The 72,089-nt window shown below is 36.3% G+C and overlaps 2 protein-coding genes and 3 long non-coding RNA genes across 7 annotated transcripts; 2 read left to right on the top strand and 3 right to left on the bottom strand.

Annotated features, from left to right (window-relative positions):
* Positions 1 to 16,431: 16,431 nt before the first annotated feature.
* Positions 16,432 to 19,646, bottom strand: LOC149682588 (uncharacterized). The gene is made up of 5 exons (XR_016365445.1): positions 19,426 to 19,646; positions 19,277 to 19,361; positions 19,127 to 19,165; positions 16,821 to 18,956; positions 16,432 to 16,742 (listed from the first exon to the last, which is right to left on the bottom strand). It is a non-coding gene; the product is annotated as an uncharacterized LOC149682588 (long non-coding RNA).
* Positions 17,997 to 19,076, top strand: LOC149682589 (uncharacterized). Its single transcript, XR_016365446.1, has 2 exons — positions 17,997 to 18,124; positions 18,623 to 19,076. It is a non-coding gene; the product is annotated as an uncharacterized LOC149682589 (long non-coding RNA).
* Positions 19,647 to 35,135: 15,489 nt separating the features above from the next.
* LOC149682587 (uncharacterized) lies at positions 35,136 to 36,975 on the top strand. Its single transcript, XM_089834194.1, has 3 exons — positions 35,136 to 35,286; positions 35,602 to 36,190; positions 36,627 to 36,975. Exons 1-3 carry the CDS (start codon positions 35,136 to 35,138, stop codon positions 36,973 to 36,975), a joined length of 1,089 nt encoding a protein of 362 aa, XP_089690320.1.
* A 23,760-nt stretch (positions 36,976 to 60,735) lies between these two features.
* LOC149682586 (uncharacterized) lies at positions 60,736 to 62,341 on the bottom strand. The gene is made up of 4 exons (XM_089834406.1): positions 62,220 to 62,341; positions 61,751 to 61,996; positions 61,329 to 61,611; positions 60,736 to 61,258 (listed from the first exon to the last, which is right to left on the bottom strand). Exons 2-4 carry the CDS (start codon positions 61,789 to 61,791, stop codon positions 60,983 to 60,985), a joined length of 600 nt encoding a protein of 199 aa, XP_089690532.1. The 5' UTR covers positions 61,792 to 61,996; positions 62,220 to 62,341; the 3' UTR covers positions 60,736 to 60,982.
* Positions 62,342 to 70,144: 7,803 nt separating this feature from the next.
* LOC149682585 (uncharacterized) lies at positions 70,145 to 71,455 on the bottom strand. 3 transcript variants are annotated; one of them, XR_016365497.1, is made up of 3 exons: positions 71,365 to 71,455; positions 71,067 to 71,276; positions 70,145 to 70,763 (listed from the first exon to the last, which is right to left on the bottom strand). It is a non-coding gene; the product is annotated as an uncharacterized LOC149682585 (long non-coding RNA). The 3 variants fall into 3 exon arrangements; XR_016365498.1 differs by having other exon boundaries at positions 70,840 to 71,445; XR_016365496.1 differs by having other exon boundaries at positions 71,067 to 71,445.
* Positions 71,456 to 72,089: the final 634 nt, after the last annotated feature.

The raw sequence follows: 72,089 nt of genomic DNA, 5'->3' as shown, positions 1-72,089 counted from the left end.
ATATTCTTGATTTTAATCAAATGATTTTTAAAAAATCGCTTCATTTAAATCATGATTTAAATCAGTGATTTAAATCAAACAACCCTGGTGACGGGTGATCCGAGCAAGAGTCCCTCAGTCCAGTCAGAGTTTTCTACAGTTGTTCAGCTACCTTATTTTTACTAAAATTCCCGATGAAGAACCGTTATTGCAGTGGTAATTTTGGGCCTAACCAAAACGCTCAAGGGTTGTATTCTTTCAAAGACTATGTTTTGGAAATGGTTTTCTTTTCTGCTATTGTTCATTTCGGTAATGGTTGTAAAGGCAATGACGTTTCTTAATTGGGAATAGGAATGATTGGTATTTGGAAACCACGAATTGGGAACAGATGGGGAGGTTGATTGAAATCTATGGTGGAATTAGTGAACAAAAATACGAACAAAAATGGTATGGAAATAGTAACGTTTGAAACGGAAATGCAGCTCTCTACAGCGGTGTCACGTGTCGATCGTTAAAGCGACCTTCAATACAATAAGCACCATGACCAGCTCAAGCCAGCAATCTTTTAAAACTGAACGTTGGAGCATTTCTGGTCCCTTTAGAGATACAGGGTTTTGTAGTGTAGCCAATTAGTAGTTACAATTACAGTAGTTACTCTCGTTTATTAGCAAAATTCCAACCTATTCGAACCAAGTCAAATTGAACAGGATGTTTATTTTATTCTTGCCAGTTTACAAGGGCATCACTACAGGCTTTATCATATCCCCCTACTTCAAGCCTTAACGGACGAAGATTACCAAAAACGTCTTACCATGGGTGACCTTATTGAAGCCGATCCATTACTTTGAGGAAGGTACTGTTTTCTGACGAGGCTAAATTTCACAGGGATGGCACTGTAAACCGTCATAACGTACATTATTGGACACAATAAAATTATCACTGGTTACGACATCACTACCATCAAATGCGATGGAAGGTAAATGTTTGGGTGGGCATATTTGGAAACTCAATTATAGGACCCTTCATCTTCGATGAGAACATCACTGAAGACATTCACTCTGACTTCCAGCGTCATGAGTTTAGGCCTTGCAAATGCATTGCAAGACATGAACAGTCGTTTTGAAGAGAGCCTGCATCACAATGGTAGACACATCGAATATTTTGTTGAGGTGTTTCTAAACAGATCAGAGGTTGTAATTTGAGGCCTAAGTTCTAAGACTAATCGTGGGACTGAGCTTTAAAACATTTGGTTGCATTTCCTACCATGTCACCCGTTGTCACTAGTATACAATAAAGCTTTTATTTAAACCCTGTATAATTTAGTATTGTGACATCATCCGTCGTAGACCAAGAACCAATGGCCTGGATCTTACCTCATAAAGTACTAAAGGTCTGACTATTGTAATGAGTTTAGTTTTGATGCTCATTAGTAGATCTGGCCGTCTTACGCTTCGCAGCTGGGGCATTTGAGTAAGGTGGGGTCATGTTTGACCCTAATGAGGTATGATTTCTTACATGAAAAAAAAAGGTGGCAAATGATAGAGCTTGAAATGTCGATTTTATATATATGAAATCTGACGTCATCAAAGGGGGCCATCAATTAATCAGACGGGGGTTAAAATGGTCGAATGAGGTACGAATTCTTACCTCATGAGGTACATGTATGAATCCGGTGTTGTTTGATAGATCTGGTTGTGGTAAATAACAGAATATAAAATCTGACTGGAAAATACGCGGGTAAGGTTTAATCTGACGGCCTGATTCTTGCGTCAAACTATGACAATTTCTTGCCTCATAAGGCCCATAAATGTAACTGGTGTTATATTGTAAAAGAAGCCCCACTGATGGCAAGTATATTAAACTTAACTTGTTTGAGCGAGTTGTAACTGATTCTAACGGGGTAATGTGGGGCGAAATTTTGACTAAGTATCAAGGTACCAGTTGGTAGTGTTTTATTACTTTATTGACGTCAACGCTGCCTTGCTTGCAAAGTGGCAACCTACATCGAAAAGCAGCATCCATTTTACTTTATTGTTTGACGTTTTTATAGTCAAAATTTCAAAAACCACACACGAGGTGTCGTATAAAGAGTGGCTACTCACGTTTGCGCATTTTATTTAGTTTTAGTTTCATTATAAAATAGTTTTGGACGCGGTTCGGTCGTTAAACCTTTATCGTTAAATTTTTAGATTAACTGTAGTTTTTCATAAGCTTAAAGCCATTTTCAACTAGTTGAGTTTTTTTAGAAAACGTAATTATGACGGCGAATAGTGGTTCATAATAGTCTTGAAATTCCAAAAACCGTGCTGTTCAGCTACAGATGAATAATAATGGACCCAGAAAGAAAATGTGTTTTTGATCTACATTCAAACGAGGACGAATCTAATTATTCTAATGTTCATGCATTTACTGAAGATTTGCTAGCGACATGCAAAAAATTCTGGGGAGCAAAAAAGAAAATGAAGAGTAAATATTCAGATGTCATACTTCCAGATGTGCCTAATGAATTGTCAGGTTGTCATACCGCTTGTTATAGAAAGTTTACGGCATTGTCGTTATCGCGAGTTTCAGCCATTAGTTCTGAAAGTGCACCAGACCCATCAAGTTCGTCGGCAAACGTAACTCAATTAACTGAAGCCAGATTATTTCGATAAAAATCAAATGTTCCTGGAACAACAACAAACACTGGCTTGTTAGAAAAGAAGTGCATATTTTGCCTTAAGGAAACTAGGAAACAACACGGTGTTACACTAAGCTCGTCCAATGCGAAACAACGAATTTTGAGAACAATGTCAAGAACTTTGCTCGAATTTTGAATGATGAGAATATGCTATTTAGAATAGGCGAAGTAGATTTTATCGCTAAAGAAGTGCATTACCACGCTTTGTGTCGAACAGAATATAAAAAAACAAGATGGCCCCAGCCTATTAACGTTTAGTTTAGGCTAGCTAAATTTATTGTAAGATGACCCCGGCCTATATACTTTACGGTTATTTTTTTCTTTTAAGTATCAAATATCATTCTAATTATGAATAAAAATAATCTAGCTTGATTTTGGGTTATAGATTAATGAAACAAGTAAATAACCAACTTCTGTCCTATGAACTGCAACCATTTTGTTGATATTTTTCTTGCAAACCTAATAAGTGTGGGATAATTGATGCGTTTGGGTACTAAAATTGTTCATTGATTGCACGCTTATAGCAATATGCAACAAGCGCTTAGAATTAGCCCCAAGTCATGTTGTCTTGAAAATTGACGCAATAGAAATGAAGTAATTGGCATAAGCCCTAAAGAACAACGCTAGATGTGACACGGAAACGGATGGTGGAGATAAAGAACAGAGAAAATTGTACTGAATAGAAGGCAGGCCCAATAGATATTACCGCCAAAAACATCCTCATTCCTTTTTGTTTATGACGTACTAAGCGTTAATTAATAAAAGTAAGTAATTAGTAAAGCATAGGCGTTTGAGGCTTACATTGGATTTTAAGCTTGTTGTACAGAGCGACCAAATTTTCCACATACCTTTTCGCAGTATCAGAATCAAATAATTTTAGGTACGAATCAAGTCTCGAAAGCACAAAAGGCCGCTTAAAATTCGCAAGGTATGCTAAAATATCTTTCCCATATAAAAATAAATTCAGTTTATCTACGGCCACAGACTAAATCGAAAAAAAAAAGAGCTAAGCCTAGCAATAGCAGACGCCAAATTTTTGTAATCCCGATCTCCAAATGTCGCTCTCAGATGGTATCCCATCAACCATTGCACGACCTTTCTCAGTAGAAAATGGGGAACAAATGCATCAATGTTTCAACCCGCCTTGACGGGGCCAATGCATTTGGTTAATTATCCATTCCTTGATAACTTCGGTTCATTTACTTCTGGTTTTACAAAAGTCAGAGTTTCGCATTTCTTACTCCTGTTATCGTTGAGTTGTTGATTTAGTTTTATAATTATCTTTCAGCAATTCAAATGGAGCCTTAAATTTTTCATATTAACTTTAATTAAACCATGAGTATGTTGATTGCGTTTGTCAATAATGCTATGACCGGAATTAATTTACATTTAAACACCTGATTAAACTATCTAATCAACGATCATCCGTTAAGCCTTAAACCTTGCCATAGGCAGACAACAATCTAGACGGAGTTTGCAGTCTATTTATGACATCTCACTTTGCCCTCTATTGGATCTCTCAACATTATCGTTAAATTTATTTCTTAAATATAATAATTTTTTAAATATAATAATCATATTAGCTAATTACAATTATTTAACTTTAAATGAGTATGTCTCATTGATTTAAATTACATAATTGCTAAAAATCATTTGGCGCGCGCCAGGCAGCCTACGGAAAATTCTCTCTACCCTCTTTCCTCTCCCACTTACAATATCAAGTTGCAGCTAGTTGGCGCGCGTCGGGAAGGGGAGGGTGGGTGTTGGTTCCAGATCCTTCCTCTCTCTTCTCTTGATTCTAACATAACTCGAGATATGTACTAAGCGACCGTGGCTAAAATAGCTAGGGCAGGCGCCTTCACTGGCGTCTAGTATGGATTAGGAGGTCGCGGGATCGATTGCCGGTGTGGCAGAAAAATAATTTCATTTCAAATAAAATAAGTTACGCCACCTATGTTGTGTAACGTGAAGTAAGGGTGAAATTTGAATTGAAAATTTTAGGGAAATTCGAAATTCAAAGGATTTTTCATGTCGAAACTCATCAGGTCACACCAAAATCCAGCCAGCCAGCCAACTGAGGTCGGAACAATCGTTTTCCAGCTCTAAAGAGCGGCAAAACGAAAAAAGACCGAGTCTTATAAGAAAGCTTCTAACAAAACTGAAAACGTATGGCACGACAAAAGAGAATCCCATAAAATGGCATTTGATGAAATTTGAGCTCATCTTGAGGATTCCATAATAAACAAGGAGGAATTTAGTGCCCCCCGCCAGATACAGCGCCTATCACATGTTTTTTCGAAGCATACACACTTGAAATCACACTCTTTATACGTTTTGCATTGGCCAAATGACTAGTTTATTCTTTGTCTTCAATCATCAAAACTATGCGAGATGGTTGAGTAGAATGCAAGATAACATGCTCAAAATGGGCGACACCCATCCCGGACCAAGAGAATACTTTGTAAAGGGTGCTTAAACAATTCGACAACCGAGAAAAACTATTCAAGGTCTCCAATAGATTTAACACTTGAACAAACAATCAACGCTGATGCTGCGAGCGGTCTCGCGGGAATAGCCTCATTCTCAGCACGTCAAAGATGGGCTCGAAGTCACTTTATTAGAACAAGCATTATGAGCAGCCTATTTAAGGATCTAGGGCTACGAAAGCAAGAAGCGGTTGTATCAGAATTTAAAGCGTGCAATTTGATGAAAAAATGAGATTCAATTAAACAAGATCACAGAGCAAATAAAGCAGTCCTTGAATCCTTTTGACTCGAGAATTGAGCCTACAACACTATTATATATAAAAGACTTGGTTTGCCCAAGCCTTAAAAACAAAACGATGAGAGTTTTTCCAGTTGACTGCAGCCTGGATATTATTTTTTTTCTATTGAATTTTAAAGACAATCAGTATTTCACTACTCTTTAGAATTTAATTCAATCACCTGATTTTACTGCTAATGGATTAGTTTCCTATAAATTAATTGAAATAAAAAATTACTTATCTCAGATTTTTCAAGAACAATTCCATTTTCCTGAAACATTTTATCAAGAAATTTTTTCTTTTCAAGGGAGAACGTACTTTAATTTTCAAATAATACTCTTATTAATAATGTATTATATGCGGTCTTTTCGAATACACAAGGGATTGTTATCACCTTTCGTATATTTGATAAAGGGGTTCGTTTCTTCTTTAAGCACAGTCACAATTATTGAACCGTGTATATCAGTACTTGTGAGGAAGATTTTAGAAGTGTTGGTTGAGTTGCTGTTTAGTTGGCAACATTATGAAAACTTGATGTGTTTAAAACCTTTTGAAAGGAAAATTCTCGGCAATTAAAAAAGAAAGTGTCATTTTATTAAATTTAGACGATATCCCTCAAAATGGTATGGTCCCATTTCTCCCAATTCTGTGTTTCCCAAAATACATTTTTATCCCAAACTTTCCGATTCCCAATTCTCCCAATCTTATATTTCCCAATCGGAATTTTTATCCCAAACTATTCAATTCTCATTTCTCCCAATCGAATGGTTTCGTCTAATATTTTATGCTGCAAATGGTTGCTTTCAAAACGTTAGGTTAGGTTAGGTTAGGTTATTATCCTATTAATTAGCTGCCACCTTTTCCAAAATATTCTCCTACTAATTAGCTGCTACCTTTTCCAAAATATTCTCCTAATAGTTAGTTGCCACCTTTTCCAAAATATTCTACTATTAATTAGTTGCCACCTTTTCCAAAATATTCTCCTATTAATTAGTTGCACCTTTTCCAAAATATTCTCCTATTAATTAGTTGCCACCTTTTCCAAAATATTCCCCTATTAATTAGTTGCCACCTTTTCCAAAATATTCTCCTATTAATTAGTTGCCACCTTTTCCAAAATATTCTCCTATTAATTATTTGCCACCTTTTCCAAAATATTTTCCTATTAATTAGTTGCCACCTTTTCCAAAATATTCTCCTATTAATTAGTTTGCACCTTTTCCAAAATATTCTCCTATTAATTAGTTGCCACCTTTTCCAAAATATTCTCCTATTAATTAGTTGCCACCTTTTCCAAAATATTCTCCTATTAATTAGTTGCCACCTTTTCCAAAATATTCTCCTATTAATTAGTTGCCACCTTTTCCAAAATATTCTCCTATTAATTAGTTGCCACCTTTTCCAAAATATTCTCCTATTAATTAGTTGCCACCTTTTCCTAAATATTCTCCTATTAATTAGTTGCCACCTTTTCCTAAATATTCTCCTATTAATTAGCTGCCACCTTTTCCAAAACATTCAACAACGCCTGAATTTAATATTTTTCGGTTCATTTGATGTACCTTAATGCTTTTGGGGGTTGCACATAAGTCAATTTGGCTTAGCAACCCTATCCCTCCAATAAATAAATAAATCAATAAATTCTCCTACTAATTAGCTGCCACCTTTTCCAAAATATTTTCTTAATAGTTAGCTGCCACCTTTTCCAAAACAATGGTTCCTTTAATTCGTTGCCACCTTTTCCGAAATATTCTCCTATTAATTAGTTGCCACCTTTTCCAAAATATTCTCCTATTAATTAGCTGCCACCTTTTCCAAAATATTCTCCTAATAGTTAGCTGCCACCATTTCCTAAACATTCTCCTACTGAATATGTAAAACATATCATTGTTAATAAAACCAAAAAATTCTCTTTGAACTTATTAACATATGTTTTATGCTGAATTGGGACAAAAGAAATTGGGTGAAAAGACACAGTGTTGGGTCAAATGGGATTGGGAGATATGGGAATTGGGAGAAACGGTTTGGGTTAAATGGGAGTAAATCCTAAAAATAATAAATGCATGATAAAATGTTTCAGGAAAATGGAATTGTTGTTGAAAAATCTGAGATAAGTATTTTTTATTTCCATTAATTTATAGGAAACTTATCCATTAGCAGTAAAATCAGGTGATTAAATTAAATTCTAAAGAATAGTTAAATACGGATTGTCTTTAAAATTCAAAAGAAAAAAATAATATCCGAGCTTCAGTCAACTGGAAAAACTCTCATCGGTGTGTTTTTAAGGCTTGGGCAAACCAAGTCTTTTTATATAATATCTGTTACTTCAGCCTTAATTTGTATTAACAGGGATAGATTTATTTTTTAAGACGGAATGGACAACGTTTGGCCTTTACTTCAGTCCGACTCATAGCCCAGTATATAGCCCTTTCCTTCACACGTAACCAAAAAATTAAATTATCTTGGCTCACTAAAACTACGTAATGGTGACGTTGCTGACAAGGAGGGCTAAAAATACGTAATTCCTGTTTACCTCTGTCCGGAGCCTCCGAGATGAACTGGGCACATGCGTGTCGCGTAGCGAGAATATTTTTTTAAGTAATTTAGTTCGCCGTGGTTTTACGCTTGGGGGCGCTTATATTACCGTAAAATAAACAAAGTTCAACCCCGTGACCCTGTCGACTGCTTAGGTATTTGAGCCTAGGTCAAAGATTGTAAGTATACGTTTTTATTACTCTTACTGAATTATTGTAATTGAAATAATTCATTTTGTTGTCATCAATACAATCTAACCGAAAGATTAAATAAAAAGTGAATAGCCCCAAAAACATTTACGTTAATTTTAGGATGAAACTTTTCTCTATTATGAAAATTTTATGACTGACCCCTAAAATATCAACGATAATTTAAGGAAGACCACTGTCACAACGGTAATATAAGCACCATCTCGTACACATATATGGTGAAAATATGTTCCTTAACAAACTGGATATTTCCCTACATAAAATTTGACATGCATGGGCCTAGTTCATCTCGGAGGCTCCGCTCTGTCGCTATGACTACGACCCCTCTTGCGTTGTACAGATAAGCGTCTTCACAGGGGTTCAAAATGGAGCCGTCTAAAAGCGAGGGTCCGGAAATTATTCGGGAATTGTTTTTAATAGCAATTAAGAAGGTAGTTAGTGAATTTGGTGCCGGTGTTTTGGATTTTGACAGAAGTCCATTAAATTAGTCTAGGAAGTGAACAATTATAATGGCTGGTATAGCGTACGTCTCTGCTGGGATAAAAACTCCTTCTAATTCCATGGATAGGGGGTTACATTTTTCCCCCTTTCCTAACACAGTTAGAAATCTCGAGCTCCTCTCTAGAAAGTCTTTCTTGACGTGAGCGGGGCGTGACTTCTTCAGCCCATGAACGCTGCATCTCTAAAGGGTAGATTGTTTGCTTTATAAAAAATTAAAAAAAGGAACGGCCACGGTTGTTAAAGGGAGGGTGAAGTAGAAAATCAAGTGGTTTTTTTAATCGATTCTGCTACTAATTATAAAAAGGCAGGGGGTTACGCGATTGGTCGGACGTCCTTATTTAAAATTATCTTTTAAATCTGAACCTAATTTGAATTTTAAAATCATTCGGAGCTAGTATTTCCTGAATGTTTGACTATGCAGACTCGTCTTGTAAATAGTAGGGGAATCGATAAAAAACCAATTGATTTTCTACTTCACCCTTCCTTTAAATAGTTTTTTTTCTATAGGTTTATGAAGAGTCATAAAAAACTGAATGACCTTGACTGTTCCAAAATTCACACCCCCCATCCCTTCTCATATTTTTAAGCGGGCTCGGTTTTGCAGTGGAAGGGGGCGTTTTCGGCCAATAGTTTTTTCTCTCTCGATAGGGCAAACTTTGGCGTAAGAGTCGCACCTAAACCGGAGATCTGAGAGAAATTATCGCGAGGTGGCGAATGTGTCGCCCTTCTTCAGTATTGCTACACAAGAGAGGGGAGTCCCAAACCCCGCTTTTGGTTACTTCCTAGGCTAATTTAATGGACTTCTGATTTGGAGTACATCTGTAAGGGTGAAAAGTGTTCGCTAATTCTTTCTGAAGCCAATCATGTCTACTATCCTCATGATTTTCTAAGCGAATTTGATGAAGTTAACCAAGGCTTAGTGAATGGCCAGGCGTTTTGTGAGCTTAGTGTTTGGTTAAACCTGATCGTGTTGTAATATCTATGAAGACTTTTACAGCATCACTACAATAAATTCTAACTCACTTTTAATTTTCTTGGGTCTTTCCCCGTTTTTTTTTTCAGTTTCAAGCCCTATGTCTTGTGTAACTTCCATTTTTAAACAATGTTCTTTCAAAAATTACAATACGAGCCTATTCCAACTTGGCAGACGAAGGGGCAGACGACGTTTATTTGACCAGGAAATACATATAACAACGCCATAAGGACGCGCACCCGAATAACCCTGTTACCCATTCCGTCTTAAAAAATAAATCTATCCCTGGTATTAATCTATTATAAAAATAATTATATGCTTGTCAAACGTCAATAATTCGATATTCCAGTAAGATGTTCGTGAGCATATTGGTTCACACCCAGTGCCTCTCATTATTTTATGGGAAAGTTTAAATAATTTGTTAGGGGAGAGGTAAATTAATACACAACTTGTAGGCGGGTGGTAAATTAATTTACCATATAGATAGGCGGGTGGTAGCTTATTTCATGATAAAAACGCGGTTGGTAACTCAATTTACGATTGGTTGGCGGTTAGTAACTCAATTCACCCAGGTATTAATCTGAGCCCAATCTTGTGACCCTAATAATAAATAAGTCTTACTAATAATAACTTATTTTTAAAATTTAGATTTGAGGCGGTTACATTGATTTTATACAAGGGTTCTTATTGGGAGAGAAGATTATGTTATTTACCCTTTGGCTGCCAGAGCGCGACTAGCTGTCGTTATCACTGAGGACTTAAGAGAGGCTAGCGTGAGTAGCGTCATCTATATGAGTGCACAAACATAACAATTAACGTTTTTACCATAATTTATAAATTAATTAAATTAAAATACTTAAGACTTAATTGTTCTTAATGAAACTTCAGAAGTTCAAAATTCAATAGTTGCTTGATAATTCAAAACTATTCCGAACCTTAACTTCGCTGTAGTTCCTTAGTTATTCGATGTAACCGACCACCAAAAATCCCATGCTTTTTCTATGGGACGCTAAGCCTAAAGTCTGTGAATTTTTTCATTAACATTACGGGAGGGTGTGGGTTCTTATCTAGAAGGGCCTACCGGGGAAAACCCTTCTTTATACTAAGAATCTTCCATCAAAAATGGACAACGAGCTTTCCAAGACTCGAACCTGCAATGTTTTGCCTCGAATGCAAACGCGTTATCCATTACTCCACATGCCCGTACTTCGTAACAAAAAAACATTATCTAAACATTGTGTTTATAGGATTACTAGCTGTTACTCGCGGCGTCGCTCGCGTGTAATAAGAACTTCCGTCAAAATTATATAAAGAAAGGGTAGATTTCACTGGTGACTAATATTTTTGTAGCACCCTAGGAGCGAAGGCACTCGGCATTGCCCGTCAGCCCCAAGGGACATTTTTTATTACTTTTCACGCGGACATTATTCCATAAAGAAGGGTTTTATAAGTTTTTGGCCTCCATTTGAAAAGATGGCAACAAATCGAACCCGAAAGACCATTCAGCCCGTCTATAGGTTAAAGGAAACCAGTATACTAAATATTTGTGAAATCGGTTGAAACGCGCGGACTTTGTTGCATAGAGATGATTTTTTTACATTTCTGAGCGCCATTTTTAAAGATGGCGGCGGATTGGAAAAATCTTTCTTATTACGCGCCTACTATGTACGAGTAACGTTCCTGCAAATTTTCAGCCTTCTAGGGCAAGCGGTTTGGGCTGTGCGTTGATTATCAGTCAGTCTGTCAGTCAGTCAGTCAGGACTTTGATTGATACGGTATAGATATAGATTTATTTTATGATGTATAAAAGATCTGTAAAAATAAACACCGAGCTTGCCAGGACTCGAACCTGCAATCTTCTGCTCCGTAGGCAGACACGTTATCCTATGCGCCGTATGAGCGGAAGAAATATTCATATTGTATTCGACAGATCAATTACACCGTCAATCAAGGATTCAGAGAGAGATAATAGAGCTAGCCAATGTGGACGTGATTAATTTTACACCATATCAGGGCCAGAAATGCGAAGGCCGTCAGATTTTAATCGTGCATTGAGGAACGATCACTTCAAAGAGGCACTGGTCAAATATCTTGTGGTAACTTGGAACTCAAGTGAATACGCTCATATACTTGGTACCAAACGCCTCTTTGCTACTGCCGAAGAAAAATGCTTCGTTTTCACAGCCAAAGATAGTGAAGTATACTGTCATGAAGACGACTCTTTAAAATCTTCTCACGAAGAAGCTGACAGTAGAATGATATTTCATCTAGCCAAAACTTCAACTTCCCCAAGTAACGTAGTAATCAGAACCAGTGACACAGATGTATTGATAATTACCCTAGGCAACATTCACAACCTGGAAAATGGAGTTAATGTTTGGCTTGAGCTTGGAGTTCAAAATAAAAACACCTTAAGGTATATAAATGTTTAGAAATTATCAAAACTTCTCGGATCCGAGTTAAGCAAAGCTTTACCAGGCATTCACGCTTTTACCGGGTGTGATTACACCTCCGCTTCCTCGAGGAAAGGGAAAATACAAACTTTTAAAATATTAGTAAAAAACAAGTTTTTCCAAGGGGCGTTTTCCTTCTTGGGATAGTTTGAGGAAGTCCCAGAGTCCACTCAAACCACGTTAGAAAGCTTTGTTTGTCACTTGTACGGCTACAAAACTAAAAATTCTGTGAATGAAGCGAGGTACCAAAGGTTTTTTAATGTCTATAAACCAAAGCGTGGCCACTTGCTTGATAAAATTAAAGGAGCTGATGGTAGCACCATGCCACCTTGCAGGGCCGTACTTATTCAAAAAATTAAGAGATGCAATTTTGTTAGCGGCACATGGAATCACGCCACAGAGCCTGACCCATTACTCAAATGACCTCAAGAGCACGGGTGGATTATTGAAAAAAATTAATTTTCTCCAAAATGGTTTGATGGTGATCAAGTTCATAACTCTTTAGAAGAAACACGAGAAAATGAAACTCATGACTATAACGATGAAACCGTTAATATTGATTATCAGACTGATTCGGATCTGATGATGACATTTAAAATGTTACATTTTTCTATCTCTTTTTCGCATTAAATAATAATTGAACGTTAGCTGGTTTTCATTGAATGAGTATGGCATAAAATGGCCCTGTATTATTAAATGATGCCAATTTAAGTTCATCTCATTTATCAGACAAATGTAAGTCCCAAATATTTTACCACATTACACCGTTAGAATCAGTTACAACTCTCTCAAACAAGTTAGGTTTATTATACTTGTCATCAGTGGGGCTTGTTTTACAATATAATACCTGTTACATTTATGTGCCTAATGAGGCACAAAGTTGTCATAGTCTGACACAAGAATCAGCCCGTCTGATTAAACCTTATCCGCGCATTTTCCAGTCAGATTTTATATTCTGTTATTTACCATGACCAGATCTATCAAACAACACCAGATATTTACCTCATGAGGTAAGAATTCGTACCTCATTCGACCATCTTAACCCCCGTCTGATTAATTTATGTCCAGTGGCGGCGCCAGGGGTAGGCGACACAGGCTACAGCCTACTTTTCGTTTCAATTTGGGGGCCCATAAATGCCGTTAGGGGCCCAGCGACGCCCTGAATTTTAATGTAGTATATTTTGGCCCCACTTTCGATGAGAAGGGAAATTATTAAAGCCCATTGTTTCTACTGACAAAAAGGATGTGAAAAATTACACGTAAAAATAAACATGTCTAAGGGATCGTAAATAAACTACGTCACATTCTTATTGAGGGAGGGGGTTTCGAAATTTGTGACGGTCCGTGACAAATGGGGGGTGGTGTCAGATTTAACATTAATTTTGATACGAAGTTAGGACTGTTGTGAAGTTGAATGTAATTAAATGCGAGTGAGATTAACACTTAACCAACTCCATACATTGCATTTAGCTATTTTTATGCAAAAGGTTTTTAACAATATAGCTAGGATGAGCCGGATCCCCTTTCGGATTGAAATGGTTTCGTTTCTTTCGCACATTTTTGAAATCTGAATATCATGATCGATTAGACTAAGGTATTTGTCTATCAATGTCGAAACCTATAAAGTGTGCCCCTTTAACTAAGCTTTATGGAAAATGTTTTGAAGCTTACAAAAAATGCACAGACCGGCTTTGAGTTACGATAATAAATACTCACAAACAATTTAAACAATGAATTCTAAAATTTCCTTAACAATAATTAAAAGGGGCCCATATTTGTGAAAAACCTTTAGCCTACACCAAAGAATATCCTGGCGCCGCCACTGTTTATGTCCCCCTTTGATGACGTCAGATTTCATATATTTGGAATCGACAATTCCACTTTCCAGCTCAATAATTTGCCACCTTTTTTATTCATGTACCTCATGAGGAAAGAAATCATACCTCATTAGGGTCAAGCATGACCGACCCCGAAACCCTCAAATGCCCCAGCTGCGTAAGACGGCCGGATCTATTAATGAGCATCAAAACTAAACTGATTTCAATAGTCAAACCGTTTGTACTTTATGAGGTAAGATCCAGGCCACTGGCTCTTGGTCTATTAGGCCACATTGTTTACGTACTCTCGATATATACCTACTTTAATAAATTTACTTCTAGTGAAAAATCCCACACTATATCAGTGAGGGGGAATAATTTTTCATTCGCAACGTAGCAACGTTATTAATATTTGCCTTTGTTAATACTTCTAATACTACTACTATTGTAGAACAATTAGTTCCATCCGGAATGCATAGATTTCTTCTTGGAATCTTTAAGTTGCCACAGACCCAATACTAATAACTGATTGAATGTGAGGGGAAGGGCATGAAAATTTGTTTAACCGCACGCGTTTCATTGGCTGTTCACATGTATAGGAACAAAAATGAAATTAAGAAAACCAAAGGAAAAAACGACACCAAATCAATCAAACAACAAAATCAATCCTCCTGTAGCAACGACTCTAAATAACTCATAAGCTTATACAAAAAAATTCTCCTTAATCAATAAATATATACCCTTTAAAGCAGAAAATAATAATAGTAAAAAAGTAGCTCAAACAAAGAAGTTAAGGCCCGTTTTCAATCAAGCTTTTCTATTTGTTTTTTTAGGAGCTTCGCTTCAACACTAAATCGCGATTTGCCTGACAAAAACGCGATTCAAATGGTAAAGCACCCGTTTTAAAATTCACTTCTTTCACCTCTCCACTCTCGTCAGGACCCGTGTTTATATCAGTTGTCCTCTGTTAAATCTATAGGCCAGTGAAAAAATACTCATAAATATCCTTAAAATACTCATAAATATCCTTAAAATACTCATAAATATCCTTAAAATACTCATAAATATCCTTAAAATACTCATAAATATCCTTAAAATACTCATAAATATCCTTAAAATACTCATAAATATCCTTAAAATACTCATAAATATCCTTAAAATACTCATAAATATCCTTAAAATACTCATAAATATCCTTAAAATACTCATAAATATCCTTAAAATACTCATGAATATCCTTAAAATACTCATGAATATCCTTAAAATACTCATAAATATCCTTAAAATACTCATAAATATCCTTAAAATACTCATAAATATCCTTAAAATACTCATAAATATCCTTAAAATACTCATAAATATCCTTAAAATACTCATAAATATCCTTAAAATACTCATAAATATCCTTAAAATACTCATAAATATCCTTAAAATACTCAAAAATATCCTTAAAATACTCATAAATATCCTTAAAATACTCATAAATATCCTTAAAATACTCATAAATATCCTTAAAATACTCATAAATATCCTTAAAATACTCATAAATATCTTTAAAATACTCATAAATATCCTTAAAATACTCATAAATATCCTTAAAATACTCATAAATATCCTTAAAATACTCATAAATATCCTTAAAATACTCATAAATATCCTTAAAATACTCAAAAATATCCTTAAAATACTCATAAATATCCTTAAAATACTCATAAATATCCTTAAAATACTCATAAATATCCTTAAAATACTCATAAATATCCTTAAAATACTCATAAATATCTTTAAAATACTCATAAATATCCTTAAAATAGTTAAAACACCATTAAAATGCTTCTAAATGCTCTTAAAATAATTAACACTCGATATTGTTTTTGAAAATTAGGCCTATTCTCACTTTAAAACACGCGGCGCAAAAATAACAAGATGGCCCCGGCCAGATTACACTTTTCGCGCCCTCTAGTGACAAGAATTAGTATTACTAAATTCATTGACCCCGACAAATTTAAAATTTTCAGGTTTTTTTCCATTGTTTATAAAATAGCATTCCGATTATGAATAAAACCAATCTAGTAAGAATTTGGTTTACAGTTTAATTAAATAAGTAATAAACTGTAGTGTTCAAGTCTTGGCGGATTAATTAGGCGAGATATACTAATCAGTATCCAAGATTTATTCTACCATATGATTATGGTCATTCGTTACATTGGGTGGCAAGGATGCCGCTTGAGTGCGGATAAAGAAGTGAGGAATGTTCTCTCCTATATCTCATGCTTAGAAAATGGGGGTTACAATCAATCGATATCTGAGGATGGGGCGCCATCTAGGTTGTGTTTGGAATAGGCGGGAATTACGAATATAGCAATACTCTCCCGTGAGATTAAAACCCAGTGACTGTATGAGTCTTAAGATAATGTGAGGGTTTAACAATAAAATTCGAAGATCATTGGCAACTTGTAATATTGCGCTATGCATTTGTAACAGTTTGGTTGAGCTTAATGAGGTAAATTGTAATTCAGATTTAACTTCGTTTAACTCACTATTTTATACTGTCCTTTATGAGGTTATTGTTATAGTGGTGAAAAGATTGTTTAAAGTCATTATTTACACTGTCCTTTATGAGGTTATTGTTATTATGGTGAAAAGTTTGTTTAAACTTATTATTTATACTGTCCTTCATGAGGTTATTGTTATTATGGTGAAAACTTGGTTTAGCTGCTGTCTCATAGGTTGAGCCTTTCAGGCGCTCGTCTGTTTCGGAGTGGGCGGCGGCATGGATTAAATATACCTTACAGGGGTAAAATATTTGTTCCAGGCGCCCCTGTCGGTCACTATTGTCAAAGACCGGAAGTTTCAAAAATACTGATGCACGGGGTTATATAATACAAATATGTGAAAAGGTTACTTACTGTATTTAGTTCAAGTAGTAATGCTACAATCCCTAAAATTAACATGAATTAAATCATCTAATTGACAAATTCTTTGCAACATGTTTGAAAACGCCCGATTTTTTCGAAAACACGCGATTTAACGGTTTTATCATCTCACGCGGTCGACGCGAGATGGCGACATATCAAGAATCTACTTCCGGATGAATCAGTAAATTTGGGGAACGGCGGAAATATCTGGCTGCCTTGTTTGAAACAAACGTGTTCAACTCGTGATATACTAAAATGTTGGGGGACATAACTATCCCTGTAAGGTATATTTAATCCATGGCGGCGGCGAATTGGTGTCGCGGATGTGGTGGTGGTCCTTGGGACCAGTGACCCTCGCATTAATTATTATTTTACCGGTCCCACTATAAATTAAATTTCTAAAATGGTGAGAATAAAAAGCACGTAAAGACACAAAAGTAAAGAAGCTGAAAATTCTAATTGAATTTGAATTTTTACTGTAGGAAAAAGTAGCATATAACAATCCATAACAGTTAACTTTTATTTCTTATCACAACTTTTCAACTAGTTGCCACTAAATATCAATCAACATGTCTAATGATATTTGAAGTTCTTAATCCTTTTCTGAACTCTCCTTATTCCTTATTGCATTTTACATAAATTCGGTGGCAATATCTTCTCTCGCTATCAGTAAGCCAAATCAAAATCTAGTAATGTGACCATACACTACTGAGAAATACGACTACTGACAACTAGTACTGGCTATGGTCTAGACTGTCGACTACAAGAGACTCATTCTAGAGTATAGACGCTAGACAAGATCAATAGTCAATAGAATACAAAACTTTTGTAGGGAAGTTGTAGCCAAGGAGTACTAACTACCTATGAGTAGAATTGGTAGAAAATGTGTTGAGCTAGAAAAATTCTAATAAGGAACCCCGAATTTATAAACTGGTCCCACCGTCTATTTTTTCCAAAAACCATAATTAATAAAGTGCTCCCTCATACCACTGACCCCAACTTTTGGAATAAATAAACTGGTCCGAGCAATTAATAAACTTGTTTGGGACTTGTAAACCTGTCTTATTTCCTACCCTGTAGTGACGAGCCCATGATGTAAACAATAAAGATGGCCGCGAGCTACGAGGTTTAAGCCTCGGTCTTTAGTGTATCGGGGAGACGTGGACTCGGGGTCCGAGAAACGGGAGTTTCTGAAGCGTTTGCAAATCTTATTTAAATTTATATTTTTATTATTATGTAACCGATTTATATTACTGAACGAATTGTACCTTATACTGTAGCAGACCACCCTAAAAGTTAGGCCAAGGTTTTTCAACTGTTGCTGATATTTATCTAGTTATGCCACCGCATGGATATTTTAAAATCCTTTCCTAACATTAGAATAAGGTACACACTTCGGAGTATGAGCCTGAGGTTAGGAAAAAACATTGCTTTGGTGACGATGGCCTAGGTTGCCAAACTAACAAAAAACTCTTGGCAACAGAGCTGCCAAAATACAAAGTTTAAGGAAGACAAAATAGGAAATTATTGCTAGTCCATTCTTAAACAAAATTATATGTTCTTTCTGGACTGGTACAGTTTTACTACCCCCATAATAGGAAAGGCCTATTAATAATTATCTTAATGTTCTTTTTATTGATGAGCTTAAATTGTAAATTTTTAATTTGATACTTTCAAAGTAACGTTAATTAAACCTTCAATACCTTGATTAACTTATCATTTATAATCCTTATTTAATTTAAGGATGATGTCAGTTTGTAAGTCTCGTTAATTTAATTCCCCCTTTCCCAAAGAGAGGGTCTGAAAATTTAAATCACTTGGCAGAGACTGGAGATCTTCAACATTCAGTGACAGACTCTGAATCTCAATGGGCATTTAAAAAACTGTATAAATTTAAATTGAAATTCCAAATTATAATTAAATACTTTTTGTTTGATACGTTGATATTAACGTAATCAATCCTTGAATACTCTATTGGTACTATCAACACCATCGTTAAATTTATTACTTAAATAATATAATTTTTTAAATATAATAATCAAATTAGCGACTTATAATTAGTTAACTTTAAATGAGTATGTTTCATTGATTAAAATTACATTTCTAAAAATTGTTAGGTTGATAGCACTTTCATGTTTCATGTAGAAATTTCATATTTCCGTGGATGGAGAGATGAACACGTTGATTCCGTTTGTCGTTGATTGAAATTAGATTCATTTTGATCATAAATATCATTTTATATTTTGAGTTGTTGATTTTATGAGATTGTTGATTTTACTTTTATAATTATCACTTACGTAACTGTTATTAGTAGATGAACCCAGCGAGAGTGGAAACTGCCAAAATGATGATTCCGTTTGTCGTTGATTGAAATTAGTTTCAATTTGATCATAAATTTCATTTTATATCTTTGAGTTGTTGATTTTATTTTTATAATTATCACTTACGTAACTATTATTAGTAGATGAACCCAGCGAGAGCGGAAACTGCCAAAATGATTAGTTAATTTTGCAAAGAATCTGCAATTTAATTCTGCAAAAATCTACCTATTATTTTATGTCAGTTCCGTTAAGTGATCATTTAATTCTAAACTTGCCAAACAAATAGTGAGCAATGGTACCTCCGTCCCAAACTAGTTATAGTTTTAAAACGCTGACTCGAGTTTCATTTTGTTAATACATTTAATTTTATTAGTAAATCAACCTCCCTAACTTTTAAGCAGACGAGTCTTCAAAAAAATTAGAAAACTCTCTCTGCTTAGCGCGCCTTCTGTCGGGGAGAACTTTAATTTCTTTTTTGATTAATATAATAATATTAATTGTAATGTTTAACTGTCTCTCCTCCTCTAGCGCGATACAATATATATTCGACAGCATCCAGTGGCGCGAGTCGGGGAGGTGGGGGGGGGTCCATATCCAAAGCCAGACAGCTCTCTCTCGTCTCGTGGCGGGCGTCGGGGAGGTCGGGGGGGGGGGTCCATATCGTTCTACCTTACTCTTCTCTTGACTATAATTTATCTCGCTCTATATTACAAGCAAGCGTGGCTTCGTGGTAGAGCGCGCGGCCGGGCGTCTTCACTGACGTCTCGTATGGATTGGGACATTGCAGGTTCGAAGCCCGGCGCCGACAGGAAAATAATTTCAATTGAAATTAAATACGTTACGCCACCTATGAGGTGTAACGTGAACTACGGGTGAATTTCGAGTCGAAAATTCGCGGGAAATTTGAAATTCAAAAAGTTTATTTATGACGAATCTCATCAGGTCACACCAAAATCCAGCCAGCCGACCTGCCGACCAGCCGTCCAGCCGTCCAGCCGTCCAGCCAACAGAGATCGGAACAATACTTTTCAGCTCTAAAGAGCGCGAAAAGTAAAAATCGGTCGAGAGAAATAACGTACCCACGTGACTACCAGACCAAGTGCTTTTTCGGATAAAAGCGAAAGCTAATATCTACCCGAGGTAGATACCAGCTTTTCGATTATTTCACGCGAATCTAATTCAGAAGCGCCCAAAAAGCGTGTTTGAAAACGTGTCCCGATTTCGCTTTAGCGTTTTGCTTCAGTTTTTGAAGCAAAAGCTTCTTGAAAAGCTTGATTGAAAACGGGCCTTTAGACATTTACTTAAGACGAACCCCAGTTTTTACTCCATAAATAAAAATTTCAAAATAACTTAAACCCTAGGTCTACTCGTTCAGCACACGCAAAGATAATTTGTTTACATTTGGGTTTGGCGCTCGGAAGTCGCGAGAATCGTGGCAAGCGTCGCTAGCTATGTCAATATCACGTGGTTTTTAGTTCAGATACATTAAGCATGACGTCAGAGGTGACGATTTCTACACATCTTCCTCTTTAATTCAAGCAGAAAGACCCAGAAAATGGCCTGTTTAGATTCAAAGGTTCCTGGTTCCATCGATGCATTGTAGCTAAATTGATGGAAAATAGTTAAATACATATAAGCGCGTTGTTATAAGAACTTAATGTACCCAACCGCAGGGGCATCTCATATATTACCGTAGCAGGTTGGAAAACATGGGTATTGTATTTGGTTAGTACATAAAAATAACATGCACTTTCCACCCCCAAAAATAAGGAATCATGTTGGAAAACTTCGAGTATTTATTAAATATGGCGAGATAACGGTGTGCAAATAAGCAACTAGTTCTCAAGAGATCTATATATGACCAGAAGTAAGATGAGACTAGAAGTACTGAGCTAACCAAATTCTTCACTAGGCGAAAGTGAATATTCTTGATAACACTCCAACGGTTGGCCCTCTGGTAACGGTTTCTGAGTTTGCCCTCCAAAACGTGAGACGCTCGTGGCGGTAGACGGCCGAACTAGATTCAAGCACCCGCGTCCGTGTTTCGCGGCTTTAGGTTCAGGAGAAGGGGGTAGGAAATTTTTTGGAACTCGACCAATTTTTCTCTCTCTAGTGTAGGCGCGATGGAAGCGGCATGATAAAATACTCAAATTTGTTCACTAGTGCCAGGATCTACGACCAATGCTAGAGCTCTTTACTTCAAGTCTCATCTTACTTCTGATATGACGCATGAATAATAATAACTACACTTCGTTATATCTAAATACCAGAAAGCGTAGCATATTCAGGTGAAACTATTGGGAAGCTAGTGTTTGAAGAGGTTATATTTTTGTTTCAATACTTGTTGTCTCCGTTTTGGTTTTTCTAGAAACACTTCAACTTTATTACGAAAACATTAGATTTCAGCAAATACCGACAAGGAGAGTCCCTTATCTATGATTTCCTATTGTATCCGACAGGCCGGTAATTGTTACCAGCGTTTTCCAAAACAAAGTAAACATAAGAGATAAATTACTAGTTTTTTTAGGGTTAACATAACGTACTCACCTGTCGTCGATAATGTCGACTTGGCAAGTATTGTTTTTCTACAAGAAACACGGATAATTATATTGGTTTTATGGTTTGTTTTGTTTAAGTTCGGCGATTTAGACTCTACACCTTGGTGGCATTCTACGTGTTTTAATATTCCATTACTCCCGAACAAAACTCTCACTCACCCTTTTCATCTTTACGAACGCAACGTTCTGTCAGTTTTTCGTGAAGCTGAATACCATGTATCATTATCCGGAATAGTTGAAGTTTTCCATCCTCAGGTATGTCTCTTCGCTAGTATTTATTTGCCGGTCAGAGGGTCGATGCAAATGCCTAAATCTCGATCCAGAATTTCAACTAAATATGGGCAGAAGTAGGGCTGTGCGAGTACTCAGCCTCGAGTTAGGTATCGAGCCTTTAAAAAAGCTAGGCCTAGGTTACAGTATAGGGCTGTGCGAGCCTTGAATTTTTGGTTTCGAGTCGAGTCTCGAGTATTGAAATTTTCCCTTATCGAGTATCGAGCAGAGTCTCGAGTACTCGAATCGAGTATCGAGTATTTGAAAAATTTGTTTCGAGTATTTATCGAGTATTTGAAAAATTTGTTTCGAGTATTTATCGAGTAATTGGGAATTGATTTTCTAGTGTTTTCACACTTTCTGCTAATTTATTGCTCTCATAATAGACATTTGTTGTAATTTTGATCATCGACAACTACTTCCATCAATTCCCAGACCGTATTAGTCTTCTTCCCTTTAAATTTAACTAACTTAATTTCTCATTAATATCTTCTTCGGAATCTCATTCCTCACCGAAGTCACTTGTAGCCATTGTTATACTTCGCGCAAAGTTCCAAACGAAAATTTCTAACCTAAACTTGAAAAATAAATAAATAAAATAATAATAGTAAACGCTCCTTTAACTGTATTTCATTACTTTTACTAGCACAGCACTACTACAGTAAGACTCAAAACCAAAGTTCAAGGTGCTTGGAAATAGAGTAGTCGTATATTTATTTAAAGTAAAATTCCTGAGCGCTGAGGGTACAGGTACTAGCTAGCCGACCACTTCGAAATATAGTGGTATTTTCGTTGAAAGAAACTAGATCGTTGATCTTAATAACGCAGGTATCGAGATCTTCGCACAATGCCATTTTAGTTCAATTTCCAAAATTTTACGTACGCTCTATTTCAAATATACTTTGCATTGGTTTCAATTATTTTTTTTTTAATATTTTTGTTAACTCTAAATCTATTCAGCTTAGAGAAATGATACCTGGGGCTATGATATCTAATATAGTTCAAAATCAATAGAAAACCAATTTGACGTCAAAACTCTAAGGACGTACTACTAAAGGCAAAGAAATGATCTAAAATGTGAAATTTTTCTAATAGTAACTTTAGAATAATGTGAAAATGATTTTCGATATCAGAGAAGAGGATTTCTATGTGGATAGTGTCTAGGGTATTTTTAAAGGGAATGAGAAGCTTCGTTTGAAAAACCTCTGATTTATATAACAAAAGATAGAGTTAATTTCTGTGAATTCAAAAGTATCAAGCTTTTAATTCTCCGATTTGTGGTTATTTGGCAATATGCATTTGAAAATGTTTCATATGAAATTATTTGAAATCCACTTTTTATGAAAGGCTAAAACATTTCCACGTAGTCTGACGTCACAGATTTATTTTTCACGTGAGATGGTGCCATTCTCCATGCTATCAGACAGAGTTTTTAGACTGGCGAGAAGCTCGAGACGCGTATAGGATTCCTGTCCTTTTTTTCCTCACGTCATAGTGATGTTATAAAATGGGCAAACAAGCTCGATAAGACAAAATTGTTGATATATCGAAACTGAGTTTTCGTGATTTTAAAAATAGAAAATTTGGTTCAATTATATAAACCACTTGATATTTTGAAAGTAGAGACTTTTGTAAATTCGCATACCCTTTTTAATAGTTTACGCAATATTTTTATTTGTAAAATTGAGAATCACCCAAGTTCCACAAAAAGTGAAAATTTAAACGATTTTTCCATACAGGGTGTTTCCTTCCATTATTTAGTTTTATGACGAATTAGTTAACAGTTCAGAAAGTTTAATCAAAATTAAATATTTAAAAAAGAGCTTTCTTTGTTTGTATTTTTGCTTTCTGCACAGTCACAATTCGTTAGCAATTTGACAAACTGCATGTTTTACATCATAAACACCATAGGAAGGTTTCAAATTTGTTCTAGGTAAAGCATGCTTTTTATCTGGTTTCCAAGTATGGAGAAAATTTAGCGAAACCCATTTTTTTGGTTAATCGCGCGAGTTCTTTTAAATAAATTGAAATATCTCGTAAACATAGACACTTTCTAAATATAAATCAACACCGCTGATATCGAAACAAGACATTTACGACTCAGCTTGACACTGGAATTAAGAATTATTCACTGCTGGAACTTGACACGAAACCGTAAAGTCTCGCCGCAAAAGCTAACATTTTTATATTTAAATGGCGTATTGTGATTTAACAGGTGTGGATTTTTATTGTTTTGTTCAATTACACACTTTGGAAACTCATCTTTGCGATTGCCAAACAATTCGTGCCGCTACTACCCCGGGTATTCCTTGGTGTCTCTGATACTTTGGAGAACAAATGCGAAACTGTCAAGAATATTGTATTGGCCATCTATTTTATGGGCTGTTTCATTTTGGTGGAAAACTTTAAAGCCAACCTGTCGACCAAACTGACGGTGGACATTGATCGCAACATAAATAGCATGAACGATATCTTTAAATACCCTGACATGCCCATTGTTTTTGATATTGTAGACTACGAAATCAAACATTTCATTAAGGTAAAAAGTAGCTTTTTGTTTTAGCGCATTCTTATATTTTCGGTTCCCTGAACTGGGCAGAAAGTCTGACCGCGAAGATGGTGACTTTTATACTCATTATATATTACGTATATAGTTAGGTTCTAGAGGTAGAGAAAATACTCGATTGTTGATGCAATGATTACTGCTTCCAACGGCAACCCGATATGCTTTTAAAGAGCATATATATACAGGGTATTTTGGAAAAGTACATCAATAATGGAGGAATTTTTTTTGGGCCCAACTGAATGGAAAGTATCAAAGAACATGGGGTGTACAAAATTTGGTTTCGGAGATGTGGCCCCCAACAACAATGTAAAGTTCGACTTTAATCCGAGAACCCAGCTTGTTTAGAACTATAGGGCAATTTCAATAGCCTTCTATCTAAAAACGTTGTGTACCTTCGCTCAGCAGAAGGGTATAAAATAAATAGATGGATGCCTACGACGGTAATGTTGTTTCACGGTGTTTGAAGATCTCCCAGCACCCATTACATTCGAACAGTTTTTGTATTCATTGTTCGATCCCTGTCAAGTCTATAACATCACTGACTGCGCTTTTGTGCGCTTATTATTTAGTTAAACACCAATAAAACTTGGGATTGGCTTAACATTCTCGCCGTAGGCATACACATTTCAAAACTTCTGCTGAGTAAAGGTGCAAAACGTTTTTAGGGCTATTGAAATGTCTAGTTCTAAACAAGCTGCGGTTACTCGGTTAAAAGTCGTATTCTACATTGTTGGATTTTCCTTGTTTTAGGAAAATCCACCTCCATTGTAAAGCCCTACTTACTCCATTTTAAACCCTATTTACTCCAGTTTAAAGCCCTATTTACTTTATTTCAAAGCCCTATTTACTCCATTTCAAACCTTATTCACTCCATTTCAAAGCCCTATTTACTCCATTTCCAACCCCTACTTACACCATTACAAACCCCTACTTACACCATTTCAAACCCCTACTTACACCATTTCAAATCCCTACTTGCACCATTACAAAGCCTATTTACTCCATTTCAAGCCCCTGTTCACCCCATTTCAAGTTTTCTTCTACGGAAATTTACAGATTGTCTTCCATTCGGCTGAAAAACCCCGCAATTTGGCGGATTTTGCAATCGGTATATAATGATTACAAGTTGGGAAAACCAAAATATTACCTCTCCGAGTCAAGAGGTCTACTACTACAAAGTTATTTACCTAGACATAAAATTATTTCTCTATTTGAAGTTAAAATTTATGAATTATTGAAGCTGTACTCCAAGCATTGCGAATATACAGTAAAGCAGACGACATTTTACATCCAATAAACATAAATCTTGGACACACGGAAATCAGTCAAAGGGGAAAAGAACAGGAAATGTAGTATATAATTTTTCGAGAGATATAACCTTATGTGTTTGTAAAGGCGGAATTGTCTACGCTTTAGCAGTTTACCCTATATTCTCATAGCTACATTCACAACTGGTTTGCAGTATAAATACTACTGTCTCGTTTCACCTCAACGATACTCTTAGTTTGCCAACATGAGTGTTAACGTTAAAAATCACCAATACTTACTTGTGGTAAGACGCATTGAAAGTCAATGCTCACCATCGCAACAATGAAAACTTCGAAGCTATAACCCGATAACGATTAGACCTTTTACTGACCTAATTGCATCCATGATGCTTTCTTCTATTATAAAATCTAAACCTGATTATTAAAGCGTGTAATTAACTTTCGGCTCACTCTGAACCGTTAATGTCCCTTCATTTCAGACACGAAAATCAAAACCCAAAGTTTACTACACCTCTGGTCTCAATTATTTACTCTTTGGATCACTAAGCCTATTGCGGATAATACTTGATATACCCGCCGGAGTCTAGGTATTAGCTTTCTCCATGAAATCACCAAACCAAGGATTTTTCTATATACAGATATAGTATAGCTTAAGTAATATATAGACAGCCATTTCAAGTAATAATATTAAAAACTATCCTTGGAATATCAAAAAGAAACAGAACTTTGAAGCTACAAAAGTAATAAATGCATCGTAATTACGAAAAATATTTCCACATGTTCACTTTATATCAGGGATGTCCAACCTTTATTCACGGTGGGCCATATTCAAATTTAGAAACCATCAAGCGGGCCACACAATGAAAATTCACCTATTTTCAATTATTTTTACCAGTTTTAGTGAGAAACCTGACTTTTCTTTTGTTTAATTATATATCTCTTAATATTCCATTCTTTCACTACAGCATCTGAATCCTTGCATATTAAGCAAACTGGCCTACCTTGAACAGAAACAAAAAAGTAGTTGTACGTCCATTTTTCTTGAAAAACGCGATAACTCTCGCTAGGCTTTCTTATTTGGGAACTTGAACCCATATTTTAACTTAAAATTGCTTCAGTCTCAACGAAACAGAACTAAAACTGAGCCTTGAAAATCGGACCAAAACGGGCTGGAAATAAGTTGTTTTAGACGAGTAAGAAAGGTGTGAAATTAGTAGCACAGCACACCACCATCTGGTGACAGTAGTTATACATCGTATTTCTAAATATAACTATTTAATAAAAGCTTCTTCGTCAAAAATAATTGTCACAATATCGATTCTCATTCATCCTATGGTGGGCCATCAGAACTTATAGGTGGACCCGTAGAATTACATCGGCGGGCAATTAAAACCATTAAATTTTTCACTCAACCGGGGCCAAATTATAGAGCAGGGCGGGACACAAGTGGCCCGTAGTTGGACATTACTGCACTAAACCAAGGATTATTCTATATACAGATGTAGTATAGCTTAAGTAATATATAAACAGCCATTACAAATAACAATATTAAAAAAATCTTTGGAAAATCAAAATGAAACAGAGCTTTAAAGCTACAAAAGTACTAAATGCATCATAATTACGAAAAATACTTCCACATATTCACTTTATATTATGGAAAAAGGGAATATTAAGGTTCTGTATGATTTCTTAACACATCAACACAAGGCTAACTGCTAACGCGACGCACTAGTGTAACAATGGACGGACACACACAGACAAAAGCATAGACTGCTTTTTAACTCTTTCCGTATTAATTTTGAGTTGAGAAACAAGATTATCTTAAATATTAAAATAAATATAATTAATATTAATTATTTTCTTCGTTAGTTGTTCGCCTTATTGAGCGTTACATCGTTTTGATAAAGAACAATTAAACATTCTTGAGAGACTTGACTAATATTGGCGTTTGAAATGAAGCATACGCCGGTTGCTTCGCCTTATTCAAATAGGTAGTATATAATGGTTTCGAATCGCAGCTATAGATAAGAACAGCGCAATTGCGTGAACCTTTGGTGGAAGCCCCCCATTGGGAGGCCAGACGTTTCTCGTAACCCTGGCCGATCGCCGCGTATGTCTTAACCATAAGAATGATGATGGACTAGAAGCCAGGTGTACAGACTGGTGTCCATGTGAGATGGACAAAACAAAGACCAGAAGATGGTGGTGTTAGAAGCCAGTAAGTACAGACTGGTGTCCATGTGGGATGGACATAGAGCAGATGACGGTGGTGATTAGAAGCCAGGTGTACAGACTGGTATCCATGTGGGATGGACAAAAACAAAGACAAGAAGATGGTGGTGTTAGAAGCCAGTAAGTACAGACTGGTGTCAATGTGGGATGGACAAAAACAAAGACAAGAAGATGGTGGTGTTAGAAGCCAGTAAGTACAGACTGGTGTCAATGTGGGATGGACATAGAGCAGATGACGGTGGTGATTAGAAGCCAGTATGTACAGACTGGTGTCCAGGTGGGATGGGCATAGACCAGAGGCTGTTGGTGTTAGACAGGCAATGGAGTAATAGCCTGTAAGCGTAATACAATTTTCGAAATTTCCGGAAATTGAGAACACGTTTGCTCCGATTTTCAAACTGCGAACGCGGTCCCCTGGGGTATAAGTCAATAACAACAGACAGACACAGACACGTCGAGATTAGAACCTCTCCGTGACATACGTCACTCGGAGAGGTAAAAAGTTCCCGATGGATATACAGTTATTCTCGGGAACTCGAAGAATCTACATCTGCGACAATCAGATTATCTAATGAACATTGATAGGTAAAATCATGGAAGAAGAAGGGTGTATGGAAGGGTCCTATAGTGTTAACGAGAGCGCGTTGAAAAATCGTAACTTCCCCCTTTTCATCCCCTCCTTCCCGAGTTTATCACCAACGTTGAAAGCTTTTGCGCAGTAGTAGCGGCGGTAGAGAGCGGATCTAAACAGTGTATCCCTCTCTGTACGCGCTTTTTATGAGCCTTAAATCATGATGCCGGTATTAAGGAGGTGGCTTGCGCGCCAATATTGCGCAGAGCAGTAATCGAGTTACAGCTAGTGCCGAGAGGAGAGGAGAGTTTTCCCACGTGACCCTACATTTCGCGTAGCCATCTGCCTATTCACTTCACCATTCTATTACACCCTTCTTCTTCCATGACAAAATGAGCAATAATTACAAGTATTTTTTAAATATTAAGCAAAATTTAACGTTCAGAAGAACGAAATATTTTCAAATCGAAGAAATGTACCTTGATAAAGCAATTAGCAAATTGTTATTTTTAAGCCAAATGCATTATGTAACACTGTAATGAAGTTCGAACATAGGAGTACCCAAAAACAATTTTCTAACGTAATATAGTGCCTATAAAAACGACATAAGCAAATATTTCATTTTTAAACGCTGTCACCGAAAAAAAGTTTGTTATTTTTGAAATTGCTTTTCAGTTTTTAGCATTTTAGGATATGAATATATGCATACGGTTACTATCAAGAGGTCAAATGCTTAAAACTTGGAACCGTAAGCAAAACTAACCTATGCCTTCGCTAACCCTAAATTGATCTAAAACAAGAAATATTTTGGAAAAGGAAGATGCTTATTGTTCAAAAACCTAAATAAATATAGCGTTATTTTTCAAGGACCTAAAAAGATAGAGCATTTTTCCGAAAAGGCCCGCGTTTATTACGCAATGATCTAATATTAATCTCGGTCTGTAGCATAAAAATAACAATTCCTTTGCCATGAAATACTTTCGAATGAGCAATAATTAAAATCATGTATTGAAAATATGGTTTTGAAAATTGTGCTTATAGACGAAAGAAAGGTGGTGCTTTTAAAAGTGAAATGTGCTCATTATTAACACCGATCTGACTCCATTAGTTCATTTGGATAATTTTAAAGGCGTTAACTTATAGTCGTGTTAAATCGAGCTTGATATAATAGAAAAGCCTTCAACGTGTATATACAAAATAGGATAGGTAGAGAAGTCCCACTGAACACGACAATAATGATTCCAGTAAATGTGGAGAAAAGGGGTTTGATATTAGATGAATTGGGGTTTGAAATGGACAAATAGTGGCTAGAAATGTGGTAAATAATGACTTGATATGTGGTAAATAGGGGTTTGCAGTGGTGTAAATAGAGGCTTGAATAAATGAAAATAGAGGCTTGAATAAATGAAAATAGAGGCTTGAATTGTAGTAAATAGAGGCTTGAATTGTTGTAAATAGAGGCTTGAAATGAAGTAAATAAGGACTTAAAACGAGGTAAATATATGGTTTTGCAATTGTGTAAACAGGGCTTGAAATGGGGTATATATAGACTTGAAATAGTGTAAATATATTGAAATGGGGTAAAAAAATGACTTGAAAAGAGGTAATTAGGGGGAATTTAACCGTCTTTTTGAGCAGCGTATCGGTTAATGACTGGCTTACAGCCTTAACGCATCTTGAAACTGTAGACTGGCTCACTCGAAGCAGTAATTCCTGAACTACAGCTCGTTGGTACGAACCAACCGAAAAAATCTTAATGCCATAAGCACCCAAAGGATTTCCAACATTTTTAAATCGATGTTTATTGACCTTACACTTCAATAAAAGTAGAAAGCAAATCCTTACTTTATTATCGATTGAAATAATGCTGGGCCTTGGTCCAGTTAGACTGTCTCGCAGAGCCTCAATTAAATCTATGGCTAGTGGTATAGTTAACCGAAATAACATTCGAAAAGATTTTTCCGGCAGTTCGAACGCTTGAGTATCATCTCTAAAAACTCTTTCCCTATTTAAATCTCTTCTTTCCTCAATTTTAGCAGTCCGCAACGAAAGGATAAACAACACGGATGAAGCCATTTTGAATTTTGGCGAGGAAAAAAGCGACAAAACTTTTTATAACGCTCGCGATAAAGCTATAACGCTAACAATCGGATGGCGATACGGTATCCCCGACATTTGGCGTTATGATAACGCGTGATATCGTAACGCTGACACGTGAATCGCATTTTTAAAAAATTAACGCAAAGTGATATCATAACGCAAGTTTTCTTGCGTTAAAGTCTTAACGCATGCCTGCTGAATCGCACCCTTTGAAGGTATCATTTGCACACCTTTTAGAGAATTATGCTTTATAAACCCATTTCTACAGCATTGGTTTAAGCTAATGGTGTTTTTAAAATATCGAACTATTTTCGTACTATTTCAGCACCTTGTCAAGGTTTACAAATAGTGTACATTGTTTTAACACCATTTTGGCACTATTTAGATATCACAATTTTTTACAGTGTGGGCTATGCTTAAACTCTAGCTGTTTATTCGCCAACAATATTAGCGAAAATGAATCGGATCTCCATTTCGATTGAAATGGTTCCACCGGTTCTTTCTCACATTTTTACCTCTCCGAGTGACGTTTGTCTGCACACACTGGCTTCTAATCACCACCATCCTCTGCTCTTTGTCCATCCCACATGGACCCCAGTCTGTACACACTAGCTTCTACACAGCACCATCTTCTGGTCTTTGTCCATCCCACTTGGACACCAGTTTATACATACTGGTTTCTAATCACCACCATCTACTGATCTTCCGTCCATTCCACATAGACACCAATCGGTCACATTGGCTTCTCCTCCATCATCATCTTTGGTTTCTGGTTTTAAGACATACGCGGGCGAGCAGCTAGGGTTACTAGAAACGTCTTGCCTCCCAAAGGTGGGTTGTCTACCAAAGGTTTTCGCAATTGCGGTTATTCTTACTTTTAACCAGTGTTTCCACTCGAAGGTTAGGATTTTCGCCCATTTTAGGTGCAAAAGTGCTGTTTTTCGCCCCATCTGTAGTAGATTTTCGCCGCAAAAAATCCCATAATTTTTTTCTCTTTTTATTGGTCCAACCACAGCCCACTCTATATGGTTAGGCTGCAAACGCTATGTAAAAGCCCAGATCAGCAATTTGCGCTTTTAATTTTCACATCTCATTTAAATTTCAAGAAATATGAACCAAATTTTTAAAATAAGGGTCAAAAAATGGTGTTCCTCCCATAGACGATCATATTAAAAGCTGACTCCTTTTATTTTTCGAGCTAAAAAGCCGAAAATTCCTGATACGCGCATTTACATAGGAAAAATTGTTTGAAGGGGCTTTTATAGCGCGATGGAGTTGGCTGTGCTTGAGAGAAACACAAAGCGTAGCCAAGTTGAGCCAAATCGATCACGCTTGTTGCATCCCATTATAATTTAAGACCGCCAAGCAATGGCACCAAATTCACCAATCACTACCACCTATGTGAGCCTAATCAGACCCTGAGCCCATAGCCTACTAGATATTATAAAAACTGAGCAAAAATGTGTGATGAAAAGAACTGAACCATAAAAAAAATCTAAATAAAGTTTTCGCCGCTTTTTTCGCCGTTTTAAACGGTTTTCGCCGCATTTTCAATATTTTGGTGCTCAGAGACTAGATTTTCGCCGAAAACGGACTTTTTCGCCGCAAAGTGGAAACACTGCTTTTAACTGTAATTCGACAGCCTTATATACTACCTAGTTGTGTAGGGCGAAACAAAGGGCTATGTTGCACTTGAAACGTCTATATTAGCGAAGATACAAATGATAGTAGAATTAACGTTTCCTTAAATGATTTACCTAGAATAGCAATACATAATTGACGATTAAAATAATAAATATCAATTATATTTATCAAATTATTTAAGTAAAACCTGTGTTAACTAAAGTATTAGTGTATAGTTTTATCCTGTTGCGAGTTTACATTACTTGAGGTTACGACACAACAAATGGCGACGGAGGCGAGATACGACTAGCTTCGTCCTACGGCAACTTTACGCACCTTACGGCTACATTTCAAACCCAATTACCTCATCGTTTCGACTAAATACCGGAGTAAACATGCCTTCTATCGGAAACTTCCAGTCATTTGACGAATCATCCGAACCATGGTCCGTCTACCTCGAAAGATTGAAAATCACTGAGGAAGCAAAGGCTAAAGCCACTTTCCTTACTCTGATTGGAAGCAAAGCATATCTTCTTCTCCGGAACCTACTTACGCCGGACAAACCAAATACTAAGGGTGGGGTGGGGTGGGGTGGGGTGGGGTGGGGTGGGGTGGCGTGGCGGTTAGCGCTTTCGCCTCGCAGCAAGAGGATCTCGGGTTCGATCCCGGACTGTGGCACTGGGTGAAAAATCTGGGAAGAAATCCTTCTGCGTAGAGTTTGCAAGTTCTCTCCCCGCTTGTTAAAGGAGTTTTCCTCCGCGGTCTAACCCGGTTTCTCCTTTCCATCAAAACTTGCAGAGGTTAACGGTAATAGCATGAGTGAATAATATGTTAGCTCCCTATAAGTTACTCAGCCTCCATAGGCGTAATGTATCCAGCAATTTCTTCCCATTTCGCCCGCGCCGGAAAAAAATCCGAATGTTGCGCTCTCTCTTGTCGAAAAAAAATCCCGCTCGTACGGCTCCTCGACTTCGAGTCGTCGGCTGCTTTTTCACCAAGGGAGTGTTTTAGTCGTGAATGTTTATGTTTTAACAATTTAACATTAAATCGTGGCGTTTGTGTCAGTACTGAGACAAAAAATCAGGAACTCAATGCAATTTACCGATATTGATCAAGAATGCTAAATATAAGAGTTGTTATTGTGACTGGAAACCAGAAAATTATACAACTGAGCTAAATCCAATCCACTGATCTCTTAACTGTTTTCTTAACCGAGAACTTAGATAGCTGAACTTAGATATGAACTAAGACCTTGGCCGACTTGAAGACAGCTCTCAATGACCATTTTTCACCAGCCCCTTTTGAGATAGTGGAACGCCTGAACTTTTCCAAAAGGAACCGATTACCCGGAGAGTCCGTTGCAGTATACGTCTACGAATTAAAGCGCTTAGCACAACATTGCAATTTCGGCGTCATTTTGGACACCAGCATCAGAGACAGATTAGTAGCAGGGATTCAAGACGAAACGACTCAAGCTCGACTCCTATCGGAACCTACTCCACTTGCCTTAACCAAAGCCATTGCCATAGCTACGCTCATTGAAACTACAATGAAAAACATGCATCAGATTAACTCCAACCCTCATGATCCAGTTACGGAACCTACGGTCCACAAGTTCAGCCATCGACGACGTCCAAAACGCAAGGGAAAGGCAACGCAGGCATCAGAACCTTCAACTTCACTACCGAAAGGCACTTGCTATAGATGCGGCCACACAGAGCACAAGGCGAACACGTGTCGTTACATGCGCGCAGTTTGTTCAAACTGCAAGAAGACAGGCCACCTGGCAAAGGTGTGCTTAAGCTCTAGGCATACAAGCACGACGCAAAATACACCTTTACACAATAAGGTAAACGAACTAACCAGCCTGGATGACCCACCAGTACCTGCTGGCGCTAGGAACAATGAGTACGACCTGTTCCACATTCAAAGCCTTGGAGGAACACCAGACCCATACATAGTTCAGTTCAACATAACGACAAATGCCTTGACATGGAGATTGATTCAGGAGCAGCGTATTCCTTGATTTCCTTCCAAACCTACTCACCGAAATACCAAGGGACGACCATGCCAGACTTGCACGATCCGGACATAACTCTCCGAACGTACTATGGAGGAAAAGTCGATCTGAAAGGCAGTATCGACATCTACGCAAGCTACAATGGTGTTACAAGAAGATTACCACTTCTCGTCGTTGCGCACGAGGGAACCAGACTATGTGGACGAAATTGGATCAAGGCATTTGACATAAATTTCAACAACTCTACAACATGCATCAAGACGCTGGCGAATGTACCCATACCAACAAGACTCGACGAAATTTTACGCAAGTATCATGCACTATTTTCGCCCGGGTTGGGTTTAATTCGCAAAACACAAGTCCACCTGCACAAGAAACCGGATGTCCAACCACGTTTCTTCAAGCCGCGTCCAATACCATTCGCCTACAGGGAGAAGGTCTATGCAGAATTGGACAGACTGCAAACGCTTGGGATCATTGAACCAGTCACGATTTCCGATTGGGCAGCTCCAATAGTTCCAGTCATCAAGCCAAATGGTTCAATATGGATATGCGGAGATTTCAAATTAACGGCGAATAAAGCCACTTCTACCGAACAATACCCACTGCCAAAAATCAGCGAACTGTTTGCCAACCTCAACGGGGGCAGACCTTTACCAAACTAGATCTACGCGACGCATATAATCAATTACAATTGGATCCCGAATCTAGAGATTTACTTGTCATCAACACCCCAAAGGGACTTTTTCGATATACAAGGCTGTATTTCAACGTCAGATGGAGAAGATCCTAAACGGAATAGACAATATAGCGATTTTTCAAGGCGATCTCTTAATCACAGGCCGAACGGAAGTAGAGCACATCAACAATCTTCACACTACACTAGCAAGACTATCGGATGCAGGCGTCAAACTACGCAAGGAGAAATGTCACTTCATGGTCGACTCAGTGGAGTACTTGGGACACATCCTTGACAGGAACGGGCTGCAACCCACATCGAAAAAAAATACAACCCATTCTCGCAGCACCCATACCATCTAACCTAACTGAACTCGTTCATTGGATTAATCACATATTATTCAAAATTTATTCCCAACATCTCCACCTTATTGGCACCGCTGTACGACCTAACCAAGACATCCACTGAATGGCACTGGAACCAAGAGGCCGACGACGCATTCAAGAAAGCTAAAGACGTTCTTGCATCAGCAAAAGTACTCACGCACTACGATCCATTGAAAAGCATCACCCACCGGTGTGGGAGCTGTGCTCTCGCATATCCAACCGGACGGATCCGAACGACCAATAGCGTTCGCTTCACACACATTGAGTAAAGCAGAAGTCAACTACAGCCACATTGAAAAAGAAGCCTTGGCTGTCTTATTCGGCGTCACCAAGTTTCGGGAATACGTTCTGGGACGAAACTTTACGATCCTCACCGACCATAACCCTCTAACTTCGTTATTTTCTTCAAGTAAACAAATACCCGGCACTGCATCAGGACGAATCCAAAGATGGGCCGTTACCTTGGCGGCGTATGACTATGAAATCAAGTTCAGATCCGGCGTCAAGAACGGAAATGCCGACGCGATGAGCCGTCTTCCACTGCCTCATGAAACCGATCAAAGCATTCAACCAGTAGAATACGTCTTGTCAATAGCAACCTTAAACAAGGGACCAATATCCGCCCAGGACATTCGTCATGAGCTACGTCAAAATAAAGACACGTCACAACTACTGAGATACATCAAAGAAGGATGGCCCAAGGACAAAGATGTACCCGATGAACTGAAGACCTTTTTCACGAGAAAGGAGGAACTCACCCTAAACGAGTAAATCATACTTTGGGACAATAGGGTTTTCATTCCGGAACGCCATCGCCGCACGGTTCTCAACGAATTGCATGGAAGTCACATGGGTATAACAAAAACGAAACGCCTTGCCCGTGCTACGGTATGGTGGCCGAACATCGATAAAGACGTGGAGGACCTAATTGCCACCTGCAACAGTTGTCAGCAATTTGCAAGCATGCCTCATTAACAGACATCCAGTTGGCCTGCAACAAAATTTCCAATGGAACGCGTACACATTGATTATGTGGGTCCATTGGACAACAAAATGGTATTCATTTTCGTGGACACCTATTCAAATTGGATAGAAGCGTACCCGACGAACGATTTTAGTTCAAAAACAAGTATACATGTACTAGAAGAACATCTTTTCGAGATTTGGCCTTCCAAAGTGTCCCGTGAGCGACAATGGTACCAGCTTCACCAGCGAGGAGTTCCAAGAATTTATGAAGGCTCATGGAATGCATCACCTGACTACTGCGCCCTACCATCCGAGATCCAACGGTAACGCGGAAAAAGCCATCAGAACAGTGAAGAAAGGCCTGGCAACCATCCAACTGGATTCACTTCAGTCAAGGTTAAATAAAACGCTGTTTCATCACAGACGACGCCTTAATGACGAGGGAAAATCACCATCAGAACTGTTCCTGAAAAGACAAATACGAAGCCGTCTGGACTGTCTTAGACCCGAATCCATGCACATATCCAACGAAACCAAGCCATCGAAGCCAATCAATAGTTCCTACAGTCCAGGGGACCAAGTCTGAATAAGAAACTTCGAATCTAGCATAATTACCTACTATCGGTAATCTAGCTTAAATACCTATAATCGGTAATCTAGCTTAATTACCTATTTCGGTAATCTAGCTTAATTACCTATTTCGGTAATCTAGCTTAATTACATATAATCAATAATCTAGCTTAATTACATATAATCGGTAATCTAGCTTAATTACGTGCTATCGGTAATCTAGCTTAATTACCTGCAATCGTTTATCTAGCTTAATTAACTGCAATCGTTAATCTAGCTTAAATATCTGTATTCGTCAATCTAGGTTAATTACCTGCAATCGTTTATCTAGCTTAATTAACTGCAATCGTTTATCTAGCTTAATTAACTGCAATCGTTAATCTAGCTTAAATATCTGTATTCGTCAATCTAGGTTAATTACCTGTAATCGGTAATCTTATTGAATCTCCTTTAATTGTTACTTTCCCTACGTATTGAGGACGACATCAGTTTCGAAATTATCAGCAAAATCGGTTAATTATCACAAAAGTTATTTGTTAATTCTAATTCCTTCCTTAAAATTGTTTTATATATCAATATCATTAAGTTTGTGCAACAAAAGAGAGTAAAATCAGATAAACGTCCGCGGTATAACAGCGTAAGTGCAAGAGTGGCTTTCTCCTCGGCTTGATCCACGGTAAAACGCCGTAAGTCCAACAGTGTGACATTTAGGGTGCAACAACGTAAGTCAAAGCATAATTAAAAAACATGAAATATAGCACTTAAACTTAATTTTTCACTAAAACCTTAAATTTGTTCCTGGAAAAAGGTTTATATTTCGATATAAAACCGTTCCCAAACGTAACAAACGAATATTTCATTTCAAAAGGGTGGCGACCAAATGGCTAAATTTGAGAAAAACTCCATGTTATTTCTATGGGAAAATTCAACTTTTTCACCAAAAGGGCTGATTAATTTTATGGAAATGAAAACCACCCTTAGCAACTTTATTTTTTAAAAAATAAACTCATGGGTGGATCTTTTTGAAATTTTAACCACATATTAAGGGCCCGAATTGTAGTTCTGTGGAATTTTTTCGAAACAATTAATTAATACAAAAAAACTACATCCAAACAAAAAACCCTCCGTATACATTAAGAGCAGTATTGAAGTCTCATCTAAGAGAGCTACCGCTCTCCTAGAATAATTATGTAAGATAGTGATGGTTAAGAAGTTCTTTAAAGAACGATTTGACACCTTCAAGGTACCTTAAATGTGCTTTAAGTCTGTCTGAAGGTTCAAAAAGTTTATATCTAAATCGGATGTAAAGTAATGTGGTGTTCATTATGGTACATCTAGACATATTTTAGAGAACATTGAGATAGTCTGATATAATAAGGGTCTCTGGTTGGACCAGACAACACATCTGGTATCCGAGCTGCAGTTAAAAGCACAAGCTCAGATGGAAGGGTTGATTTAGCCGACAAACACCTCTAAATCAACTCTAATCTACGTAGAGATGGTCAACCTAGTCTAAAGTTGATTTTATGATTGATGTGAATGACTTCAATTCAAACACACCTTTTATCAGGGCACTAATGAAAGGCTCTTGGAAGAATACGAGCGAAGATTAGAAAACCTTCACGAAAACAGGGGACTACGTTCATTTTCCGTTTTCAACAAAGGAAACTCGGTCATTTTGGGCTTGCTTTCTACTTTGGAATTACTTTGTCATGAGTCGTACACTTTGGGAAAACCTTTACATTACGGAAAAAATACATTCTTACCTTCTTTTGCATACTTTTTGATGTCAACTAACGCAACCACTTTCATGAAAAACGTCATAAACATAAGGTAAAATATTCTGCTAGTTTAAAAGAGATATAAACCTTTTATTTCGTTTGGCTCTCCGAAACCTTTACTGCACTTCAAGTCTAAATGAAAATAAAAAATAATTTTTGTTTCTATTGAACCTTTTAAGAGCTTGAATATTTACTGTCATTTCGCATAAAGTTGGCCTAGTCAAGTTTTGGATAACATAAACTCGAGCAGAAACGAGAATGTGGAGCGCCAACTGCCCCAAGTACATATAATAATTTTGGGCGTTCTCGAACGAAACAAAGCTTAAGTTTTTATTCTGGTTTTATAATACATTTTACAAAGAAAAGTGAAAGAAAACTTTCGCTGGTAGATATTGTTTTCTCTGGTGAAAACGCCGCGTAAACAGCGTCAAAAAACGTCGTACTTGAAATATTCGCAAACCAGTGCGTAGAGCTCGGCGTTTTCTATCCATTATCCACTAATTAGTGGATAACCGATTATTTATATTGAAAGTTGTGGACATAATACGATTTAACATTAAGTTAAATGGATAAATTTCGAGTGAAGATAAACTGACGTGGATAATGGATAGATAATGTCGAGCTTTAAAGTGTTAGTGCCACCTTTTTTGAAAAGTGGCAAATTTTCGTTTTAAAACATCAATTGGGTTATAATAACAGTAGATCCAAAGTAAAAAGTCTTATAGAAATTTATTCATTTTGTAATATGAAAAAGAAAATTGATATTGCACATACCTCATTAAGACGGAATAAATTATAAATATACCCCTGGTGACGTCATAAGAGGTTGACCAGCGCGAGACCGAGACAGAGACAGATTTCATTACGACAGCTAAGCCTAGTTTTCAAACATCGCGCGCGCGTCAAATTCGATCACTTTGAAAGCACCACCTATCAATAAAAAATTAGGACTTGCGGAGTCGCGCGTGCCGCGTGCTCACGCGCGCTCGAATCGTGACGTCACCAGGGGTATATGGAGTACCGCGAAATTTAACTGTCAAAATAGTTTGAAAAAATTCTGCGAGTAGGTTCCGAAAGCCGGGGTTTTAATAATATTTGAAACATTATAATGCATTATATAAATAGATATTCTGAATCAGAAAGATTTGATCTTTCAGATGAGATTTTTGGTGACTCTAACACTTTAACAGTGCGGAAGAACGTTTTCACCGTAGATATTTTAATATAGGTGGTGCCATAAGTTTATCATGCCTCTAAGTACACAAATATGGGTTACAACTGGGCATCTTCCGCAGGCTAGTGTGACGTCAGAACTCGTATAGCGCTAAGATCCGAAGAGAGAAAATTTTGAAATTCCTGTCGCGGTGCAGACACCAAACGGTCCAGAAGATTACTAAATGGGTCACATGAAAAAACCCTTACAAAAATCTTCTTAAGAACTCTTAAGAAAATTCCTTGGGAAATTTCTTTGGAAATCCTTATGGCGTTCTTTAGGAAATTGGGGAATATTGGCCTCTTTTTCTTTGGAAATTGCTTTGGAAATATCTTTGGAATTTTCTTGGGAAATATCTTTGGAATTTGCTTGGGAAATATCTTTGGAATTTTCTTGGGAAATATCTTTGGAATTTTCTTGGGAAATATCTTTGGAATTTTCTTGGGAAATATCTTTGGAATTTTCTTGGGAAATATCTTTGGAATTTTCTTGGGAAATATCTTTGGAATTTTCTTGAGAAATGTCTTTGGAATTTTCTTGAGAAATGTCTTTGAAATTTACTTGGGAAATGTCTTTGGAAATTACTTGGGAAATGTCTTTGGAAATTACTTGGGAAATATCTTTGGAATTTACTTAGGAAATTTCTTTGGAATTTACTTGGGAAATGTCTTTGGAATTTACATGGGAAATGTCTTTGGAATTTACATGGGAAATAACTTTGGAATTTTCTTGGGAAATATCTTGAGAAGTGGGTAAATTAATTTAGCCACTTGAAACGAGGATAGTTCTTACACGCAGAACCATATCCCAATACAGGGAGTGTAGTGAACTTCACCCCATATAGCGAAGGAAGTTCTCGCATGCAGTGTGAAATTGCTTATAAAGTCAGACATTTAATCGACTTAAAAACATCCGTGAACGGCAGAAAGTTTTAACCTGGTGCAATTGTATGGTGTATTATGTGGGTTTTGAAGGCTTTAACGGCCAAGCAGTAGATACAGACGTTGTTGTTAAATTTAATAATGTATATTCACTAAGAGTTTTTCAAGTATCAGAAACACGTTTAACCTAATTTTCTCTACAATGTTTTCTAAAAAATATTTATTTTGGACTCTAATTACGCTCGAAATAAAGATAAAACATGCCATAAGAGATTTAAGCAAAAATTCCGACTGACAGCTTAGATTCCCTGTAAATCTAAACATAACGATTTTAATTATATACTCTTATTTTACTTTTAAAGAATTAGTGCCAGCCGGGAGTGTGGCGCACTCCTGTAAGCCAAGCTTCTGGGCGGCAAAGTTTGAGGGAATTAGACACGTGTCGGCGATCCTACCGTATAGGTGCCGACTGCCCCGTGTCCGCCGGAGGTGACTTGACCCCCACACCCCTTCCGTCACCTCCCAAGTAAACCTCATTTCCTTCCCTGCTTAAACACATACTGAACCCTGACTAATCGCATCCCTGTCGCGGACGTATGTGCCCTACTTACATTGAAACATCCACAATAGAAAAAAAATAGTTAGTGCCATAATTTTCGTCATCCACAAACTTAAAATGTGAAAAACTTTGGAAAATAAACCCTAAACCTTCTTTGGAAATTGATCTCAAGAATTCCTAAAGAATTTCGTTGGAAAATATTCCCTAGACGTTCTTTGGAAATTTATCTCTAGAAATCCTAAAGAATTTCTTTAGAAAATAATCCCAAGAAATTCTTTGGGAATTTACCTCTAGAATTCCTAAAGAATTTCTTTAGAAAATAATCCTAAGAAATTCTTTGGAAATTTATCTCTAGAATTCCTAAAGAATTTTTCAGAAAATAATCCCAAGAAATTCTTTGGAAATTTATCTCTAGAATTCCTAAAGAATTTCTTTAGAAAATAATCCCTAGACCTTCTTTGGAAATTTATCTCTAGAATTCCTAAAGAATTTCTTTAGAAAATAATCCTAAGAAATTCTTTGGAAATTTATCTCTAGAATTCCTAAAGAATTTTTTCAGAAAATAATCCCAAGAAATTCTTTGGAAATTTATCTCTAGAATTCCTAAAGAATTTCTTTAGAAAATAATCGCAAGACATTCTTTGGAAATTTATCTCTAGAATTCCTAAAGAATTTCTTTAGAAAATAATCCCAAGAAATTCTTTGGAAATTTATCTCAAGAATTCTTTAGGAAATTCCAAGGAAGTCTTTGGAAATTAATTCTTTAGAAAATGATCCCAAGGGCTCCGTAGGGTTCCAAAGAAATTCCTTTAGAACTCTTAAGAAGTTTTTTGTAAGGGAAAATCATCCAATGGAATAAAGGAGATTTTTACGTTTCGTATAGGAAGGCACTGGGGGGAACGAATTTTATTTAAACAACCCCAAAAACCCTGTCTCTCTTGTGAGATCGAGGCGGTTTCAGTTCTCAAACATTCGAAAAGGAATAAAAGAAACGCTAGACTAGGCAGTACAATTTTGTATTGAAGTTTAGATGATAAATGATACGAAGAGAGTATAGGGTTTCATTAAAAGGAGGCAGACAAACACTATTGCCATAGGAGCGGCAGCTATATCTCTACAAAGAGGCAAGATAAAAACTGTGGTGCCACGATTCGCGTGGAAACACAGGTATTTAAAAAAAGAGCTACATTGTATTTAGCACTACCAAGGGAAAGAGCTTTTACTCCCTATTATAAATTCTCTCTGCTTAAACAAACGTGTCTTTCCATATTCCACCGATGTACGTAATGCATTATTGAAATTTGCTTTAAATTCTGATTGCAGAATTCAGATTTTTTGGGAAACAGGACATCATATCCGACAGAAGTATCTAATGCATGGGAATGCTTGCTCAAAGTATATGAAGAAAGAACAAAGCATGGAATTCTCGAATACGTCCTTTCATGATATCGGCATCATGGTCATACTATTCGTGATTTTAAACATACTGTCTATTTTTATATTTTTCGCTGAAATCTGGTATTCACGGAAGAATTCAAGGGTAGAGCAAGCTCTCAGAGATATGGAACTAGATATATATTTCAGTTGAATCACGGGCGTTTATTTCCTTGTATCTGCAATGGATTGGTTCATATGCATTGACGATAGAACATATCAAAGGAGAGTGGAATGTTGAATATTTCTTCTCAAACTTTGCACATCTCACTAACTACAAACAAGGTATAAGAAATAACGTTAAATATTTCAAATATACGCGTGGGTAGCTTTCGAAATAAAAACTTGAAACATCAGTCGCCGATAGCCAAGGCATTATTTTTCAAAACTTTGAAAGATTTATAATCTGTGCAATTATTAAGATTATTTATGATACCAACAATGTCAAAACCATGAGTTTATTTCTTGATATTTTAACTTAAATGTGATCATTTTCGCGGAATTCATCACATGCATAGCCTAAGATGGAAACAGATGCGTTCAAAATTTGTCACACATCTGTCTTTCTTGGGATCGAGTTAACATTAATTGATTCGACAACACAATACAAGAAAAATTTATCTTATTCGAATCCAGTGGATCTATATGTAGTTATCGCACTTATCAACTGCAGAAATAAAAATTTCTGAATTATTCAAGCATTTTTCAAAACTCTATTTACAAATAAGGTTGGCGTGTAAACACTATCCTGTGGGAAGCCCTCACATGACCAGTTCCGTATGAGCGGATTTCATAATAGCGGTCCTCGTAACAGCAGTTCCCTAAATAGCGGTTTCCCGAAATGGCAGTTTACCCGATACAGCGGTTCTCTTAAACGCGGCGTACCGTTACAGTGGTTCTCGTAAACGCGGCGTACCGTTACAGCAGTTCTCTAAATAGCGGAAAAACACATATGCGAAAAACGATAGTTGTTTATTATGGTGTAAGCTGGCCCAGCAGGGTTATATGAACTCAATAGAACTAGGTCTGAAATGGATAATTTGGTTAGGTTAAAGTTGATTATTTCAACTAAATAGTATTAGGTCGGAACACGTTAGGTTTTGTTTCGTTGGGTTAGACTTAGGTTAGTAATATTTTGGAAATAGTGTAACAATGATACTCCTTTTCTAAAATATTGTTGTTTGTCTTCATTGACAAATAATAATATTGTTTTTCCAAAACATTACTGTTTACAATTATCTACTTCCAATATAAAATAAACTTTCTCGAATTATAATATGCCTTTTCCTTAAAAATTACTGTTTACAATTATCTACTACCGAAATAAAATAACCTTTCTCGAATTATAATACGCCTTTTCAAAAAAACTACTGTTTACAATTATCTACTTCCAAAATAAAATAACCTTTCTCGAATTATAATACGCCTTTTCAAAAAAACTACTGTTTACAATTATCTACTTCCGAAATAAAATAACCTTTCTCGAATTATAATATACCGTTTCCAAAAAGTTACTGTTTTACAATTATCTACTTCCGAAATAAAATAACCTTTCTCGAATTATAATTTACCTTTTCCAAAAAGTAACTGTTTTACAATTATCTCCCAAAATAGCAGCCGCTATTTCTAAAACAGCTAAACACCGCTGTATGCCGCTATTTCTAAAACAGCTAAACACCGCTGTATATTGGAATCGCAGTTGCTATTTCGAGAACTGCTCTACCGGGAACTGCTCATACGAGGTACACCCTATCCTGTAGTTATACAGCAACGCGTTTTGCAGTTAGCCAGTGTGACTGTTAATGCTTGTCCGATTACGGATATTGTTGTCGTCATGACAGTTGGCTCCGAGGGGGTAGCCACTACGTGAAGTAGGTGTACATTTGGTTTTGTAATATTTAAAGTATTAAAAAATATCGAAAAGTAATGTGAAATAAATTTGAAATATTGAAATATTGCACAGTATGGTGTATTAAGTGTAATACATGTTATACGAAGAGTAAACTGAGAATATAAAGAGTATGATGTAAATATTCGAAGTATTTCGCGAATCGTTACAAATATTAAGAATCTTAGTGTAATATTTTATAAAATCGAGAAGTCTCGAAGAATTTTATGTTTCCATCCCATATTATAACGGTGGGAAACAGAGAATCTCGGATTTTAGTCCAAATTCCAGAACTTTCTCACGGTAGATACCGAGCATATAGCTTTACAGAGTAGGAGAGTGGTAAGGCAAGGTTTTCGATTGGCTTAAGCTGTGATCTGACGTTTAGTTGGGGAGTTTCACCCCACCTAAACCTACACTTTAAACGCCACATATAATGGTAAAGGGATGCTTTAAAGAGAGAGGTTTAGCAAGATGCTTGATTCCTAATTTTATGTTCGGGCGCACATGATCATTAATTCCTGTGATATTTAACATCACTATAAGCTTTAGCTCGCTTGACGTAATAAAGATATGAATGCGAAATCATATCTCTATTACATAAAGTGAGCTTGAGCTTACAGACGTATTTTCGCCCTTTACTCCCTTACAAAAATCTTCTAAAGAGTTCTAAAGGAATTTATTTGGAACCCTACGGAGCCCTTGGGATCATTTTCTAAAGAAAATTTTTCCAAAGACTTCGTTGGAATTTCCCAAAGAATTCTTCAGATAAATTTCTAAAGAAGGTCTAGGGATTATTTTCTAAAGAAATTCTTTAGGAATACTAGAGATAAATTTCCAAAGAATGTCTTGGGATTATTTTCTAAAGAAATTCTTTAGAAATTCTAGACATAAATTTCCAAAGAATGTCTTGGGATTATTTTCTAAAGAAATTCTTTAGGAGTTCTAGAGATAAATTTCCTAAGAATGTCTTGGGATTATTTTCTAAAGAAATTCTTTAGGAATTCTAGACATAAATTTCCAAAGAGTGTCTTGGGATTATTTTCTAAAGAAATTCTTTAGGAGTTTTAGAGATAAATTTCCTAAGAATGTCTTGGGATTATTTTCTAAAGAAATTCTTTAGGAATTCTAGACATAAATTTCCAAAGAGTGTCTTGGGATTATTTTCTAAAGAAATTCTTTAGGAATTCTAGACATAAATTTCCTAAGAGTGTCTTGGGATTATTTTCTAAAGAAATTCTTTAGGAATTCTAGAGATAAATTTCCTAAGAATGTCTTGGGATTATTTTCTAAAGAAATTCTTTAGGAATTCTAGAGATAAGTTTCCTAAAAAGGTCTAGGGAATATTTTCCAACGAAATTCTTTAGGAATTCTTGAGATCAATTTCCAAAGAAAGTCTAGGGTTTATTTCCCAAAGAAGTTCGATAGGAATTATTGAGATAAATGTCCAATGAAGCTCTAGGGTTTAATATCCAAAGAAATTCGATAAGAATTCTAGAGATGAATTTCCAAAGAAGGTTTATTTTCCAACGAAATTGGTTAAGAATTTTAGAGATGAATTTCAAAGGGCCAGATATATTGCAATTATGCTTTTCATATAATTATCTCAAAATATTTTACCCAAATTGTTTAGCTAAAGTTTTACTAGATAGACATTAACTTGATGGTTTAAAAAAAAATAAAAACGTTTCACGAAGGCTTGTCCCGTAGCTAAGGCTCAGCAAGCGCTGAAATGGAATGTTATATTTACCTACTTTTTTTTTTTTTTTTGCCTTTAATAATCCGTGAGGTGTTGATGTAATGGATAAAATAGATTAAAAGTAAAATAAGAGTAATTAAAATCGTTATGTTTAGATTTACAGGGAGTATAAGCTGTCAGTCGGAAGTTTTGATTAATTCTCTTATGGCACGTTTTGTCTTTATTTCGAGCGTAATTAGAGCCCAAAATAAATATTTTTTTAAAAAATATTGTACAGAAAATTAGCTTAAACTCGTTTCTGATACTCAAAAAACTTTCAGTGAATATACATTATTAAATTTAACAACGTCTGTATCTACTGCTTGGCCGTTAAAGCCTCCAAAACACACTTAGTACCCCATACAATTGCACAAGGTTAAAACTTTCTGCCGTTTACGGATGTTTTAAGTCGATTAAATGTCCGACTTTATAAGCAATTTCACACTGCATGCGAGATCTTAACCCCCTATAAGGGGTGTAGTTCAGCATATAAGAACTACACTTCCGGTATTGGGATATGGTTCTGCATGTAAGAACTATCCTCGTTTCAAGTGGCTAAATTAATTTACCACTTCTCTATATATTTCCAACGAAAATTCCAAAGACATTTCCCAAGTAAATTCCAAAGACATTTCCCAAGTAAATTCCAAAGACATTTCCCAAGTAAATTCCAAAGACATTTCCCAAGAAAATTACAAAGACATTTCCCAAGAAAATTTCAAAGACATTTCCCAAGAAAATTACAAAGATATTTACCCAAGATATTTCCAATGACATTTCCCAAGTAAATTCCAAAGATATTTCCCAAGGAAATTCCAAAGATATTTCCCAAGGAAATTCCAAAGACATTTCCCAAGGAAATTCCAAAGATATATCCCATGAAAATTCCAAAGATATTTCCCAAGAAATTCCCAAGGAAATTCCAAAGATATTTCCCATGAAAATTCCAAAGATATTTCCCAAGAAATTTCCAAAGATATTTCGCAAGAAAATTCCAAAGATATTTCCAAAGTAATTTCCAAAGAAAAAGAGGCCAATATTCCCCAATTTCCTAAAGAACGCCTTAAGGATTTCCAAAGAAATTTCCCAAGGAATTTTCTTAAGAGATCTTAAGAAGATTTTTGTAAGGGCTTAATCTGTCTATTATCTATACGTGTTAAAGGCTTGTAATTTTAGTCTCGATTTATTTCGGTCCTCTTTACTAAGCAATGACACTTGTTTTTGCGAGTTTTTCGGACAAAAAAGTAGCATTGCGCCCATGAGTTCATCGAGAATCTATACTATCGTTTGAATAGATTTTGTGATCAGATCTTAGGCAAGCTCTAACCTAAACCTCATCAGGGTTAGTATTAACGGCTAATCTAATCACAACCTCAATCTAAACCTAAATATGGAGTGTTAATTTCTAAAATTGGGTTTAAATTTAGTTTAATGTTTGAATTTGTTTAATTGTATTTTAGTTGTATTAATTTTTTGATTTGTCATTTTATAACGCTTTGTATTGTATTTCACGTTTTATAATGTTTTTCACCTTTAGTAATTTTGTAAATTCTTGTTAGCAAGTAGGCGGGAGAGGCAAACAAATCTAGAGAAATGGATGACGGCGCATGTTTTGGGGTTTTTTACAGAAACGAAAAACGAGTAGCTGAAAAAGGGAAAATTTTCCGTGGTACCGTGGTATGGGCCTAGCTAACCCATACCAACGGTTCTTAGATGACAAACCGGTTTTCGTTTTCGTAGAAACTCTAAAAGGTAAAAAACCTAGTACGTCAGCGCGTATAACAAGTCAAGAGAGGGTTTAGCCCCTGAAAGAACGAGAACTTGGGCCTTTGAAAAGCTCCGGATATAGCCAAATAAAAAATAAAATAAAATCAGATCTCTTTAGCGCCTTAACGGAGCGAGTCATTTGTTGCGACTCTCAAAAAAATTTAGAAACTTAGTGCAGGGTTATAGCGCGCGCAACCCTTTAAAAGATTTAAGGATCAAATTTAACTTGAGCGATCCACCTCAATTCTAATTGAAAATGCTTTTTCAACCATTTATCATTAAAATTGTTTATTGTTTTCAAAATGGAGTTCATTAATATCGCAATCAAATAGTCACGTCGACCCACGAAGTACGAACCATGGGCATTTAATTCTCGCGCGGAAAATGTTAGTGTTTTCAGTCCGCTAACCTTTCCATAAATTTAAACAAGCTCTCCCAAAAGCTAAAAGGAATAACGGTAACCTGGAGCAGGGTAGCTTAAGGGTTGGTTTTTCAAGTTAGTAACTGGGTTTTATTAAAATACGATCCAACTCACATAACTCTTAAATATAACTTAGCTGTAATTATGAGCCCATGAGCGCCTTAGAAAAAAGCCAAAATTTCCATGAAAACACGATCGACGAACCATCAGTTTTTCTAACCAAAAACAGTGTTATATTCTACCAAGAAGGAATTTACTATAAGAAGGCCTAAAAAGGCGTCCGGTGTGCGCGCGATAGTCGAAAATCCCCCCTCATGGGTGGGGGAGGCTGGAAACCAAGGCGGGACTTAATATTTTATCTTACTCTATATTTTCCACCTGCTATCTCTTTTACCTTTTCGTTAAGCCTTGGTTTGGTTTTTGGAACTCACGAAATCATAAGTATAGTACACTTGATTCGATTTAGAAATAATTATAGAACGAACGATTTTCACGTAGAGACACGTATTCAAAATTAATCAAGTTAGGTTCAAAACCTTTAACAAACTTGTTAATGCCAATTAAAAACCATTCCCAAACCGTTTCAGCACCGCTGGCAGCCTCCATTTTCTGTTTACTTTAATCGAGGTTTTTTTTTCTCTATTCGGAATACGTCAATCGCGTCTGTATGACCTATCCCAACGGGATCCAATAGGAAAGCGCAGAGGAATGACGGGGTGGGGCTTATTTGTCCACTAACACCGGCGTAAGAGTAGAAGCGTAAAATCTAGTGACTTAGGCACTCTTATAGTAAATTAATTCTTGATTCTACAATGCCATAAAAAAGGTTAAACAAGATAGTACGTATTAGATGGAAGTACTATAATATCGAAATATTGCAAACTAGTAAGTGTAACGCATGGAGATGTGAGTCGGTAATTTGCCGTCGGTATATTACCAGTAATTTACCAAATACCGAGTAAATTACCGTTTTATATCTTACCGCAATTTTAAAATGGTAATTTACTGGTAAATAACGGCGGTTAATTACCAAACATTTTTATAACGCATTAAAAGTTCATTTTACACTTAAATGATCAATTATTTCTGTGTTTACATCCTAAATGGCTCACCAGACGCTATTCGCTAGTCAGTACTTACAAAGTTGCGCTAGAAATTAGTTTTTAAATAAATCTTTAGTTAGAGATCAGATTGGAAAGGCCACTGCTGCCGCTTTGGTAGCAAAAGCCGCAAATACGTGTAAAGCAGTCAAGATAGTGCTCACAATTAAACGTTGTTTAAAGTAACGGATTGTAAGCACGGGAAAATATAAATTACCAAAAATTACCAATTGAGTGGTAGCTTTTGTTTTCCCAAAATTTCAATCGGTAATTTATCGTTAAATTTAAAATTACCGTTTAAAAAAAATAATTTCACATAGCTAGTAATGAATAAGACATGAGTTATTTGAACTTTTAAAGTAAATTGTAATAACGCGTGGTTCAGAATTATCTAGAGAACTATAACTCGTTGAATTACGTTTTAGAGTTCCTTCAGTCTTCAGAGCTGGTGTAATATTGGAAATAACGGGTTGAAAAAGTAAGTATATTCGTAGTATAGTGTAATATTTGAAGTTGGGAGAATATATACAAGGGCGTGCCAACTACGGGGGCAGCGGGGGCGAAGGCCCCCGCTCAAATTTTCAACTCTATGGGACTTTAACATTAGGCAGCCATTTTGCCCCCGCTCCAGTTGAAAATTTTGCCTCACGTTGGCACGCCCCTGGAATATTCCATAGATTGTGTAATTTCGAAATATCCAGTAATATTTTGAATTTTTCGTAATATTTGGAAATATCGCGAAATATTTAGAAGTGAATTCGTAGTATGAGGAATTATCGTGTAATATCTGGAAGTATATTCGTAGTATCGTGTATTATTTGTATTACCAAGAATTTCGTAATATATTCGTAGTACCGAGTAATATTTAGTATGGTGTACGTTGAAAACGCTAATGGTTACCCCCTCGATAATAGCTAAGTTTCAAATGATATTAGGACGAAAGTTTCTTAAAAATATTAAATTAGAGTTCCTTTAAGGAAAAGTCGATGAAAATAATTAATATCACTTATTGTATTTAAATTATTCGAGAATTTTACCTCCGCTAAGGGAAACTTCTTTAGTCAAATATAATAAAGAACAAATAATAAAGATACCGTAGAATGTACATCATGATCATTACATGCAATTCATAGTTAATATATAGCGAGTAATTAAGACCTTGTTCTATTTACTACACATCAAAGAAACTCAAAGTTAATATAGACCAAGTAAAGAAATTGTTGTCACGAAACGTTTGTGAGAACCAAGTTGAGATTTCGATTTCGGATAAATGAAAAACGAGAAATCTTGAGACTCTTTTTTTAACTTACTGTCTGCAATATTTTCCTTATGTTGCAATGAAAATAAATCCTACGAAACCTTTTTTTTTCACAATATTAAACGAAAATAAGGGGAATTGTTCTTGGAATTTCGATGCGTTAAGTAGGTTTGAAACCATAAAGCTTCGTTTCATTTCGATATTCTATGAATGACTTTTGATATTGATATGTGTTTACATATTAATTAAACTATACTACATTTATGTATATTCTTAACGCTAATTTAAGTATTTCAGGATAAAAAAGGGAAGTTTTTCTCATTGTCTAACCTGACATTGATGATTTATATGTTCTTAGTGGACTGAAAAGAAAACACTCTCCGACATATTAGCTGAATTAAATTTGGTTTTTCGTGTCCTCTTTGAAATAACATAACGGTTTAAAGTGATTAATTAACCCATGATTAATATTATTCTGAGATTAAACACACATTGAAATGAGTAGTTATAGGAATTTAATGGAACCGACTATCATGAAAACAATAATAACCGGGTTACAACTTAGGATTAGGTTCCATTATTTCAGTGCGGCTTGAGATAAATCGGTTCCAGTATGGACAAACATTAACATTGACACTGGCTAACAAAGTGTACCGTAAAAGTATAATTAGAAGATTGTGCTTACACACCAATGTAGTTGTAACAGAGCTTTGAATAATTCATTATTTTAACGTCTGCAGTTGAATTTCAATAAAGAGTAATAATTACATATACAGGGTGTTTCCGAAAAGTCTATCACAAATTAAGGGGGATGTTCTTTAGGCCATCTTGAGTCGAAAATGTTCTATGTTATTTTGGCTTGCGAGCCAGAGTTTTCAAGTTAAGATTGGAGTTATTTACTGATGACCCCTTAAATTTATTTAAGAAATTGAAAGACAGTGCTAAATTAATTTAGGAGTCATCCCTAAAACATTCAAATTATAACTTGAAAACAGTGGCTCGGACGATAAAATGTCATAGAGCAAAATGGCCCAAAGAACATCACCCTAAATTTCTGATATACTTTTCAGAAACACCCTGTATAGGCAGACAAGTTTGTAGGTAGACCTCCACTCACCTCGGAGAGATAATATTATGGTTTCCCAACTTGTATTTAAGTAACATTATGTGCGTAGCTAGCTATCAGTGACCTAAATAGTCTACTTAAGAAAGTTTGTGTTAGGGAAAGGTATCGATCACAATTAAGATTATAGGTGTCTAACAAATAGATCATCCAACGACAGTAACAATTATCTTTCTGTAACTTTATAATTTGCGAGGATGTATGTACATAGCTACCTACTCTCGAAAATGAAAGTAGTGAATTTACTTATGATAAAAATCATCCTAACCTCTAAATATTTTTAATAGTGGAGTGGCAAGACAGTGCTTGCTTTTTGAATTTTCGTCTTAATTATTTGTCTAATAGATGAAATTGCAAATTTTTATTTATTATTCAGTTAGTATAAATGTATTTGGGATTTAACGTCTATTAAACCATCTACGCTGCTTTCATCGAATTTTTATTTCATTGAACACATCAGGGATAGATTTAATTTTAAAGTTGGAATGGAGAACAGAGTAATCTGGGCGCGCGTCTAAGTCCAGACCCCTGCCACGGGAAGGGAAGGTATGAAAGAAGAAGAGGGTCATAGCCACAGAGGTAAAAAAGAATTACGCTTTTTTCGCTGTTCCCGTCAGCAACGTCATCAAAACGTAGTTTAAGTGAGCCAATAGGATAATTTAAAATTTTGGTTACGTGTTGGAGAGAGGGGCTCTATTCTGGGCTATGAGTCGGACCGAAGTAAATACTAACCGTTCTCCATTCCTACTTCTAAAATTAAATCTATCCCTGAACAGATATAAATAAGCCTACCTAAAATTAATGTTCTTTGCACCATTCTTGCACCTACTCGTAAAATCTAGACGGCGTTACAAAACACGCGCAACAGCATGATAGAACCTCTCGGAGAGCTAAACAAGTTGGGAAAACCAAAATATTACCTCTCCGAGCCGAGACGAATTTACTTTCTAATATAAACACAGGTCCACCAGCCAGTGAGAAAAACCGGAAATACGTAGTTCAAATTGGCCATATGTCTAATCAGCGCCACTAGCGGATGGTCTGAGAACTACTCCCATAGAGACTAGGTATATTTAAGAGGGTTTGCAGAATCATAGCCAGGTGGCTCGAACGCCGCGCCATCTGACGGAAATTCTGCAAGCCCGCTTAAATATACCTAGACTCTATGGGAGTAGTTTTCAGACCATCCGCTAGTGGCGCTGATTAGACATATGGCCAATTAGCGGGATATTGCGAAGGTCATTTGTAAAGGTTTAATCGTTTAACATTTCCCTGTGCATCCTCATAATTCTAATGAGGACCTAATATCAATCACTTAAGTGTGTATTTAACTTTCGGCTCACTCTGAACCGTTAAAACCTCTTGTAAGAGGACACGAAACAAGGTCAATTCTGGTTTAAATCTATGGTATCTTATTTCATAGCCCCAATAGCTTCAACACTTATAGAGAGCCGAAGTATTAAAACCCATGTTAAGTAGTGAAGTTAAAAGATGTGTTTACACTATATATAAATGTAGTAAAGCTGAATTAAAAAGTAAACACCAAATTTGAAATGTTAATATAAAAGATGTTCTTGGAATATTGAGATGAAACAGAGCTTTATAGCTACGCAACTACTAAAAGAATCGTAATGCCGAAAATTATTTAAAATATTTCCATTTAATATTCTGCAAAAAGGAAATGTTATCGTTTTGTAAGAGATCTTATCATCCTACTCGCTTATTATTAACTTTGATAAGCGTGTAGTGTTTCGATTCGGATGCAATCTTCATTACTCGTTCTATATAAACTCTCACTTGTGTCATTACATAGAAAGAAGTTCATCTTAAATAATTAATTAAATATAACTGAAATTAATTATTTTAATCGTCAGTTTTTTACGTTAATTATAGTTAAGTCGGTTAAAGAAACTTAATTCCTAAAATAATTTTAAACATAGCTATCTTTAACGTTATACCTCTAGGGAACACCTATATCAGAACTTTTGTAAATTTAGGGTGTATAAGGCGATTGATTCACATTAAGTGGTAAGAAAATGCGCAATTGCGTGAACCTTTGGTGGCGATCCCACCTTAGGGAGGCTAGACGTTTCTCGTAACCCTAGCCGCTCGCCGCGTACATCTTAAGCCTAACGACGATGATGGAGTAGAAGCCAATGTTACAGATTGGTGTCTATGTGGTATAGACGGAAGACCAGTAGATGGTGGAGTTAGAAGCCAATAAGGATAGATTGGTGTGTATGTGGGATACACGAAAGACTAGCGCATGGTGTTGTTGTTAGAAGCCAATAAATACAGAGGGTGTTGAGTGAAAGAACCGGCGGTTAGTCAGCAGATGAAGGCGTAACGACTAGTCAATGATTGGCGTTAAATAAGATAGATGAAGTTTTTCGGAATTTCTGTGTACTGCGAACGCGGTCCGGAAATTGCGAACACGTTTGCTCCGACTTGCCAACTGCGAACGCGGTGACAGACACACACACAGACACACACACACACACCCATACAGACAGACAGACACACACACAGACACGTCCAGTGTAAAACCTCTCCGTGACGTCATCGTCACTCGGAGAGGTAAAAATGCATTTTTACCTCTCCGAGTGACGTCAAGGAGAGGTTCTAATTTCGACGTGTCTGTCTGTTGTTACACCCCAGGGGACCGCGTTCGCAGTTTGCAAATCGGTGCAAATGTGTTCCCAGTTTGCAGACCGCATTTATATTTCCGGAAGTATGGAAAATTGAATTCCTCTTACACTGGCTATTACTACATTGTTTGTCTAACACCAACGGATTCTGGTCTTTTGTCCATCCCACATTGACACCAGTCTGTACTTACCGGCTTCTAAACACCACCAACCTCCGGTTTTAGTCCATCCCGCATGGACACCAGTCTGTACTTACTGGCTTCTAAACACCACCATTATCTGGTCTCTTGTCCATCCCACATGGACAACAGTCTGCACCATTTATTTTCTATGTCTGCACTTACTGGCTTCTATACATCACCATTTTCTGGTCTTTCGTCCATCCCACATGGACACCAGTCTGTACCTACTGGTTTCTAAACACCACCATCTGCTGGTCTTTTGTCCATCCCACATGGACACCAGCCTGAATATACTGGCTTCTAACTCCATCATCATCGTTATGGTTAAGACATACGCGGCGATCGGTTAAGGTTACGAGAAACGTCTAGCCTCCCAATGGTGGGGCTTCCACCAAAGGTTCACGCAATTGCGCTGTTCTTATCCATAGCTAAGATTTGAAACCTATATACCGGGTGGAAACTGCGCCGGCGTCCAGTCGAGATACTTCCCCTTACGCATTCGTGTTATGCAGTGAAATTTTAAGGGGTTTACAGGCGCTATTGGGATCAGTTCACTTCAGTTCCACTTAATATGAAAGGTTTCAGTTTTGATGTAGAGAAATGAAATGCATAAGTGTAATCAATGACGGATTTTAATTAGGAAAGAAAAGATGTCACTTGCGGAAACCAAATAGCCCAAATTGAAGTTAATCAAAATTTTCCAAATTTAAACATCAAACTCTTCAAATTCATTTTTAATAACAAAGCATTAAATTAAATGTTCAAAATGTCTTCCGTCGACATTGACACATTGCCGACAACGGAATTCCCAGTTTTCTCTTTCGCGAGTTAACATCTCGGGAGAAACGAGAGCAGCCGATTGCTGAATTCGGTCTCGAAGGCTATCAAGTGTTGGTGGCTCAGTGGCGTACACAAGGCTTTGTACATACCCCCAAAAGAAAAAAATCCACCGGCGTTAAATCTGGCGAACGAGGTGGCGAAGCGACTGGACCACCACGACCTATCCATTGGGGACCGAATTCCGCGTCTAGCCAATCCCGAGAAACACGTGCAAAATGCGGTGGTGCACCATCGTGCTGGTACCAGACTCGTTTTCTTTCTGCTAAGGGAAGATCGTTTAGGGCATCGGACACTACGGTGTTTAAGAGATCAACGTAACGATCTCCGTTTAGATGTTCTTCGAGAAAAACAGGTCCAATTACCCGATCACCTAACAATCCACACCAAACGTTTATCCTCCAGTTTTCTTGGTGATGATTCTCCCTCGCCCAGTTGAGCATGTTGTGGCGGTTAACTGTACCGTCCCGGTAAACGTACAATCACCACTCGTAAGTACGTGGTTTAGGAAATTTCCATCAACGTCAATTTGGTCCAATACCCACCGGCAAAACTCTACGCGTGGTCTAAAGTCTTGTGGTTTAAGATGTTGGTGAAGTTGAATTTTGTAGGGGTGAATTCACCACGAAGATTGTTTAAGACCGTTGTATGAGAACAATTTAATTCCGCTCCGATTGCCCGTGAACTGGTGTAGGGATTGACTACGATACGCCTTACTACTTCGTTTCGTCTGCCCGTCCCGTGTCCTCCTCCTTGTACAACTGGCGGATGATGTTGATGTCGCACTGGTGCATTACGTCGAATCACCGTGCCTCTTTCAAGAAATCGGGTTATTGCGTTTAAAATTACTTAATGCCCCGGATGTGGTCGTTTCGGAAACCTTTCTGCAAACGTCCTAGCAGCTAACCTTGCGTTTCTCTGACACTCTCCGTAAATGAAAAACATTTCAAGGTAATCCTCAAAACTGTACAAATCAATTTCAGCCATGTTTTACCAGATGTAAGCTAGAAAACGGACTGCTTGAAATATGTAGCCTTAGCAGAACGAAGACGAGTCTGGTACCAGCACTATGGTTCACCACCGCATTTTGCACGTGTTTCTCGGCATTGGCTAGACGCGGAATTCGGTCCCCAATGGATTGGTCGTGGTGGTCCAGTCGCTTGGCCACCTCGTTCGCCAGATTTAACGCCGGTGGAATTTTCTTTTGGGGGTATGTACAAAGCCTTGTTTACGCCACCATGAACGCTGGATTTCTAAAGGGACTGGTAAACGCCCGCCTTCCACTGTACAAACCGAGTCCTCTCTAGCACAGAATCGGGGAACGGAAAGGGGGATGTGAATTTAGGAACACTCAAGGCCATTTGGTCTAGTGATTAGTTTTAAAAAACGATGGACGCTCTGGACTGATCATTTCGGCTATCTATTCCATTTTACTAATTTTATTGACTTTAACTACCGTTTTTAAAAGTCTATTAGCTGAAAACGCGTCTTTTAAACATCTTCTTACCCTGCAAATCGTTGCATAATGGTTAGAAAACAATGCAAATATTCGTTATGCGGGAACGCGGAGAAACCCTCTAAGCCTCGGCTCAACGACGAAATCAAGCAAGTAAAATTCATCCCATTTCCTCGGCCCAAAAAAGATATCGAGAAATGCAAACGTTGGATTTCCGCTTGCGGTCGTTAAGATAATGATTGAAAGGTTTCAAAAATTAACCAATATACGCATTATGTGTGTTCAGAACATTTTGTTGGCGGTCAAGGTCCTACAAAAGAACACCCTGATCCCATACCCTTTGAAGAAACATTAGAAACCCTTCAGTTAATGGTATGTCAGAAAATATTCAATTATGTGAATAATTAGTGTTATTAATTGTTACGTAATTAATTTTAGTATCAGAACGATAACGTTCCACTGGGTGAAACATTAAACACTACAGCTGACAACGTAATCGCTGATAGTAGTATTATCCCAGAAACCCAGATATCAATGCCAGATTGTAGTACTCCATTAAAATCTATCGATGGCTGTCCAAGAATCAAGTTTTCACTTGTTGCGGATAAATCTTTACCTTCGATGGAATGTGATAATGACGTACCTGAGCTTATTGCGGAAAAATCTGATCTTACAATGGAATGTGACAGTGAAGCACCTGAGCTTAATCTTTCTATGGAAACAGTAGTCCCTGTTGATAACACCATCCTAATTATTAATGACGAATCGTTACGCCCTGAAGAACTAACAAACAAGACTAAATACACTCATCATTTAATATCATCATTAGCCGGAAACCCTCTTCCAAATGGCTGGACCGCTTCAGTTCTAGATAATAGATTAGTGTTATCCAAACTTAATTTGAAAGGCGGCTATATTATAAAATCATTCGAAATACAAGATGGAGAACAACATGGAATCTTACGAGTTTATGGGAAAAGTATGGCTGAAAATAACATTGTTAAACAGATCTTTCCGGAAGTTAAGGATGTAACTTCTTTGTTGATTTTATTTGAAGTGATTGACGCGCTACAATTGTGTAGCGGAATATCCAGCGGATATTTAATTGAATATTTTGATAGTCTAGCTAATCCAAATGGGGGTTAAAAATATATTTTCAAAAGCTGTACAGAAACTTTTAGTATGTGCAATAGCTGCTTCACCTACAGGAAATCGTTGATGATATGTGCTGTTAAAAAGAATCAAGAAAGCCGCGAATCAAGAAATAGTTTTATGTCCAGAGCTCAGTTGCTTAAGAAAATGAAAGAGCAAAAGAAAACCAATTCTAATTTAAGCTTGAAATTGAAATGGGTTAAATCAAGATTGCGTGATAAATTGGAGAAAAATGGTCAAAAACTAGGCAATAATGACACTGCTTTCTTTTCTGCCATCCTTGAGAAACAAAAAGATACATTACCAAAAAATGGTTTCAAGAGATTGTTTCTGGAACAACAGCTAGCTGCTTTGAAATCCAAAACAAAAAATCTCCGAAGGTGGGACCCCAAAGTTTTGCAGTGGTGTATTTATTTATATAGAAAGTCACCGGGTGCGTATAAAGCAATGGAATCTAGTGGTATTTTGGAACTACCTTTAAAAAGAACACTTTACAATCATTCTTCTCACATCGGTTTGAAATCAGGCTTTAGTAATGAATCTATCGTAATGGCCAAAAATAGACTTGATATTGCTTGTCCAAAAGAACACCAACGCTACGTAAGTTTGATATTGGATGAAATGAAAATAAAAGAGGATATTGTGTATAAAGCAAACACTGGAGAACTAGTAGGTTTTAGCAACCTTGATGATGTTGGCAATGAATTATTAAAAATAAAACAACAGTCAATTAATGAAGAAATTCCAGAAGTCGCAACGCATGTCCTGCAATTAATGATTCGCAGTATAACAGGGAATTTTAAATTTCCTATTGCTTATTTTCCTTGCAAGAACATGGATTGCGACAATTTACACTCTATAATATCAGAGGCCATTGGGAAATTGGAATATCACAACATTAAAGTTCTTTCGGTGATAGCTGATGGTGCCAGCACAAATAGAAAAGTTTTCAGGAATTTTGTAGGAGAAGGTTTCAAATGGAAGAATATTTACGCGTGTGACAAAGAAAGATGGGTATATTTCATATGTGACCCTCCCCACTTAATTAAAACCACAAGAAATGCATTTGCAAACAGTAACTTTCATAGTAAAACAAGTTCTTTGACCTATTGAACAGCAGAAATCTAAAAGAAGGCCAATACAAGCGGAACCCGAATTTGGATGCCTTTTGTAGCCCTGAAGATTCACGACTGAAAGTTAAATCCTTTACATTCAACGCGATCAATAACTTAAGGTTGTTTTTGTTAATAATTTTTTAGTTGTTAGAAGAATCATTCATTCAATATTTTAAGGACTGGGAAAATGAAGTCGCTGTAAAGGCTGCAGACTGTACAGCGAGTAAACGTCAGATGATGATGCTCAGCAGAGAAACCACCGAGGGTTTACTGATGACAGGTGCTACACTGCCATCTTGCTAGATCTTTCCTTATTTTGCGAGACTAATTATACCTTCCTTATAGCACGATCTGTTCCTGCAATTGTTAGATTCTTGTTGCAGGAAAATGCGTCGTTTGTTCTGACATGTAGATTGAACCAAGACTGCTTAGAGCAGGAATTTGGGAAGCAAAGATAATCTGGTGGTGGAAATTCTAATCCTGATGTGTTACAATTTGGGCAAAATGTAGATAGGTTCATTAAATTGGGGGATGAAATAGCCCCACCTACAGAGGGCAATACATTAGTCCTGCGGTAAATTTAGTACATTAAAAAAGTTTTTATGTCGTTTTTATGTAAAAAAATTTGGTTTGGGAATACGTTGAAATATCTCTTTATTTTCTTTTAAAAGATATCCAAAAAATTTGATTAAAAAGTTAATTTTCAGGTACAATGTGTGTAAATGAGCTATTCATTTCACAGCAACATTTTAGCTAGCCACATCACATACTAAATAAGGATTTTACTCATTTAGATAGCCATGTCACGTATCTCAAACAAAATTAGGGATTGAATGTAGTCATATCACAGATTTTCATGGACTAAATTAGAATTTTACTCGTTTAGATAGCCAGATCACATACGAAATTAGCATTTTACGCATTTGGTTAGCCATGTCACGAAATAAATTAGTTTTATCATTTTAGCTAAGCATATCACAAAAAAATTAGGAATTGAGTGTAGTCATATCACAGATGTTCATGAACTAAATTAGGATTTAATCAGAATTTACAGTTTCTTTTAGACCTTTCCTTAAAGAGGGGGCTGACTTTTGTTTCTTTGCCAAAATGCTTTGCTCTTAGTAGAAGTTGTAGCCCTTTGCCCCGTAGAGTTAAAAAACTTTCCGTTAAATTGGTTAATATTATAGTTCTTATTTGATAATTTTCAGGGATAAGTGATTTTGCTAACAGGGTTTCCCAATATTTTACAACTTCCTTATTCTCAACTATAGCTTTTTTTGCCACCTGTTTCCTGTCACAATTGTTTTCTAATAAAGTTTGGCTTCCGTAAAATTTGGAAGCAATTTGGTTAGTCACTATAACATGTCGTATGTGATACAGTAACCCACCCCGATTATTTTGGGTCACCCAAGCTGCAATATTGAGGCCCGGAAGCTCTTTATTTAAACACTGTTGAATCTCTTCATACGATCACTTTATGGCCATAGAAATGACAAATCCCCAGCTATATTTAACTTTATTTGAAACAGATTTCAGCGTAGCACCAGCTACATAATAAAGGACTTGTTTATCTTTTAAATTTTCCAAGGAGCCTGCCCGGGCATCTACTAAAGATGAGGGTGTATTTGTGCAATTTCCGTCCAATATATCTTTCTTTTTTATGTGAATATGAAGAAGATCTAAAACATTCTTTAGAAAAAAAGCAGCACAAAACCTCTTATCATATTTTGACAGTAAAGCAAATATCTGAAAATCAAATATAGAAAAAATGCAGGTTGTCTTAAAAAAATTAATATGAATAGTCAAGAGAAATTACCGGGGTAGATATTGATGATAGATACGCTATTGCATCATCAAGAAACTGCTCGTTTGATTGCAACTCTTGCGCTAGACCCCAAAACGATTTTGACGTTTTTAACATTCCGATTTTGAAAGAAAAAGCGTTAAAACCATTTTCCAATCTGGTTGCGCATCTTCCTTTCCCTATGTTAATCAGTTCATTGATAATCAAGGTTTTATTGGGGTCTGCGTTTCTAGAAAAATCCGGCGACTCAAACTTTTCCAATCCCTTGTTAAGTGTGATATTGAAGTCATACATCCTGTAAATAAATTGATCTTGTTAAGTTTTTTTAAAATTTCATGAATGTATTAGGCATAAATTAAACATTAATGACCACAGAAATTTTTCTAGTGGTATTAATAATAATTTGCGCCTAAGAAGTTTCTTATTTTACTTACGTAAAAGACATAGAGACACTATGGTTTCTATTTTTTTTCATTTATATTTGAACTTTTTTGTCACAACTTTCTGCATTTTCACAGATAGATGTAGGGGGAAAATTATCGCAGCAGTTAATTACATTATCAATGAACTCAAAAACCTCCAGCTCATCATAGGGCTCATTAGGACCGCAGTCTTTGTCAATTCCATAATAATTTATATCTCTACTTTCGTCAATTCGCTTCTTCTTATTATTCGAAATACTAGAAAATTGAAACAAAATTGAGTAACGTAATAAACAAATTGAAACCTTTGAAAATGATTAATAATCGTAAATTCACACTTCAAAACAAAAAGTCTCAGAGACTCAGACTGACAGTAAGCCAAGGCTTAAAAATATTGGGCCCTTACATATGTTCTCTAACACCGTACCTCAAAAAATCACCATATTTTATTAATTAAATAAATTAAAATACAAATACCAACCTTTCAAAGTAGTTGTGATCATTGTGGGTTTCTTTTTTCCCTTTTTCATACTTCGTCTTTCACTTACTCAACAGTCGTTACACGAGCCATCATGGAGCCATTTTGAAAAAAGTTAAACGACCTTGGCCGTACCCGTTTTTTTATTTACTTTTTTACAGAGCAAACGTGCTAGAGAGAGGAATCTACCCCGTTTACCAGTCCCTTTAGAAATCCAGTGTTCATGACGCCACTGAGCCACCAACACTTGATAGCCTTCGAGACCGAATTCAGCAAGCGGCTGCTCTCGTTTCTCCCGAAAAAGAAAACTGGGAATTTTGTTGTCGGCAATGTGTCAATGTTGACGCAAGACATTTTGAACATTTAATTTAATGCTTTGTTATTAAAAATGAATTTGAAGAGTTTAATGTTTAAAGTTGGAAAAGTTTGATTAACTTCAATTTGGGCTATTTGGTTTCCGCAAGTGACATCTTTTCTTTCCTAATTAAAATCCGTCATTGATTACACTTATGCATTTCATTTCTCTACATCAAAACTGAAACCTTTCATATTAAGTGGAACTGAAGTGAACTGATCCCAATAGCGCCTGTAAATTCCTTAAAATTTCACTGCATAACACCAATGCGTAAGGGGAAGTATCTCGACTGGACGCCGGCGCAGTTTCCACCCGGTATACTACCGATGTGAGTAAGGAGAAACAACAGGCGTATCTTTCATTTCAAACGTCAATATTAGGCAAGTCTCTCAAGAATGTTTAATTTTCAGTTTTGCCGCTCTTTAGAACTGGAAAACTATTGTTCCGACTGTTGCTGGTCGACTGGCTGAAAATGTTTTGACCTGATGAATTTTGTCATAAATGAACATTTCGAAATATTAAATTTCCCGCGAATTTACAACTCGAAATTCACCCGTAGTTCACGTTACATCTCATAGGTGGCGTAAAGTATTTTATTTCAATTGAAATTATTTTCTGTCGGTGTCGGGAGGCGAACCTGCGATGTCCCAATCCATATTAGACGTCAGTGAAGACGCCAGATACTCTACCAATCGACCCACGCTCGCTCAGTATGAAACCCGAGTTAAGTTAGACTGTAGAGTAGAGAGAGGTAGGATGTGGATCCCCCCCTCCCCGACACCCGCAACTAGCTGCAGCTTAAGCCTGACTTCCGGAGACGAGAGAGGGAGAGGGTAGAGAGAATTTTCTCTATGGAGGGTGGCGGGCGCTTAATACTTTTTAGCAATGTAATTTAAATCAATGAAACATACTCATTTAAAGTTAAATAATTATAATTAGCAAATATGATTATTATATTTAAAAAAATTATATTATTTAAGTAATAAATTTAACGATAGTTGTGTTGAGATCCAATAGAGGGCAAAATGAGATGTCAAAAATAGACTGCAAATTCCGTCTAGAGGGTCGCCTGCTTCTGCTTATGGCAAAGTCTAAAAGGCTTAACGGATGATAGTTTAATCAGGTGTTTAAATGCAACTTAATTCCGGCGATACCATTAATGACAAACGCAATCAACATACTCATGGTTTAATTAAGGTTAATATGAAAAATTTAAGGCTCCATTTGAATTGCTGAAAGATAATTATAAAATTAAATCAACAACTCAACGATAACAGGAGTAAGAAATGCGAAACTCCACTTAAGTAAAACGAAATTAACGTATTCAAGGATTGATTACGTTAATATCAAGGTATCAAACAAAAAGTATTTAATTTTAATTTGGAATTTCAATTTAAATGTATCCCAGTTTCTTAAAAACCCATTACGAGTCTGCTACTCAACGTTGCCACCTCCAGTCTCTGCCAAGTGATTTAAACTTCACACCTTCTCTAATGAGGAACTCAATTAACGAGATTTACAAACTGACATCATCCTTAAATTAAGTTATCATTCTAAAAACTGTGCTACTTAAGTATAAATAAAAAGGTATTGAAGGTTAAAATAACGTTACTCTGAATGTATCAAATGAAAATCTACAACTTAAGCTTCTCCATAAAATGAACATTAAGATAACTAGGAATAATACATAGTTTACAGACTTAGAGGATTCATTGCATTTACACTGGGAGGCCTGGGCTTTAAGTGTAACACAAGGAGGCCTGACTCACTGGGTGAGTCTAAAGCGTTTAATCTAACGTTACCTAGGAAAACAATAAAAAATGGCCAGTTTGCCAACGATAAAAGCTACAGAGATTATATCTGGTGCAACCGACCAACGAAAACCACTACGTTGATCATTTTGTTTGTTTAAATTAGTTGTAAAATAATAATTGATAGATTGAATCACACGATAACTAAACCCTGTCAACAAACCAACCAATATTTTTTATTCCCGCTCTTGCAATAATTTTTATTAGGTAACAGTTACCTTTTTAGTTACTATTTATTAGCCAACGATAACCGCTATTTAGAATAAATCTTTTTCTTAAAACTAGATACATTTTTGATGTTTAATGTAGATGAATTCAAACTACGCATTAGTTTTCTAGACTGGCTCCACCAGCCAACCACCGCTATGATGTAACGGTATTTTTCTACTAAACGCTTATTCCCCGTTAACATTCTACTACTATTAAGTTGGGTTTTAAATTTAACCCTAGATTGTAATAATTAACTCGGAAACGTAATTTGCCATACCTAGTGAGTCATATTTATTTAAAACAATGAATTAACTGTTATTATGCTACTATAGTATTTACTATTTCGGCGTTCTATTGGCCGGTGTTTCTATGCGCATAGGTTTTTGGTTTTAATTAGTCCCTAACAACTAGTGGACTAATATCTTAACTTAAACTTAACAATATATAATATACGCGACATAATGATTACGTGTATACGCGACAAAAATGATAAACTTGGCGCGACACAATCCACAAAATATCATGCAACCCTAAGCTAACGATGCCAGTTTTATCTACTATTATTTATACTATTATTATCTACTATTATTTATACTATTATTATCTACTATTATTTATACTATTATTATCTACTATTATTTATACTATTATTATCTACGATTACTGTTCTGTTATTGTCTTTAACGGTAATTAAATTAATGAGTACTCATCACTGTTTCGTGTTAGAGAGAGAGGCGGTGTCTTGGTGTTGAGTGGCGAGTAGTTGCGGCATCTTGGCTAGTTTTAGAAGTTTAGGAACTGTGGTATTCGGCTCGCAGTTGGTGACGGCAGTTGGACCATGGTCAGACGGCAAGGAACCTTCGGGAACCCGGATAAAGGTTGGCGACCAGCGCTCGGCTTTTAGGGTTAAGTTCAGGAACTCGGCATTGTCAGGTAGTCGTGTCCGGCCGGAGCGAGCGATTAAGAACTTAAGAGTTCAAGTCCAAATCCAAGAGTGATTATTGTTAGCCGCTTCATCTCCCTTTTTTTATAATATGGTATCTGGTCGGTTCTTGGGCTTCTAGGACCTCCGGATGATCTTATTGGCCAATAATCAACCAGTCCACAAGAGGCGCTTTCTATGATTTTCGGGTTGACATCCTCTCTCTGAGTGTTTGCTAGGTCACGACCCGCACTCGTGACCCTTCTATGATATTGTAAAGGGTTTGTTTCTCTCTCTCTTGCGATGCACGTGCACTTGTGACCTTTCGATAATATTGTAAATGGTTTTGCACGTGCACTTGTTACCGTGTCTAATTTTTAACTCTACTGGCATCGTACTGGCAAAGCGTTCTTTCTAAAGGTATATTTTAATAGCATGCAAAATAACAATACCCGTAAATAATCTCTATGACCCTAGGTATGGCAGTTTTTTGGTTTTGAAAATTAATACGTGAAAAGGGAAAAGGATAGGCTATAGTCAACTTTCTATTCTACTATATTGAGAGTGGAGTGAAAAACATGTTTATCACGAGGTCTAGTAACGAACTATATTTAAACTAGGGTGAAGTAAATAACTTGAGGTAAAAATCAATATAATTTAGGCATAATAATAAATGTAGTAAAATATTTTGCTACAAGCTGCACTATAAGAAAGGAATCTATGAAGAAATGACCCGATTACCGTCTTTCACTGATATCGCGATATTGTTGTCGTTATGACAGTCGGCTCTATCAAGAACCTAAAACTAATCATTACAATTTCAAGAAAAAAGCGGAAGAGCCATAGGATAGGTGTCAATCGTTAATAATAGCTAAGTTTCAAATTATATTCGGACGAAAGTTTTATAAAAATGTTAAACTAGAATTAATTTAAGGAGCAGTCGATGAAAATAATTAATATCAATTATTATATTTAAATTAGTAAAGAATTTTACCTCCGCTAAGGGAAACTTCTTTAGCCAAAATTAATATAAGACAAGTAATGAAGATCGCAAAAGAAGTAGATAGGCTCTGCATTTCATAGTTAGGATATAGCGAGTAATAAAGACCTTATCCTATTTATTACCACGGATAGATTTAATTTAGAAGTGGATAAGAGAGTAATCTGGGCGCGTCAAAGTCCCAGATCACCTTCCCCGGGACGGAGGGGGGGGGGTTTAAAAGAAGAGTATTTTTCGCCGTCCCCGTCAGCAACGTCATGAAAACGTAGTTTTAAAGAGTCGATAAGATAATTTAAACTTTTCGATACGTGTTGGAGGGAGGGGCTCTATACTGCGCTATGTATGAGTCGTACTGAAGTAAATACTAACCGTTCCCATTCCTACTTCTAAAATTAAATCTATCCCTGTTATAATATATCAAGGAATATCAAAAGTTTATCTAGGCCAAGGAATGATATTGTTGTTACGAAACGTTTGTAAGAACCGAGTAGAGATTTCGATTTAGGATATATGACAAACGAGAAATCTTGTGAGACTCGTTTTCTAACTGGTATTCAGCTTCTTTTCCTTGGCTAATACTCTCTGCAGTATTTTCCATTTGTTAGTATGAAAAGAAATATTATTATAATTTTTTTTTCTTGAAAATATAAAACGAAAATATGGGGAATTAATTTTGGATATTTGTTGCGTTTAGTAGGTTTGAAGCTATAAAGCTTCATTTCATTTCGATATTCTATGAATTACACTATATATATATATATATCCAAAATGCTAATTTGGGCATTTCAGGATAAACAAGACGGCCCAAGGGCTCGTAATAGTAGCCGTATCGTACGAGTAAATAGCCCCTCTTTACCCTACCCTAATGAGTGGATAACCCCTCTCTACCTTGCCCTAATGAGTGTGTAGCACTATCTTTTACAATGCTTAAATGATTTACCGTACATAAGATCAGAGTGAATAGCCCCTCGATGCCCTACCCTAACAAGCTCAGAAGTATCCGACCCCGAAGATACAAGTTCAGAAGTATCCGACCCCAAATTTATTTACTTCTATTATTATTCTAATAGTGCAACACAATAATAGAAGTGAGTGAGTAGCCCCTCGTTGCGAATTCTTTAACAGCGCAATCATTCAATAAATTTACTTAAGTTATAATTTTCAAACTTTTCCTTATTATCTTAAGATGAATTTCGTCCCGAAACATCTTTAATTAAAATAAAACGTAAAAAAAAATTATTTCGTGTGGAATCGAACTTGCGACCCATGGTTCTGCCGTGCAAAACTCAATATCTCTAACCGATATACCACGCGTAGGGTTCGAAAATTACGGTAATTTTGGAAAATGGTAAATTACGCCGTAATTTACCGCGTAAATTACCGTTCATGGTAATTTACGAAAATTCAAAAATAAATTATATTGATCGTTTATAAGCTAAATAATGAAAAATATCACTTGAACATAGCTATACTTTTTATAGCATATAGTATCGTGCATTATTTAACACCGAGTTTGGATGTTTGTAGCTCAAAATACTTTTGAACCGAAACATACATTTTTTTCTTCTTACCTATTTTGCGAATTATTGCTATTTATGGTTTTAGAACCAAATTCTAGAGACAGGCCGATACCAGTTTAAACCGATACCGATATATCGGTATAGCCAAATATCAGTACCGATATTGGTATCGGTATCTGCCCATCTCTAGTAAATTCAAACAACTACATGGTTTCTAGCTGACGCAAAGGAACTCGACAACAAGAATAGACAAGAAAATAAAATTTCATTTTCTTGATCAAATTTTTTACACGCTTGCCGTTCGACTTTGTACGACCTCTGGTATGACTTACTCATGTCCCATGAGAAGAAATAAGTGCGCCTGCGCCGGTAGAGCAAAATATGGAGCTTTTAGACCATTTTCCAAAAGAAAGAAATGAGAATTCGGTGGTAAATTACCATTGCGGTAATTTACCAGCGTAAATTACCACGGTAATTACCAGGGTAATTACCGTTTTCGTAATTTACCCGAGAAAATCGTAAATTACAGTTACCGTGGTAAATTACCGTGTAAATTACCATGGTAATTTACCGATTTAGAACCCTAACCACGCGCCCAGTATTCAATCCTCGCCAACATTATTAATACACGCCTGAGCGCGCTCCCCCGAGAATTTTTTCAGTACCTTTTTTTATCTCATTTTAAAAACAGGAATGTTAAAACAGAACATTAATTTTTTACTTAAGTCAAACAAAACTGATTCAGATTATTTTAAAACATTTTAAAACTAGTAATAATATAGTGCCACATTAAAACAATAATATTCCTATTTTTAAAATGTGAACCATTTTATTCCTATTTTTAAAATGTGAACAATTTTATTCCTATTTTTAAAATGTGAACAATTTTATTCCTATTTTTAAAATGTGAACAATTTTATTCCTATTTTTAAAATGTGAACAATTTTATTCCTATTTTTAAAATGTGAACAATTTTATTCCTATTTTTAAAATGTGAACAATTTTATTCCTATTTTTAAAATGTGAACAATTTTATTCCTATTTTTAAAATATGACTCTATTTTATTCCCATTTTTAAAATATGACTCCATTTTATTCCCATTTTTAAAATATGTCTCCATTTTATTCCTATTTTTAAAATATGACTCCATTTTATTCCTATTTTTAAAATATGACTCCATTTTATTCCTATTTTTAAAATATGACTCCATTTTATTCCTATTTTTAAAATATGACTCCATTTTATTCCTATTTTTAAAATGTGGCAATATTTTATTTATATTTTTAAAATGTGGCAATATTTTATTTATATTTTTAAAATGTGGCACTATTTTATTTATATTTTTAAAATGTGAATCTATTTTATTTATATTTTTGAAATGTGTCACTATTTTAGTACTATTTTAAATTAAGATGCAAATTTATTTATATTTTTAATATGCGACGCTATTTTATTTATATTTTTAAAATATGACTCTTATTTTATTCCTATTTAAAAGTGCAAACAATTCAATAAGATTCTAATAATTCGTGATATTCAATCATCTAAGCTACTTCCTCAATCTCAAAGTTTTGCTGGTTTTAAAAACTCGCGGGGATTTTTGAGATTTGAGGTTTTGAAAAGCGACATCTATGCGTGGTGCCCAAATACACCTTGACTGCCTTCCCTGAGATAGCGCGCTTAGGCCTGTATTAATAACAAATTTACTTTTGTTAAAACTTTAAAACTTTTTTCTCGTTATTTTAAGATGAATTTCGTCTCAAAACATCCTTAATTAAAATAAAATTTAAAAAAAAGTATTTCCTCGTGTGGAATCGAACTGCGACCCATGGTTCTGCCGCGCGAAAGGCAACGGCTCTAACCACCATACCACGAGCCTAGTTGTTCAATGCAATTTCAAGATATATTTTTTTATAAAGCTCGCGCATGCGTATCAGATTCTTGGTCACACCAAAACTTCAGCGCAACACCGCCGGTATTCCACTGGGGAATTTTATATCGTTTCCCTCTCGTGGGCCCGTATATTTCTATTGACACCCGAGCGTGCTCGACGGGCTTTAAGTCTTCCGTTTATAAAAATATAAAAAGTATGCAAAAGTAAAAACTCAATTTCCAACATGACCTGAATTAAATAAATTATTTAAATTTGGTTCTCTTTGAAATGACATAACGGTTCATAGTGATTATTTAGTCCTAGATTAATATTATTATTACATTATACAAGCAAATCAATCATCAAATAAATATTTAGTACTTCTTTAGTATTTTGAAAGAAAAAGTTACCTTAAAGCATAAAGTCACAAATGTGACGAACAAAAGGACTCGACTGCCTCGAGCACGACGAGCAGTCCCAATCCTCCAAGAAAATCAACCATGAGAGCCTCTCGTCTGCTACAGACGTCACAAACACGTGATAGCTGTGACTTCAAAGTCTGAAAACGAGCGCCGCGCTGCGTCTAAATCCCGCGAATTAAAATGCCGCATTTCGAAAATAAAGAAATTCCCATACTCGGGCCTTTATTCTTATATAGGAGGTAGTGATAGTTCGTATTCTGCAATTTCGACCTTTGGTATATTTGTTTTGCGATTGGGTATTGTTTCATTCCAAGACTTCACCAGGTTTCTTTTGGGTGACTTTTTGGGTTAATTTCGGTTTATTACGTCGAAGCAAACAAAATCCAATTTCTAAAAACATCATGTCCATAACGAAAAATTACGGGAACAAAGTCTGTCATTAAAAAGTAATGCAATATAAGTAAAAGCTGGAAATTATTAATGGAACAAATAAAAAGCAATTGTTTCACAAAATTAATGATAGTGCATAGAGTAAGGAAGTGGCCATTTCTATCGATCCCTATTGTGTTTCTAATGGAACCCTTATCGTCATTCCAAATCGTTGGAAACTACTACTGTAAAGTGTTGTTCGTCAATAAATCTAACGTCTTGATTGAACGCTACTTTCGTCATGAGACTCGGGAAGGAAAGGTCTCGTGTGTTGGATATCTATAGTTTGAAATTTTTTGTGACTTACACTATTAAAAAGAGCACGAACAACGGACTTCCTGGTGAATTCGCTATGACTCAGATATGTTCGTGAAAGTCGTGATTAAATGAGTAAGTATTACATATGCTTGGATAAGCTGTTTTTCTTCTTCAAACCTCGTTATTTAGTATGGTCAGGATTGTTTATTTGAACCTCAGTAGTATTTGGCCAGTTAAGCTTTGGTCTGGTCATTTGAACCTCGGTAGTATTAGATAATAAAAATTATGTGAGGTAAGTCAGGTTAGGTAACGGTATGATGAATACTTAATAGTAATAGGGGATGTACCTTGTATCAGCAGTTCCCAGAAGAGCAGTTTGCAACAGCGATTCCCTAAAAAGGTGTGTTGTTCAAAACTGCTGTTTTTGAAATAGCGGCTGCTATTTTAGGGATATAGCAGTTTCCAACTCGAGTGTTGAGCACTTGTAAAGCCTAAAGATTAAAAATAGATCATGATACGCTAACTTAACTAAACCTTACCTGGCCTGATACTATTGAGCATCAAATAACGCCATTTAGGGAACCGCAGTTATGATAATCGTTGCGACGGGATCCACTCATAGGCATGCACTAAATGGGTTAAGAATTCTAGTAAAACATTGCTATTTCCGAAAACAGAACCTTTTTTTCTGAAACAGCAGTTTTGAACTACGCTGCTTTTAATTTTTCTGGAACCGCAATTGCTATTCAGGAGCTTCTGTTACAAAGTACACAATAACTGGACTTCTCAGAAGTTAATGAAAGTTCCTTTTGAGGAGTCTGAGCATAAATGATACATTTTCATACTGTCATCCGATCCGTACTCAAAAATTATCCACAGGAAGTGCATGTTAAATCGTATTATATCTATAACTTTGATTATAAGCAATCCGCTATCCAACAACTTGTGGATTACTTAGCGAAAATGCGTAGATTTAATTAAAAATTGTCCTATAGTTTATTAGAAACAAAATTAAATAAATTGTTCGGTTATACTACATATCATAAATAAGCAATTACGTGTCTGTAAGCCA

This window comes from Phalangium opilio, unplaced genomic scaffold (assembly GCF_054372755.1).
Source record: "Phalangium opilio isolate 3A_F unplaced genomic scaffold, DU_Popi_V2 ptg000038l_1, whole genome shotgun sequence".
NCBI classification, from domain to species: Eukaryota; Metazoa; Arthropoda; class Arachnida; order Opiliones; family Phalangiidae; genus Phalangium; species Phalangium opilio.
This window is presented reverse-complemented; position numbering and strand designations above follow the sequence as displayed.

Coding starts and splice junctions, on each gene's coding strand:
- LOC149682587 (XM_089834194.1), top strand. CDS start 35,136: ATGGAGAAGATCCTAAACGGAATAGACAATATAGCGATTTTTCAAGGC. Junction 35,287..35,601: donor CAAACTACGCAAGGAGAAAT/GTCACTTCATGG, acceptor TCCATTGAAAAG/CATCACCCACCGGTGTGGGA. Junction 36,191..36,626: donor GAGGAACTCACCCTAAACGA/GTAAATCATACT, acceptor CAATGGTACCAG/CTTCACCAGCGAGGAGTTCC.
- LOC149682586 (XM_089834406.1), bottom strand. CDS start 61,791: ATGAAAAAAAATAGAAACCATAGTGTCTCTATGTCTTTTAC. Junction 61,612..61,750: donor AGTGTCTCTATGTCTTTTAC/GTAAGTAAAATA, acceptor ATTTATTTACAG/GATGTATGACTTCAATATCA. Junction 61,259..61,328: donor TATCATCAATATCTACCCCG/GTAATTTCTCTT, acceptor TTTGATTTTCAG/ATATTTGCTTTACTGTCAAA.